Source organism: Aythya fuligula, chromosome 1, assembly GCF_009819795.1.
Source record: "Aythya fuligula isolate bAytFul2 chromosome 1, bAytFul2.pri, whole genome shotgun sequence".
Taxonomy (NCBI): domain Eukaryota; kingdom Metazoa; phylum Chordata; class Aves; order Anseriformes; family Anatidae; genus Aythya; species Aythya fuligula.
The window spans coordinates 55534252-55605601 of NC_045559.1; the positions used below are offsets into that span (position 1 = coordinate 55534252).

General features: G+C 46.3%; 2 protein-coding genes across 2 annotated transcripts in view; both read right to left on the reverse strand.

Moving 5' to 3' along the window:
* Positions 1-7553: 7553 nt before the first annotated feature.
* On the reverse strand, positions 7554-16298 carry RASD2 (RASD family member 2). Its single transcript, XM_032208274.1, has 3 exons — positions 15587-16298; positions 11394-11673; positions 7554-9822 (listed from the first exon to the last, which is right to left on the reverse strand). Exons 2-3 carry the CDS (start codon positions 11662-11664, stop codon positions 9293-9295), a joined length of 801 nt encoding a protein of 266 aa, XP_032064165.1. The 5' UTR covers positions 11665-11673; positions 15587-16298; the 3' UTR covers positions 7554-9292.
* A 48856-nt stretch (positions 16299-65154) lies between these two features.
* MCM5 (minichromosome maintenance complex component 5) overlaps positions 65155-71350 on the reverse strand; it is an 8908-nt gene continuing 2712 nt past the window's right edge. Inside the window, exons 5-16 of the mRNA XM_032197921.1 lie at positions 70621-70776; positions 70089-70255; positions 69283-69454; positions 69024-69135; positions 68135-68278; positions 67957-68022; positions 67112-67288; positions 66539-66651; positions 66272-66400; positions 65896-66038; positions 65621-65748; positions 65155-65469 (exon numbers count right to left, since the gene is read on the reverse strand). Coding sequence (XP_032053812.1) covers positions 65368-65469; positions 65621-65748; positions 65896-66038; positions 66272-66400; positions 66539-66651; positions 67112-67288; positions 67957-68022; positions 68135-68278; positions 69024-69135; positions 69283-69454; positions 70089-70255; positions 70621-70776 — 1609 coding nt within the window. The 3' untranslated portion in view covers positions 65155-65367. The remainder of the gene's footprint in view (positions 65470-65620; positions 65749-65895; positions 66039-66271; positions 66401-66538; positions 66652-67111; positions 67289-67956; positions 68023-68134; positions 68279-69023; positions 69136-69282; positions 69455-70088; positions 70256-70620; positions 70777-71350) is intronic.

The following is a 71350-nucleotide window of genomic DNA, read 5'->3' on the forward strand; positions in this document are numbered from 1 at the left end:
ACAACAGGACCATTTCTAGAGGAGAATAGCAGCTGACCAAGGACTTAGATCTTGGACAATTTTTGCCACCCAATTAGTAATGCTGTTCTTCCTACTGCCTGGAAGTCTTGGAGCCCACCACATGCCTTTAGTCAAAAACAAACCAGCTCTTTTATCTGTTCTTGCTTCAAAATTGCCTTTAGCCAGTGAGGGAAAGGCCGAGGATGCAGAGAGGACAGAGCCAGGCTCTTCTTGGTGGTGCCCAGTGCCAGGACAAGAGGCAAAGGGCACAAACTTGAACACTTTCTTATTGTGCAGGTGACTGAGCACTGGCCCAGGTTGCCCAAAGAGCTTATGAAGTCTCTCTCCCTGGAGATCTTCAAAATTCACCTGAACATGGTCTGGGGCAGCCTGCTCTGGGTGTTCCTGCTTGAGCAGGGGGGTTGGACCAGGCGGCCTCCAGAGGTCCCTTCTGACCTCAGCTATTCTGTGACTCTGCAATACCATGGGAAAAAAAAAAAAAAAGCTGCAAAAACATTTCACTATGTGGCAGTACATCACTGGAATACGTTCCTTTTCTCAGTTCTTTTAAGAAACATCAAATTCCTCTTTTTTCTAATGCAAATTAGTGGGAAAGCAGAAGGGCCTCTCAGACAGTTCTTGTTTTACTTAGGAAACCTTCCCAATTCAAGCACCTCTCATGCGAAATTACTTGTCTTTTCAGTTTTCTTTCAGAGGAATTTTGGTTCAGAACAACGCTTCCTCCTGATACATCTCAGTCCTTAAATGATCCCTCTTCAGGCAACCAATTTGGATAAAGTTGAGAAAGAGCTTAAGTGAGCCTAAGCTTATCTCATTTTCAACAGTCAATTCAGAGTCTAAAGCCTCATGAAAATTCAGCAAAACTCAAGACTCCTTAATTAATGAGGTGCTTTCATAAATCTTCTTCTTTGGCAGAATTCTTGTCTGACAAGAGAAAATGCAGTGTAGAAGACTTCTCCAGTCCCATGAAGAAGGGATAAAACCGTCCTTAAGGCTGTTCCCACTACTAAGGGTGTTCACTTCTTTTCATCTGCTCACTGCTTAGAACAGGAGAGTGTCCTGCTACAGCAGGGGTCCTCTCCATCAGCATGGCTTTGTATCTTTTGGAGGGGTTTTACCATCCTTTTGAGAGCAAATCTTTCTCCAGCCACCATGCTACAGAGGGAGGAAAGGATGTTTTAGGATACTTCAAAATGTTTTGCCAAAGCCTGTGCCAGAGTTATTGCTGTCTTAGATATGAAGGGCAAGTAAATGCTCTTGTGTGGGTTACAGCAGTAGAAAGTGGCCATCCTCTCCATCCTCTCCATGCTTTTTCATTGCTTTCAACTCTAAAACTCACGCGTGGCTAAAAATCTCTCCTGTTTTACAGGCTATAAATCACTTTGTATTTCAGATGTGGGTAGATACCCTGCTCCTAGGAGTATATGATCCATTTATTTCTTCTGAGAGTTATCAGAAGTCCTAGAGTAGCTCACAGGCAGGAGAGAAGCAGATGTTTCGTAAAGCATCACCTAGTCACTAAAGGACAGGGCAGTCCATAGGCCTTTGCCGTGACTGCCTCCACCTAAGACATCTCTCCTCACCAGAACATCAAAGAATCACTTCTTAGTGCAAGAATAATGAAGAATCTTCTCGTCCCTTGAACATTTTGGAAACAGTGCTTTTGTGTACATCGGGACTTTCTTTTTGTTGTGTGTTTGTATGTTGCCTGGCATAATTGGGTCCTGTCCTGTGGGCAGGGCTCCGTAACACCAATAAATACCACCGTGACTAATGACAGACCTTGTGTAACTGCCCCAAACTTGATGAAAGTTGCAAGCAGTCTGAGTCAGTGCCATTGTGTAAGGGGATAATTTCTGCTTTGGCAGTGTTGTGACCAGCTGGAATTGTTCTCTCTGATAATTGCCAATCTGGATTTCTCCCAGATGGCAGCATCTCATAAAGAGTATCTGTGAAGAGCGCTGGTCCGCTCTCTAATAAGGCTCCGCAAGAGAGCTGTTCGTCCCTGTCACCCCTTATCCATTGCCTCAGGCAGGTCTCCTGTCAATTTGCAGAACAAGTCGTTGCTCTGTGTTTATTTTTCCTTTTTATTTTATTTCTTTTTAGAATCTTGTATTTATTACCTTGGCAGCGAGCCACCCGGCAAGGAACAAACTGTTTTGTGGCAGAAAAGATGAGACATTCTGCCCTGGACCAGCCAAAAGCAATGCCACTGATCTTCCCTGTGCTGTCCTCTAACCCCCCAGGCTGTATTTAACAAGGCTGCGTGTCCCTGAGGCACTCATTTCTCCAGCAGCGAGAGGGTGAAAGGGGAGTTTATGCCGTGCATCCATCCGAGGCTCCCCCAGCCGAAGCGTTTCTGCAGCATGCTGCTGTTTAGCACACAGGTGGGAAGTGATTGAAGAGCAGGGGGTGGCCAGCGTGTGATTTTAATCCTGAGGCTGCCGGGACTCGCCGGCTCAGTGGATGCTGAGCAGAACAAGACTGTAGGTAGCGCAGAAATCAGGGATTATGCAAAACGTAATTGCTCCCCTGTGTAGCTGGCGCTGCCACGGCTCAGCTCCTGATTGAGGTGATATTTGTTTCCGGTCTGCCTCTTCAGCCTTTAACGTGTTTATCCACCACTGCAGTACCCAAGTGCCTCGCAATCTAGAAGGTGTTTATCCTCTCTCAGCTCTCCCACGAGTGCCGTTGGCCCCGTGTCAGGGATGGGAAACCAAGATGCTGAATTGTGTAAAGAGATTGGAAATCGGTCGGGCTGTTCCTCTGGGCTGTTAGGTCTCTGGCCCAAAGAGCAAAGCACAAACCCTCGGTATGTAACACCCAGGTATTTGAGCAACTTGAGCTTATTTAACACTGGAGCTTTGGAGAGCTTTGCAAAGACTTTGAGGAACTAGGTGGGATCTGTCACAGCTTTGATTGTAATGGGATCTGAAATGCAAGCTCTGGCCCCACTGCTGGGAGTGTGTGCCTTGTGTTTCTGTTTTGCTTTGGTTCCCAGTCTAACCCAGAAAGACCACCTGTCCCAGTTCAATACAATTGCGTGGTTTTCCAGATAAGCTCTCTATGTGTGAAGGAATTGTTTCTTGGAGCCAGAAATTTCCTTTTTTTTTTTTTTTTTTTTTTTTTAAATTTTAATATAAAATATGGGCTCAACATATTGCTGAAATCAATCTAAAATATTCAGTGCTCTCAGCTGTGAGCTGTTTTATATTAACTGCTGAAAGTCAAAAGCGTGTGAGAGGACACTCTTGAATAATTATGCTCCCTGTGAAATCCCTCCTTCAAGAGCCTGGAAGGGAGGAAGAATGGGTTAGAAAGGAAGCTTGCTTCCCTCTAGGTCAAAGTGATGTGAGGACACATATTCCAGTTGGATTTTTTTTTTTTTTCTATTCTTTTATTTTGCTACAAGATGTCCCGAAACCCAGTGATCTCATTCCTCCTTGTTTCCATGTTTAATCTGAGCTAATCTCAGTTATCCATCCCAGCCACAGCACAGCACACGTTTGCATAAATCATGCATCAAACACATCTGAACAATAAACAAGCGCACGAGAAACCGTTCAGGGATAATATGCCGAAGGAGCTCTTTGCTGCAAGCAGCTCAGGGTCTTTGTGAAAATGGTCTAAAAAGCCAGGTCTGACGTAAGAAGCCCTGTCCCTATTGTTAGTGGTCTGGCTGGCGGGGACCAGCGACCTACCCACCCTCCACTTGGGGGGTCGGGAGAGTGCAGTGAGGATGGGCAGGCTGGGGAAATTGCTTTGAAGCAGACTTTGGATCTGTCTCCATTACAGAAGTGAATTGTGGGGGTCAAAATAATCTTCTAGCTCAGCCAGTTCATCCCGCGGACAACACCAAGCTACCCACATTGGCTATGCAGATTTCAGTGTTTTTTCTCCCAGTGTTTTCCTAATGGGACTTCCATGACATCCCTTAGAAAATTTGCCAATAGATTCTACTGCTCTGAAGTCTGCCCTGCTCTTTCGCCTGTGAATTCCCACTTAATACTCTCGTTCCCACTGAGATATCCCTCTGTCCAGCTCTAAACATCGTGCTGTCTCCGTTGTCATCTCCACCTTCCCAGCACATCTCGGGGTCTCCAGCCAGCCTCCCTCAGACTTTGTTTACCTATGTGGCGCAGAATTTCAGACTTATCCTTGAGGCTTACTCGAGTCAATCCCTCTAGGCTCATAAAATACTTTTTCTTGCTGGTCCTTGGCCTCCTGCCAAACAGTCGATAACTTTCTAGGAACGTGGTGCCTGGGACTCAGGGCAGCTCTGCATGCTGAGGATGGCTGATGATGGTCGGGGCAGGGAAAGGTCTTTGGCTGATGTTGTCATGAGAGCAGAAGGAAATATTTCTCTGGAAAGTCTCAGGCTCTGACTCTACCAGATGGCAGGCTGTAAAGACACGGGAAAGAGAAAAGTTGAGCAAGGCTCATAGCTCCCACCAAACCTGAGTACAGAAGGTGGGTTTATAGCAGTTAGTGATGTGTATTCCCCACGTCAGGTACTGTATCGTAAGCAATGCTCCAGTTTGCAATAATACCACGGAAATTACTTAACTGTGGTAGCATATCCACCCCCCAGCTTTACCAGGCATGACGAGTGGCCTACAGTGTGGGTCTGGCTGGTGGTTTTTGTTTCTCCACATCACAGAAACTGAAGGGAGGAGAACTTCCTGTGGGGACTCAGAGGTGGAGGAGAGAAGGATCTAGGGCAGCTCTGCTGCTACTCATCTCCCCCCTGCAAATTCTCTGATCTTTCTGAGTGCAGAGAGAAGACTGTTGCTATAGAAACCAGTGGGGAAAATGTACATTTTATCACGTTTTATATCTTGTTCCAAGGAGACCCTTTAATCTGAGCCTGCCACTGTGTATTTTTACAGAAACAATAATGCTAATAAAAACCCTAAAAGCAGCAGCAATGATATGAAATAAAATGCAATCATCATCACTTATTTCAAAAACACTTCTGCCCATAACCCTCTACCCTAGCCAAGACACTGGAACAGGGCTAGCAAGATTGTCTGAGGTATGGAACATAACAGGAGGATGAACCTAAGGCAGCAAAAGGTGTGATGGGAGGTGGGGCTGTGTGTCCTACATGACGGTGAAGGACAAAACTAAGTAAAATTTCTTCAGGTTTCATTTTTGTGCAGAGAAAGATGAAATAAGGGTAAAAACTGTATTTTGTAGCATACAGCCTAACTTTTCTCTTCTTACTTACCCAACCTCCTATTTTCATCCTGGGGTCTTGAGAAGATTATGCTGTTTGTGAGACTGCACCCTGAAAGCATTTCTCTAGCACCAGGCTGGCCTGGTGGCAGCAGTCCTCCTGGGGATCCTTCAGAACAGAAGCCTAATTTAGTCCTCTGGATGTCAAAACAGGCTTTCACTCTGCCCTTCCAACCCTCAATTTATTTTTTACTTAATTCACCATGGCCACTATTTCCTTCCTGATTTGTGCTGACCCTGTGGCTTAATTAGATTTTCCTCATTATTTATGGGAGCTCCTATAATGCATGGAGTTGTAATTCTTCAGGACAAGGACTTTCTTGCCGTGAAGAGCAATGTACAAAATAAATCTCAGTCCTGTCTTGTTCCAGGACTGTGATTGATCCTAAGTCAGGTATATGGCCCTGCTCCTTGCCCTGAAAGCAAGCACACAAAAAAAGCATCAGCGAGGTTTTGGATCACTAATGCTGGTTTTTACAGACTGCAATGTAGAACAAGGTAGGCGTTGAAATAAAACAACTGAATTATGCTAGGTGAGACCAATTAAGGTTAGATGGCTTATGAACAAACTTCTCCACATGCTTGCAGCATCTTTGAAGGATGGACCTCTTCCTCTAGAGTTGCCTTTAGTCCAGTGCATTTGGTGACTTCTTGGGTTACTCTAAGTTGTACGCAGGTTTCCTGAATCCCAAGGGGAAAAAAATCATCTGCCTTTCAAATGCCTTCAAGGCCTGGCTGTGGGTTTGTTCTTTGCTAATTCCTGTCTCTCACAGTCTCTGCACGTACTTAATAGAGCTCCCAATATGTGTCTTACAGCCAGGTACAAACAGCTAGCATGGACGAAACAATCTGCCTTTCCTCTTTGTGCCTTATTTGTGCCCTCTGTCCAGCCCCAGACCTTTTCCCAGAACATAATGGCTGCTAACTGTGAATAAACAACTGAGACACATTCTGCCTGTCTTAGGGGCAGTAAGCACTTCTAGAGCCCAAATAATATATGAATATTAATAGAATGACTGTAATGATATAATAAAAGCAAAACAATAAATGTCCTCAGGAGCATGATAATCTAACTTCAAAAGCAATTACCATCAGTAACAAAATGCAGAGGGAAGACTGGGATTACTTTAATAAGATTACCTGATTTTTGTCATTCGTTTCTGTTGGTGAGTGTAATGCAGTTTCACCTTCATTCCCAACGAGTTTCAGAGATGATTCTCACTCTGAGCATTGGCAGACCAAGCTGGACACTGAAACTGGGACTCACTAGCCATCCTGTGGGATCCAGCATCCCTCTGCCAGCTGCCACTCCTTGGTCTTTGGCCTCCCTTACCCTTGTGCTTTTGCTGTCCCCACAATATTTTTTTCACACCCAGTGGCTTCATAAATATTCCAGAAAAGACAGAATTGGGAAGACATGAAAGAGTTAGCAAAGCAGGGGTCTTTGTGAAGGCAGAAAGACAGTAGGGAAAATAGTAAGACAGGGGCAGAGACTTGATAATTGTGAAGGCGCTTACAAAACTCAGCTTTATCCAGCAGGTGAGGGAGAACAGACGTAGGCTCAGTAACACAGCATGTGGACTATAGTCCAAGGAGTTCTCCTCTAGTTTCCTGGAGTCCCAACCAGTTTCTAGTGCTCATGCCTTTCCCACTCCATCTTCAACCCTCCCCCCATGTCTCTGCAGCTCATCAGTCCCAGAGCTTGATCATGTTCAGTAGTCATGCCCTTGAGAGACTGCAGGGAGGCAGGCAAGTGCTCAGGGGGCCTTAGACTCATACAGCGGAGGGATGCAGATGGTGAAATGGGGAAACTGCTGGGAGAAAAGGTGATGTCTCTGCAGAGACCACGTTAAATCACACCAGGGATGAGCATGCCAGCTCCATGCATGAAAAAGAGTGTGCTCTAGTGCTACACTGGGAAGACTGCTTTTGCCTGAGGGGATATCTGTATACAGATGTTGATGGTGAGAATGAGAGATAGGAAGAAAGGAAGAAAGGAAGAAAAGAAAGAAAGTAGATAAGAAAAAGAAAATAGATATAGATGCAGATCTGTTCCAGACAAACCATTGTCATTCCCCTGGTGGTGGAGGTGGAGGATGTAAAAGGCTCCTCCAGAACTTACTGGAGATCTTGTCAGGGCTCTCAACCCAAACCTCACTTGCTCATCTGCACCTGCACAAGACAAAAAATAGGGCTTCCCTCGTTCTTGGTGAAAGTAAAAATGGTCTGGGACACAGCTAATAAATAAAACAGGTTTAATCATAAACGTTGTACATATTTATAGATGTGGGGGAGACATGGTCAGAAAGTTGCTGCCCTGGCAATGGGGATAAAAGAACAGTGCATTTTACCACTTGATGTACAGTACCCGTGAAGGGTGGGGCTGATAAATGAATATGGGATTTTAAGTCCCAGCGGCTAATTTTCACAGACAACCATCATTCCTGGTTTCCTGTCAAATTACAGCATGAACTAACTCACAGCTCTGACCAGGGCACAGCAAGGCAGACACAGCCAAGAACAGAATTTAAGGGGGAGGGAACGACAAGGTACCTGAAGGCGATTCTGAGGTATACAAACCATGCATACTCTGCTGTTGTGTATACTCTTGGGGCTGTGTTTGCCCACAGTTATGCATACACACCTCTTGTTCCAGTCAGCGAGAGTGGCAGGCTTACATCTAAGGGATACAGGTGGTTATGAGGACATACAGAAGCACAACAAACAACAAAGCCAGCAGCAGGACAGGGAGAGAGCTGAAGACATGGAAGCTTGGACTGATCTGAGGAAGGGAAGAAGTGAATGATGGCCCCAGATTTATCCAGTTCAGCCCTGTTTGGACAGCCAGCACAAAGCTTCATTTCTGGAGGACTTCTGCAGTGCAAAGGTTTCCATCAAAGCAACCTTTATCAGACAGCAGGGAAAAACAATGAACAAAATGTTTAGAGGTATGTTAAGAGAAGAAATGTGATGGAGTTGGTCCAAGATCAAGAGCCTACAACCATTAAGTTCTTAATTCTGAAGGAAAACCAAGTCCTGCCTCTAAAGTGGTATAAGCCAAAGTATGGATCTGGTCACTCTTGGCTGATACAGGCAGAGGGAAGGAGCCATTGCTCTGGTGGCCAGCAGGCAGAGTGCCATCTGTACTACGATACTCAGAGTCGGTGTGGCTGCCTTGAGAAACTCTCACACCAGGCTTTCAAAGCAGTCAAATGTATTGGCTTTTTGCAGAACAATTTCACTTTCAATCAATGTACAGATTACATAGCTTTACAGATGGGAAACAACTTTCACTTCTAAAAAGTAGACACTGTTTTGATATCAAGCACACTTGCCATCTGATTTTGCCAAGAACCCACCCCCAGACAATAAAAAAGCAAATCCCAAATAAAATCTATAATACAAAAACAACATTCATGTCAATGTCAAATGGTAGCTGTCCCAGCAAACGTCAAATCAAGACCCTCTTAATGCAGGTCCCCTCAGAAGCACGGTAGAGTCAAGTGTCCATACACAGAGTCCACTCCCAATCTGGGAAACCTCAGTAAGACTGTTGTCCTTTGAAATGCAAGTCCCATTTTTAAAAGGAGTGCTCCTCACATGCATGCACACAGACACACACACACACACAAACACACACACACAGACGTAACCTCCTTTCTCTTAGCAAGTGCTGCACACTGGGTAACTGCTAATGCCTTCCGTGCATTTTTGACCTACTTCCTTTGCAAAGATGAGGATGACATTTCTTTACTTTTCAAGTCTCTGTTCTTTAGACAAAAAGGGGAATGCGGATGAACTACATCACAAAGATGGAGAAATGCACTCTCGGACATATGTTTTTTTCCCCAGTTGTTTACAAGGACGATGTTATTTACATTCGTGACTCAGCAGAATCCACAGGAAGAGTTGTCCTTGTTCTGTGTTGGGTGTTCTCCATGAGCCCAGCGAGCCCATCCTGTGCTTCCACAGACCATTTTCTTTAAGGCACTGCATGCGGATGATGACTTCTGCCAGAAGGGGCAAACCCTCTTCACTGGATAGTGCATTTCTCCCTCTCCCTTGACTGGCCTTCCCTGAGAACTTTTGATTTGATGTACTTCAGGTCGCTGTTGACACTTGGCCGGCGAGCAAAGGGAGAGATCATACCGTAGGCATCCATGTCCTTGACTCGTCGCATCCGGAAGGACTTCTGTTGGAAGGTGTCACCATACTGGATGGAGATTTTCCTGTGCAGGGCAGGGCTCATCTCATGAGGTAGCTTGGCCATGCTGAAGAGAACGTAGAACATCTCATCCACGTTGGTATTCTTCTTGGCTGAAACTTCAAAGTAAGCACAGTTTTCATCGCTGGAGACAAGGTTTTCGCCTTCATCCGAACGCACTTTGCGGTAGATTTCACTGTGGTCATTTTTGTTGCCACAGATCACCATGGGGAGGTCAGCTGATTCCTTAGTCTTGTTCTTCAGGCAGGATTTCACCTCAAGGATCTGTTTCTGGAGTCTCTTGACCTCATCAAAGGATTCCCTGTTATCCAAGCTGAATACCAGGATGAAAACGTCCCCTGCAGTTGAAAAATGAAAACGTAAATGTTTGTTCATCACAACATGTGTTGGAGAAGAACATTTTTAAAAAGCAGTAGGTTTATTTGCCATCTTCTCCCTGTATTTATTCATTTAATTATTTATTTTTGTGCAGTCCTTTTGAATCTGTTCACTCTGCCGTACTTTAGTTCCAGTTCTTCTAACCCAAATCCCCACTCCTTTCTGTAGTGCTATGGAAAAGGCTTATGGCTTTGATGTTACTTCAGCCATATCTGATTATGTGCTCCTTGGTTCCACTGGACTTGCAGGTTATTGCCCATTTGTACTCTCTTTTGTAAACAAGTTTCTGTCCAGCTCTGCTGCATTGCTTTCCTTTTTCTTCCTTTTGTCTGTATGTGTAAAACACATCCTTTTCTGACACCAGGAAGAGTGGAGAACTAGTAACCACTCAACCTTGGCCTTTTGATTATACAATACAAGAAGCAACACCTGAACAGAAGATTTATAGCTACTCAGTCCCAAACGACTGAGAGAGGAATGAGAGGTTACCCAGTGTTCACTATTCTGCTGCCATTTCATTTGCACAAGAGAAATAGACCATGGAAAAAAAAAAAAAAGAAATATATAAATGACACAGATCCCCTGGCATTTCCTTTTGACATTTCCTGACTTAAAATTCCTTTTGCAAAATATAAAATAACACAAATCATTGCCTGTTGCATGACAGTCATGTCAAAAGTGCTAAGAGAGATTTCAGGGACAAAAGCTCACATCTGCATCCCTGAAACTGGCCCTAGGACCTCAGCAAATGCAAATGCTAGCCTGGTCTGATGTAAACATCATGTTTCACTGGCTAGCTAGAAGGCGATACAGCAGATCCAGAAAGTAGGTTTATTGTGAGCTGTGGCTGAATATTTCTCCACTGTCACTTTCATAGGTTAAGAACACTTATTAGCTCACAAATGGAGCTGCTTGACAATGAGGATGTACAAAGTGAGTCCACCATTTTCTCTCTTTAACTCATTTGATTAACCATAGACTTAGAAGAAAGGGTAAGAACAATTTTTTACTGGAATATCAAATCAAGAAAATCAGGCTGGAACTTTTAGGGAAAAAAAAAAAAGAGCTTCTCTTGGTTTGAATTCCCTGCCTGTACATTTTACATTTGCTGTTCACCGCTTGTGTCTTATAATGACATGCTTATTTTGTCCCTTGCTGCTCTTTATTGCCCACGAGGTTTTATTCAACCATTCATTTGTGACTGCAGTAAGAAAATATGTTGTAGGAGGGGTAGGTAGCAGAGGAGAGAAATAAATTAGGGGGAAATCTTGATTTCAGACCTTCACCCAGTAGACTTCTCCTCTGTGGCTAATGCACTCCCTATAGCGTAAGAAGCATGCCATCCAGGAAATATCTCTCCAGAGAAGTGCATCCTGCAATAAAACCCCACAGCCCATTTAGCTACCTCCCAAATGCATCTTATCCCCAAGAAACTGTCAAATCCAGGCTACAGTTTTCAAGCTACTGCCTGTCATGATGATCTTTCACCCACCGTTCCTTCTCTGCAAACTTTCCCCCACAACTTTCTCACCTGTCAGGATGGAAAGCCTCCTCATAGCAGGGAAAGGGTGATTCCCAGAGGTGTCCAGGATGTCCAGCTGGTACATATCTCCCCGGATGTTGTAGACCTTGCGGTGAAAATCCTCAATGGTGGGAGTGTACTGGTCCTCAAACCGGCCATTGAGAAAGCGTGAGACGATGGAGCTTTTCCCCACCCTGGAGGCTCCCAGCACTACCATGCGGTACGAGTTCTTGGCTGGCACATTTAGGGTGCAGTTTCCAGTGGACATGGTCTTCATCATTGCTTGGACCTGGAAGAGGGAATGGCAGAGTTGAAGGAAAGACCAGAAACTAGACAAAGGATGGTGAAACACAGCTCTGTGCCACAAGTTGGTCAGAGTGCTCCTGATGAGTCTGTGATGTAAAGCAGAATATCTGGTCCTGGCTATCACATCAACAGCCTGAACAGAAATCTTCTCACTGAAAATGGCTCCATTTCTTCAGTCTCATTTCCAGAGAGTGATTTTTATTTTTTTACTTTTAAAGTCATATCAAAATGAAGGCATTTATACCGCAGATAGCATATTTCTGAACTGTAATTTGCTATTTCACTTAAACATTAAGGGCTAATTTTGTCAGCTGTACTTCAACTTGGACACCAGGTTCCTTCCCACCCCATCTGCGTCACTTACACGTTACCAGATTTTTCAGCAGAGCTTGGTTCTCTGTCAGATGCATAAACATAGAGATCAGAGGTCAGATTTCCCAATATACTGCACCCACTGAGGCTACCATCAGACTTCCCAACATACTGTATCCATTGCAGCTATCAGTTAGGATTTAGACCACTTCATTTGGTTGCCTAAATAGGAGCATTTCACAGTATTCATTTTCTGAGATCAACCAAAAGTCAGAGAGAAACAGGAACCGTGCTTGACATCCATGGAAGCCAGACATCTCAGTAATTTTAAATAGCTGGTCCCATACAGCCTACAGTGCTGATGCAGGGAGTTTGTGCTACAAAATAGCTTCGAGTAGTGATAAATTCTAAGATCTGTGCCTTCGGTGACCTTTTAGAAACCAGAATTTATTCTAGCTAGTTGGACTGGTGGTGTGTGAACTCCCTACCAACAATCTATCAGCACTGCAGTTATCACTACTTTGCAGCAGGATGGCCAGCAATGGACAGAGTTGAAGAAATGGAGAAAAGTTGCAGAAATGCAGAAATTTCGTGGGAGTTTTGCACATACACAGCTGTTATGGGTATCACAGTCATCGAGGATATAAGCACAGCCTGGGGAAAGGACGAAGGACAGCCATCTTAAATAACTATCTGACAGGATTTCCAACCCCTGACAAATAAAATGAATCTCAAGACTTTGGCGATCCCATTTGGACATAGCACCCAGATGCAAGAAACTTTGATAGGAAAAAAAAATAGGGTTGCACAGACATTTTACATGTACCAGTTCAAAAACATTGTGTGCTGAAAGGAAAAATACAACCCCAATGTGGGGAAAGCTAGCCATTAAAGCAAAGAAAGCACATTTTGGACAGAGTTTATTTTGGTTACTAGGATCTTATTAAAGAATAATCAAGTTCCCACTGTGCCGTTTATTTAACTTAGGTGCTGTTTATTTAATATTACAATTTGAGTACTTTATGTACACTGAAAGATCATTTCTGAGTCCAGATCTGGATTCCTATCTTTCCCTTGAGTGAATTTTATCTCCCAAGCTTTTATGCAGCTGACACTTATCTCAGTCAAGAGCTTAAAATCTTTTACTTTGTTTAACATGCACTAAGCACCAAAGCAGAAGTGAAGATACGGCCACTGCTAAATAAAGAAGTCTCTGGAATTCGGATACAGCATCATTACAAGCTCTGTGTTATAGCCTGAGGCAACAGCAAAACATGACTATTTATTATTATTGCTCTCATTTGCTGCACGCTAACAGCACATTCATCCCTATATAAAGCACAGAGGAAAACACGGTGCTTTCCTCAAAGCGTCTTAGTCTGAATTATATGCAGAGGGCAGGGATGGACAATGTTAGAGGCAGACAGTAATGTCAGATTATCGCTTTTGATGGGCAGACACACACACACAGAGTTATGGTGCTGTTGGGATCGCCGTGGAACAAGTGACAGCAAGGAGCATGCTGTTTCGGACCAGACTTTTCTTTAGAACAGGACCCATCTCCAGTATTGCAGGAACACCATGTTTTCATCTCTGCAACAATGGTGCCACATACAGCGGCTCTGTCCTCCCCTACACAGTGGTCCAACACTGTCCTGCATCCATGGGCCAGACAAATGGCAACAGAACTGCTTTGGGACAATCCCTTTCACCCTCTCAGGCTATATTTAGCTGACAGAGAAAAGCAAGGAGATGGATTTTGTGGGAAAAACCACAGAGCTCTCTACAGCCCAGATTCAGGACTTAGAAAGGAGTCAGCTCCTTGGGTGAACTGGTGCGGCTGCAGGATGGCAGGCAGGCTGTGGTGGGTCACACCTGCTGGGAGACATCACGCCCAGCATCGTGGGGAAGCAGCAGGGCTGAGCGTGGTCTTGCCTTTCAAGCAAGTGCCTTCCACATCCAGACGTGCACACCGGGGGACCCGATCCTGTCTGAATCCCTCCTGTCTGACGGGTAACCACTGAGCTGCTGGCAGTGGGAGAAACTCCTGTCGTGCAGCAAGGGAGCGGGAACTGGGTCCCTGCGGCTACGCAGAGGGCTGGTTTGTCACTTTGAGGGCAAAACGCACTTCTGTCCGCCTCCTGGAAATGAACACCACTGCCTTGGACCTCAGCTAATGCCACTGGACACCAAAAGCCTTGGAGGAGGGATTGTCACCATGGCATCTCTGGCCCCTAAATCACACTACCTCCCTCCTGCATGAAAGGCAAAACCCTAACTGCAGACTTGCTTGTTTCAGGACGCTCTGCCCCAAGGAAGTGTATGTAGCAAGGAGGAGGAAGAGGTGTAAGAACATGTAGGTTTTAATGTTTAAATAGTCACTCTATGCTGTCCTCGCTCTGCCTGTCAAGGTATTCAGTCAAGAGGACTCCTGTAATTTCCTGTCTGCCTTTTGTTTCACACGGAGTCTACAGATGCTTTTCAGCACTTTGATTCTTGGAGTTTCTACTCATCTCAGCCCCTCTGCTGCAAATCTGACTCAGAGCATGCTGTTGAGCCGGGAGCTTATGTTTGTGTTTCGTGCTCTCTTCTTATCCCCCCGCTCCACTTTCTGCCTGGTTCAGTGCAATCTTTCTTCTTTCCTCCTCAGGAAAGAAACTTCAGCCCTCACTCCCAGCACAGGCACTCATATATTGAAAAAGATTAAAGACACAAGCAAGGAAATAGAAAGGGACCACATGTTCATGTACTAAATAAAGCAAAATCAATCAGAAGAGAATGAAGAGACAAACAACCTCCAGCTGGCTTTAATCTACATCTTTTCCTTCCAGTTTATTAAATGCTTAAGCATAGATTAATTCCCAGTGGTACCTTTTGCTTTATGCACTGGCTTGACGGCAGAAACTTTGCATTAGTATTTTATAGTGGTACAGAGCACAGGGATTTCAAAACGTCATAGAAATGCAGGCAGCATTATCTCCACTTAATAAAGGGAAAGGCTCATACGCCCATAGAGAGCTGAAACAGCTGTCCAATATCAGCATTAAACCCCGTTTCTTTGGACTCCCTGTATCTTCTTCTACCTGCTCACCACTGCTGCCTGTTTTCTGGGCACACATCGGAACAAAGGACAAGGCACCTGCGTTTGCACGCTCTGAAGAGCGCTTGTCTGAATTCCAGTGAGGCGCTGACAGATTTGGTCCTGAGCACCTGGAGAGGGCTATCTGAGGAAGACAGTCTTCCTTCAGCCTGCCTACAGCTTTCCCACCTTTAGCTCTCCAGCCTCCCATCAGGGGATGCGTGACACCTGGTTATCCTTCCTACAACTCCCCATCCATGAACAGACTTCCCAAGTACCTCTTGCACTCCGTGGTCTTTAGCTACGGTCTGTGTTTCTGTTTGCCATCCAAATATAATTCACTGCATCCAGCTAAAAAGAACACAGGCAGATGCAAGCTGTATCGTGCATAACAGACCTGCCACTTGTTAGTCACTCCTTGTACCCCCTCAGTTCTCATGCACACCAAAATCACTCCTGCGGGATGTTTCCTACTTTCATCCCAAACTCCATGCTGCTTTCTTACCTCTTGTTCCTTGGAGGAGCAGTCCTGGGTCTTGGTGAAGTCCGGTGAAGTTGATAATTTTAATCAGAGGCAGCTGCTGCTCTAAGAGGCTGCGGTTCTCTGGATCCCACGTCGCTTGCTCGGGGCTCAGTTCTTCACCAGTATTTCCTGGGAACTTAGCAGGAATGGGAGGGACCGCAGGGCTCCAGAGGACGTCCCCCCATGGATGGCAATGACTAGATCAGGCGACCAGCGAGGACTAAAGAAGTGTCTCTAACGCAGTGGCAGCTTTTCCCCTTGCTGAGATGAGCTCTTCTCCTCCCAGCCTCAGCTGAGGAGGAGAGGCAGGGTCTCTCCCTCTCCTACCGGCTCTTCTGGCCAGGTGTGCTTCGCAGACTCTGCTGGGGGCAGGAGGTCTCTGGAGAGACACTTGATCATGCAGGGGTGTGCGGCATCCACCTGGCTCACCCTGCCGTGATGCCACCTCTGACCCTACGGGGAAAATGAATGAGGGCAGGGAAGTTGTCTACGGCGAGCCTATGTTTCCCCAGGTCTTGCCTGGCACAACCCCTCTCCCCCCCCAGGAGCTTCTTTTCTTCTGACCTGAGATCGGTTTTTACAACGTTCTCTTTCCAGGACAGAAGGGGCTTTTCTTTACGTTTACCAATTAAAGTCTTCCCTCTTCCCTCCCTGCCTGTCTCTCCCTGGCTCTCGCAACTACTGGCAAATTGCAGATTTTCCTTCTGTAGGACTCACAGATAATTGGCTCAACTCCTCCCTTGAAGTCAGTGTCAGACACAGGGGAAGGAGGGGTGCTGAGGGGGTGGGATTTTGTGCCTATTGAAAAAATCTTTCTTTTCTTTTTTTTTTTTTTTTTTTCCTTCTTTCAGCAGAAAGTTCGCATGCATTCCAGACTGCACATTCCCCTTCTTCCCACCAGAGACCTGTACGTATGCATGTGTGGGGAGAGAGTCAGCGTACGTGTACGAGAGGCACAGACTTCAGTTACTTCGCAAGCTGTAAATTCATAAGCTGTTTCTAAAGGCTGCTTCTATACTTCAGAGCCAATATTTTCTGCTAGGCAGAAGTGGACTGACTCATTTCCCAAGTAGGGGCTTTCTGTCCAGCATTCCTGTAATTATTTTGCCGTATGGAATACGGTCCCCTGTTCCCTCAACCTTGATGACGTTGTGTTGGGATTGCTGGTGGGTTTGATTAAGAAACAGGGATAATGTGCAACTGCTGCTCTTTCATTAATATTTAAATAAGCTGTGGCTAATAAAAATGTAAAAAAAAAAAAAAAGAAAAGGTCAAGCACACTGAAAGTGTGGGGGGCTGAGGCAGACAAACAAGAGAAACAAAGAAAAGATAGGTTGAATTCAGGCAGTTTGCTCTACCCTCAGTGAAAAATGGTGTTTGCAATTTATTTGATCACTCATTGACTCTAATTTTTCTCCTTTTTTGAGCTTAAGTAAAAATTTAGATTTACAAGTCTACTTCAAAAGATTTCAGAAAGATTTGAAATGAAGTAGTTTTGCATTGCCCACTTAAAACTCCTAATCAGAAAAAAAAAAAAAAAGAATAAGAAAACCACACTAAGATTTCTGAGATATTTTGACAATAAACAAAAACAAACAAACAAAAAAAACAGAAGGGATGCATGATCTCCCAAATCTGAATATAGTTTAAATTATCTCAAAATTCACTCTCGCTTTTTCTTTAAGCAAATTTGATCTTTGAAGAAAAATAAATCTCCAACTACACTGTCTATTTTTTTCTTAAGACCCCGCACCACAAGAATTCCTGTAGTTTTGGAGGAATTCTTTAGATTCTTTGCTTTTGGGAAACAGAAGCTCCTGGATTCCTCCTCATATAGACAGCTTTAAATTTGGGAAGGAAGAGCACAGCTTGGCATAGTGTGGCTGAAATACTGCTGGCTTCTTCCAAGAGGCAGTCAACTGGTAACGGGGCATGACCTGAACTCAGCTCTTCTTAGACCACAGCACCAGGACTCTTTAGTCATCTCCTGAGGCTTTTTGCTTTGGTACAAAGTAGAGGAGCATTTTTATGGCTCAGGCATTTATTTTTTTTTGAAGTAAAATATGATGCTTATCATCCCTAAGTCATTTGTTCACATCAAACCTGGACCAAAACCTGTCATCTTTGGTGGCTGGTCAACAGTTTGTGTAGCTCAGATCCAAATGAAATGATCAGCGTGCTGGTATCTTTGCCATGGGAGGAATTGCTGCTGGCAAAATTAACATAGAAGTCAAATCCTGTAGTGTTACAGAAAATACTCTTTCATCCCTATAGCTTACACAAATGTAAGAGTTCTCTGCCAAAAAGAAAGAGTAGTCATCCTAGAGACCATCTCATCAGCCTGGAATCTCAGCCTACTCAAGCTCTTTTGTAAACCAAATGCAAAACTCTTGCCTAGCTGGCTTCACCAAGCCCATACGCCCACTCAGCTGTCTTCTCCAGCATTTAAACTAGCCAGTTGATTTCCTCAAATTATATCAAAAAAGAATGGGAACATTCTTACCTTGGCACCTTGGCTTTATTTGATCTCTCAGCAATCGGCTAGTGACATAATAAATTACTTTTGAAGTAAGCCTTTGAAAGATAATTGCTTACTATGAGCCTTCAGAGGCTTGAGATGTTGCTGTAGCTTTGTTGTTGGGTATTTTTTTTCTTCCTGCTGTGCTCAGGAACTGACAAAAGGCCAGGACTTCCTTTGGGGCTCAAAAATCCACGCTTTTCCCATGACTTCCTGAGGGTCCCTGGTGGAGAAGTCAGGCTAATTCTCTGTACCTGCCCCCACTGGGGAAGCAGGGATGGCAGCAGCTCATTGCTTCTAGGGTTGTAAAGGGAACAAATGAATCAGTGTCAAAGCCATTGCCGAAACAAGAGAAAAAGTTCTCAATCTCAGAGGTTTTTCTCCGGTTAGTCAGGGACCATCAGCCTTTCTTAGGGCTTGCAGATATTTACCAATTTAAAAGTCAGGCACACAATGAATTATGCTCTGGAGGCATTTCTCCCTCCTACACCTCCAGTACATAAAGAAAGCCTAGATGAGTTTTTTTTTTATGCGGCTAATGCCATCTCAGAGAATTGCAGGCTGTGGCTGTGGAGAACCACCACGACTCCCAGGGGCTGCGCCTGCCTGGCTGGGTGGCACTGGGCATGGCAGTGGTGTGGTCCTCCCATCTGGGTGATGAGCAAGAGAAGCAGAAAGTGTAGCAGATGAGTTATGTCAACTGGATATCATGGAATAACTCAAAGCAAATGGCCTTGTTGGTGCAGCGACAGCTCCCTCCCCTCTGAGAAGTGAGCTCCTGGGGGCACACATGCTGACCAGCCCAGCACCAGGACCTGGGGCAGCGTGGGCTCCTTGGGGCTGAGATGTCACCATCTGGAGTCATTTACAACTTCTGCAGCTCCAGGTGCTGGCCGCAGCTGGCGGTGGAGGCTGCTGTGATGGGCTGATGCAGCAGGACCAATCTGTTTCTCTCCACCTTAAGGAAAATGACAGAAGTGACAAGCACATGCCGTTTGGCTCTGGTCAGAATTAGTTCAAGACAAAAGATGTTCTCCGGCTTTTGTCTCCTCTTCAAAAGCAAATGCAACAGAGATTAAATATTTAAACCAGCTTTTCTCTCTCTTTTCCCATTCATTTTCACTCTGCTCATTATTCAGTAATGCAGGCTCATTTTTCCACCCCCTCACCTTCCCTCCCTCCCTCCCACATTCATTTCTCCTGCGTGGTGCCCCTCCCTTCAAGAGATGCTGGAAAGTTAGTGCTCAGGAGCCTGTAAGCTGCAGGTACCAAGTCATATTCTGAACAGCACGTAGATGGGCAGACACAAATACTCCTGCCCCTGCATTACCTGTACCCCCTGGGCATTTAAACTCAGCAAAGTGCTCTCCGGGGGAATTATGGGGACAAGGAAAATAAGTAATGATCATCAGTTGTGAGTGAGAGCAGTAACACTTAGGAGAATACAGCTGGAGGAGGCACACATTTGAGAAAATGGTGGTCTGGCTAGTATTATTGTTCCCTTCACAGCATTTGTGTTTGACTCTGTAATTTCTCAGCATCCCAGGGTGCAAAATGGGTTAATAATATTTACTGAGATCCCTGCAAAATGGAAAAGCATTGCTTAGCTGGTGACATCCAAGTCACCTCTTATTTGCTGCATTCGCTATGAATCATTTTTTTAATTACATTTTAATGAAATATTTTTCAGAAAAGACTTCTGGGCTCCCTTCTTTCCTTTTGCCACTAAGGACCCAGCACGTCCAGAGTTGCTCACCAGACATGCACACACCCTTTCAATTTCATTCTGCCATTGAAACTTTTTAAAACTTTCCCCATCTTTATGAAACTTAAAAAAAAGCTTTAAAAAAAAAGCTTTAAAAAAGCAAGATTAAAGCTGGAAAAAAAAAAAAAAAAAAAAAAAAAAGGATTCAATATTGTCTGTAACACAGGGAAAAATAATGATGCATATAATAATTCATTACTATGTGCTCGGTGAGTACCAAGGGGGTTGGTGTGCAGTCTCCCAGGGCCAGCTGGAGGAAGAGCCACCCCACCACATCTGCCCATGCTGGAGGACAAGTCATGCACTAACCTGATGATGACTACAGGGTGCTGTGTCAGTCTTTTAGGAAGCAGTGTGTGTAGGGAGAAATCACGATGTCAGTCCCTGTTCAGCACCCCATCTCACCAGGTGCTGCCAGACCCTGTGTCTGGGTGGATAACAGCACAGCTGGGAGCCAGCCCAACCACATCTCTCCTCTGAACTATGTTAGTAGGAAGGGGTCATTCAGCAGGCCCCCAAGGCTCTCCTCTGGATGACACCATCACCATGCTTCCAAAATATATAGAGAAAAGATCCTTTGGGGGACTTTTCTATGGCTGTGCCCTCACTGCTGCTATTTGGCACCCTGAGAAATGCCCCTATTTCTCCCTCATCTGTCCTGACCCTCTTACCAGGGCTGATGACTGTCTCCAGAAGACTTTTACCTGCGGTGGGAATACAAACTACAAAAGAGAGCAGAGGGGAAGGAGGAGCTGGGGAAGATGAAGAGGCCTGGGGAGGAGAGCCTTGCATGCCTTCACAGCAAACCCTCTGATCAGAAGCACAGTGAAGGCTTATTAGATACAGCTGAAAACAAGGACAAAACAAATGGCACAGAAACAAGAGGAGATGCATGAAAAATGCATGAAATGGAGACCGACAAGCCTGAGCCCTCTGCAGCACACGTGGTGCTCCCTGTGAGCAGTTACTCTGTTTTGGTCTCCATTCAGAACTGGCATTTACAAGTCTGGCTCTGGCCCCTATACCTGGGATTAACTGGGTCTAGACAAACACTGCTATTCAGAAGCCCTCCTCACCTTGCAAGCTGTGGCATGCAAAAAAAAAAAAAAAAAATCATTTCACTATGGATTTGGTTTCTTACATCTGTTCATGTTGCACCATCCCCTCCATCTACACCTGCCCCTTGAGGAACTGTGGGGACTGTGGGGATGTGCTTCCAAACTGTGCAAGTACAAAGAGGTCTTATTTGGTCACCTCCCATGGAGCTTCATGGGGGAAGCAGCTTTATATCTCCTGTGCAGGTTTTTTTTGTCTCTGGGTTTCACTGGGGCTACTTGGAGAAGAACAACAGCAACCTGCCTATGACCAGTACGAATTTGGGCACTGTGTCCCCTGTACAGAATTAATTGTTACTGTGCCCTCTTCCACCTAGCAGGCCAGTCCTGTGCTGAGCAATTACAGTAGTCATTCTTTTTTTTACTACTGCTTTCATTAAAAAAAAAATAATAAAAAAAGGAAGTTTGGGGGATTGAAAAATGTCTTATCCCTTTGATCTAAGAGATATTATACACCTTTATTTATAATCAAAGGAAGCCAGTGAATGAGAATAATTCCATAGTGAAGAACAGGTGAGAATGACAGGTTGTTCTTTTATATTTCTTTTTGTTCTTGTTCAGTTTTCCTCTCTCAGAGGACTGCAATCATGTACTCAAGATCCGAAGTGAAATCCATTATAATAATAATAATGCTAATACTATGTACTCTTGGTGTAAGTTCTGCTAATACCTCCGCACACTCTGCAAATACCAAGGAAGCGAGGCTCCGTCCCTCCCGTGGAGCAGGAGCATAAATATTTCAGCAGTTAACAGATGAGAAAACTGAACGTGCATGCAGGATTTTAGCAGCGAGTCCCAGGTGACTCAGGTGAGCATCTCCAGCCGTGAGCTCCCTCTACCCACACTCCGAAGGAGCTGGAAACTGAGCAGCCACCGTTAATGAGCTGCTGAGCCTAATCAGCTCTGCTGAGAGACCGCATGGCTTTGGGCCAGCCCGGAGCATGAGCAGAATGAGTTGTAGCTGTCTACAAAGGGCCATGCGGATAACAGCCTCCAGGCTGGAAATAGAGCCCTCATCTGCTCCTCCTGGGCACCAGCGGGAGGGCCGGGAGGTGGCATGGCACACAGGGACATGTGCATAGCCAGCGCTGGCTGCGGAGTACCAAAACCTCCCCGGGAAGTGTGGTTAATGGATGCATTGATAACCTCGTCCATGCCCTTGGAGCAAAAAAGCTGCTTTGGCCCGGCTTTTAGAAGGCAGCGTTGCCTGCTGCAAACTCGTCATGAATGTATATCAGGTCCTTAAAACCAGGAAACAGACTGAAAAGCTGAAAGATTAAAACAAACTGAAGAAGAGGAACGAAGCCCTCAGGGTGCTGCAGGGTCAGGGTTTTCTCTGCAGCAGAAAGGAGCGGTATCTTACTATTTAACTAAAAAATAAGAGCTCAGACTAAACTTGTGTATTTTCACAGGGGTCTCGATGCCCTGCCCTGCAGGTGCTGCGGGGTGGCACCAGCCTGGCCTTGCCACAAGCACGCTCGCGCTGCAGACCCCATGAGCCTGGCACGCTGCTTTTAGTGATGTAAAAAGCTATCGTTTTGACATGGAAGCCTATCAAAGTCGCTTTTACTCCAGTGCAAATGACTAAGCAAGCTGCTGAGGCATAGGAAATCAGGCCCAAGGCATTTTCTATGTGTTTGTTCTGGCTGAGGGCTCCGAGGACGTGTTCAGGAGTATAAATATGCCCATTACCTTCACCACAACTCTGTATGCTCCCAGCCTTCCTCTGTCCAGAGGAGCTTGTTCCTCCTCAGATAATCGCACAACAATCCAATTAGCAAGAAAACTTTCCGCCTTTAGCACCGGATCAGACGACCAGATTATTAAAGGCTCCCATTGGCTCTGACCTGCACTTTGCTTCAAAGCAGAGGGCAACTACATCTGTGAAACGAACAGAAGGGACAAATTTAATTACTGGCAAACTCACCCATCAGGATTCCCACTCCTGATAGTGCCGGAGTGCAAAGAGAATGGCTTGTGATTTATGTGGCAGGCTGAACAAAGCCAGGGAAGGGAAGGGGATAACTACAAGAATTCGTTCACTGCTGGAAATCACTGCTAATTAGGATCGGATGCAAAACCTCAGAGCTGTTTCGTCCGCCAGCTTCTTCCGTTCAGTACAGACCTAAGCCACCTTGCGTTTTTGTTCTGTCTCGAGGGTTTGACTCTTTTAACATACAGTAAAATTCTGTAAGTTCCCCTCATAAGGAGGGGGGCAGGGGAAGAACATAAGGAGCTTGATTTTTTTTTTTTTTCATTTTCTCACTTGAAGATGGTTTACATAAGCACCCCAAAATAGCGATGCCTCCGTCTTGTTGTCTCTGATAGTCACTTTACGCTATTTTAATGCTGCAGAAAGGAAACCAGGCACACGGATGCATGCCGTGCTTGTGATTTTTTTGGTGAGCGACAGCACAGCGCTGCTGGTGAGGATGGCAAACTCAGTTAGGCAGCACAGGTGAGACACTTGGGATAACGAAGCAGAACTGCTGCCAGCTGGCCTCGACAGGGACACACACCTCCCAGGTCCTGTCCCACCCATGGGGCAAGGTGTCTGGATCATTCAAGAGTGGGCACCTGCTCCTTCAGATGGGGAGATGGATGGGAGGAATTCGGGACGCCAGTTGGCATGGCAACCTCAGGCTCTGTGGTTTTAGCCTTATGCAACCACGTGCAGGTTGGGAAGGTGAGCTTCATCAGCCAGTGCTTCACATCCTGGGCAGTTAAGTGGGTATCAGCAACCTGCCAGGGCTTTGTGCTTCCCCAAAAGCCTTGCCCTTGCTGTGCGCTTTCTTCTGTGGGCTTCACAAGCTTTTGGGCAACATCAGGAACCGCCAAAGCCCCTTTCAGACCACCTATCACCCATCCAGAGCCCAGCCAGACCTGGGAAACTTTTGTTACCAGCTTGGTGCTCTTGCCCACTTCCAGCAACCCACTGAGGGTGCTTCAGATGCACAGGGCACTCCTAAATAGGACTTATGACAGGACCCCGACTGCTCTGCTGCAGTGCTTGGTGGGCCACGGCACACCCACCCTTACAAATCCCAGCACTCCAATTTCCACCCCCAAATTCAATTTTGCAGCTCCAAGGGTGTATGTGCAAAGACGAAGAGTGTGCATGACAGCTTTTTGTTCTCGTGGCCTATAGGAAGCAGGGAGGTTTTAGGCACTAAGCATTTGCAGGTGAAGAGCTAAAAACCTTTTCTCTCCTCCCATGTATGAAAGGTGGCAAGAAGCCAGGGCTTTTATTTGTGGAATGAATTGCCGAGTGGCTCTTCCATCATATAGCTGTTTCTGGGCTTGATTGGAGATCTTCTTTCATCAGCTGCCTTTGCTCATTGCAACCTCAGTTATGAGTTTTTTAGACACCACTAGCAACTGTATCTACCATGCTTATTTCAGAATACTGAAAAGGGCACATGCAGAATAGATCTGATGTCCTCACCCTGTCTGAACTACTGTAAACCCTTGCCAGCAGGGAAAGGCTTAAAGTGGACAGACAGGCAGCTTGGCCAGAGGTGCAAAAGGGCACTGCACTGAGCCTAGCATATGGCTGCTCAATAACCAGTGCAAATCCCTGTGATTTTATGGTAAATCTCCTAACAGCTGATGCGATACAAGTCCTCCCAGATTTGGGCCTGTGTGATGAGAAAGAGAAATCTCAGTTTTCGTTTAAAGCAGGAAAAGCAACACAAAGACAACAAACCAAAGTCTCCATGCTTACAGAAACATCACTCTGTCAGTGTCATTTAAGTTAACCCCACAAACTCAACCATTTGGAATTAAAGATAGGTTCTTCTAATTCTCAATTAGAAAATAAATATTAATAACTTGCAAGCCAGTCTCATGATTCTGGGAGAGGTGACTCATGCTCCAAAATGCTTGGCAAGGCAGTACCAACGTGGCTGCAGACACCCTCCGTGTCCCATTAGCACCTAGTCAGAGGTGCTAGGACTTCCTACGTAGCCACCACATAAGCATAAAGACTTGGCTGCTCAGATAGTGCTGTTTTGTTATCCCTCAGTGCCTTTGACTGCCAGACGTGCCCTGCTACACTTTGCAATGAACCTGGCTGAGCTTCTTTAAGCAGTGGATCATCAGAGGGCATGAGGAGCATTTGGCAGGACAAAGCTTAGCCTGCTCTCTACCTGCTCTCTGGCTGGACAGCTTTTTTTCTTTATGAAAATTACCTGCAGCTGGCGTGCAGTTTTCTAGCACTCCAGACACTGAGCTTCAGGGCATATGTTAGATGGTTGGTGGTGTAAAGCTAATGCATACACTTGTTTTGTGTGGCATGTCTAGGCATTTCTCATCCTTTGGAAAGGAGGGAGCAGGGAGAGGTGACAGAAGGAATCGGCAAGCTCATCCCAGCTATTCTGGCAGTATAAATCCATATGTGCCTGTGGAAGGGGAACAGTTATACAAGCTACCTCAAATGTCCCTTAACAGCTGTCAGAAATGCGGACCACGAATCCAGCAGAGATTTCAGCTGAAGAGGCTCTTGAGATGCAATGCAAGGAAGACTATCACAAATAGGTTGGTGTGATGGGCTGGAGCCAATCTCTCGTCTCACAAAAGCAAGATGCTCCAGGCTCCAGGACACACTCTGCCCAGCTCCTGTCTCCCAGCCAGCCTGCACGGGGCCAGCCTGCACCAAATGGTCCTCAGATTCAGTAGTTTGGGTAGTTTGGGTCTGTAAGCTTCATTCAGCTTACTCTTTCGATCAAGCCCATGTTATCATACAAAGATGAAAACTGCAGAGAGGCATGAGAGTGAGACGGCAGGCACTGTCACCTCCCCTCTGCTTGTTGCTGAAGGAAGCTAAGCAGACCTAAGGCTGAAGCACGTCACTTCCAACTCCCCTGAGACCATACAAGTCATAAATAGCCAAGAAATATGTAGCAACCCAGTTTTTAACTCTTGCTTAAGCTACACATTTTGCTTTCTCTAACTCTCCCACTGGAATATCACCTGTATGGCGATGGAGACATCCGGGACAGACTCTTGTAAAGAGGAGCTGTGGCTTTTCATGGAGCTGTGACAGGCACTGATGCATAATGTTGGCCAGGTTTACATTTAGTTTTCTGGCTGGCAGACACGGACCACGTAGCCAAACCTGGCTTGTAACTAGGATGCCAAATCCCAGGCATTCAGAGGTGTTACAGGAGGCCCTGCCGGTGCCTTCACAGTGCTTCATTGCAGCTGGAGAGAGAGCTCCAGCCCTGAGGAAGAAGCCATCAGTGGATAAATCTAAAAAAGGACAAATAGCTCCTAGAGGGGAGAAGGCACCGGAGCCATGGGGCTCATTGTTCTGCTCTCCCTGAGGCCTCTCTGTTCGCGCTGTGGTTTACAAGCGCTCCGTGCCAGCCATTTTCTTGAGCCTAGCCTGATTGCCAAGGCTGCCCTCAGATGAGAGGACGGCCAAATTCCTTCACATCTCTGCTGCTTTCTGTAGCCTGCCATTGTCAGGGGGAGTAAAAGACGGTCATACATTCAGCGCCCAAACATGACGGAGCTGGAGTCAGTGGATGTGGGGAATGGCTGGCATTCCTGCCACGAGACCTTTAAGGGCCTCTGTAAGACACGCAGATCCTAATCTGTGGTCTGCGTGGCATTTGTGTTGTGGAAAACCACTAAACCACTCTTCATAGACCCTCTATTGTCAGCGGGATGTGAGTGAGCGTGCGATTAACAGTTTGATAGTACACCCCAAGCACAGCACCGTACCTATGTAGGTTTTGTCTCCAGTGGGATTTGGAGGTGAGGAGGGGGAAAATTACAAATACTTGCCCTAATTCATGCTCTTCTGCCACTTTCCTTCCCCCAAAACTTTCCTCTTGTGTCCCAGAGCTGGCTCTGGCCAGTCTTGTTCAAAGGTAGGCACTGGTTCTCTTGGTGCAAAGCTCCCCTTTTCTCCCAAGACTCATTGTACCAAGTTCAGTACTTGCAGACAGCAAGCATCAGAAGAAAAACAACCTCATTAACAGAAATGGATTTTTGTCTCCACACAGATGGGCAGCGAATATTTTTAAACACAGCCTCAACAAGATGTGCTAATTGGTACCACTGTAACCCCACGATCCTTTTCTCGTAAGCAAGCTAAAGAACAGATGGGTATTATTATGAAACTCCGGGGAGATGGATGGCTGCACGGTGAAGTGGACACACCTGGCCCTCCTCCAGTTCTCAGAAAGGACCCCAACAAAGCACTTGATTCTGAAGCCCAGCCTGCAGTCACAAGTAGCCCTGAGATGTGCACACCGATCCAGGTTCGAAAGCATCAGCCGCAGTTACATCAGCAGCCTAGAGAGGGGAAGTATAGGTAAGAGAGGACAGTAAGATCACATTGTGTAAACTGCTAGCTCTTGGAAGCAGCAAAAAGCATAGATGAGCCCTGGGAGATAGAAATGTGAGGCATCAGTGGCTAAAGAGCCACTTGAGAGAAATAAAGGGCAGCAAATTGATCTTGGCTATGCAGGCCATGTATGTCAGCCAGAAAACAAAACACAAACAATTTGGCCTACATTGGTTTCTGTCACAGCCTTGAAAGGCAATACCTTCTCTTTACATGACTCTGGCCAGACATCCATTGGAAAAATGAGCTCATGTGTGGTCTTTCCTTTACCAAACAGGTCCTGGGGAATGATGGAGTGCCTTGTGACTCCTTGCCTAGAGCCCAGCTGAGATCACCCTCTTCTCACAGCGGGCCACATCTCCTTGTCCTCTCAGCTACACCCTGCCAGAATTCAGCACAAGAAGCTACAAAGGGAGAAACCTGCTTTCGACATCCCCATTTTGCCCTGTTTAGAGCACAGACTGAACTGGGCTTTCACATCCTGACAATTCAGGGGTTGAAGATCCCCGGGTCCTGCTGAAGCTACTCCTCTCTGAAAAAGCTGGTGCTGCTGAGAGCAGAGCAGCTCCTCAGCAGACCCTGGAACAATTCCTTTTCCTTTTCTCTCTAGCCAGCTCTTGAGCTGCTCATGTGGATCCAATGAAGGTCTTTGTGATACCTCAGCAAACCAAGGAATTATGCAGCCTTATGTATGAGGCACCCATAAAGCCTATAAGATAGTAGATAAGCTCTTTTGTGAAGTCACTAATTAAAAAAAGAACATCCACTACCTCAGATACAGATAGGTGCTTCTGTCCAAATCAAAGACAGATGCCAGCAGGGAGGCTTTTGACTGTTACTGTTTTGTGCAAGTCTGCATGCCTGTGAAAAACAGGCAGCAATATCTGAAGGCATTAACCTAAACAAATGGAGGGGAGAATGGCCCTGAAGAAAGCCTGGAGAAAGAGGCTTCTGTGTTATGTTCTCTTTAAAAGATTTTTTGGACCCAGGAAGAAAGAAGCTCTCCTCACCCATCCGATGATGCCTGCTGTGGGTGCAGAAGCAGGTTTTCATACCTTATTGGTAAACATACAGGACTGTGTCAAAAAGCCTTGATTGCATTAACAATTTCTATGCCTCATGCCAGATTAACCAGCCCCGTTGGTTCAAGAGGGATAACAGCTGTAAATCTGTCCCTTTGTAAGTGGCAAGACCTTCACACATGGGACATGTCTGAGAGAGACAGATTAACAGAGGATATAACCACAGTCCAAAAACACCCCAAGAATGCAGACATCAGGGAAAAATGAGAACTGTTTGCCATGAATCTGAAAGCAGGACATTTAGTCTGATGTTATGACAGTCTTTGGGAGCTGGGAGCTGGCTGGCTTTGGACTAATCTCTAGGGGAAGCTGCGAGAGACAAATCGCTTTTTGTCACTTTTGCATTTCAACTGACTGAGATACTGGGACATACAGTCCTCTTCTGGCAAGGAGTTACCATTTCTGCACCTCTTCCATCTCTAGGACTCTGAAAGAACATGCCATCGCCATGAACTCATTCCTGACCCCTAGACAACCAGAGAGCATGCACAGCTCTGCCTCTGATGGACAGCCCCATGATGGGGACACAGCAGATCTCCCAGGGCAGCCTGCAGCACACCTCAGCCCTCAGACGCAGCACTGAGGGTGGATCTCCATGCAAATTTCCAGGTTTGGTCCATGGTGGCAAGGACAAATAAATAAGGAATATGCAGTTCAAAATGGAAGGCTGCCCATCTGTATCCTGGAAGAATTTTCTTTGCTTCTAAAACCTGACCCTGTGTAGCTCCCTCCCCACTCTGAGGTCTGCAGCTATTCTCGTTGGTGCCATGAGATGAATATTGCAGGAGGATGAGTTTTGCTGAGTGATGATGTGCGATGCTGTCAGCATGGACACAGGAGTGCATGCCCTTCTCCCCAGGAAGGAGGCAGCAGCCAGGTGAGGGTGGGAAGGAGTCAGCCAACATTTGTGTCCCTCGATGACACTGACCTCATGCCCTTCCAGCAGCAGGAAGGCGAATCATCCTGGCCAAGCTGGCTGTCCTGTTGCTCATCAGCTGGCTGATAGCAGTAAATCAAACTGCATATATTTATGGGGCTTCTTGGTGTGCCTGTTGCATCTCAGGGGCTGGGGTATTTTGGAGGCAGAGTGGGCTATCAGCAGGGGAGGCTGGCGAGGCCAGCTTGGCAGTGAAGTGGGGACAGACAGCACCCACGTGGCACACATCATCCCACCATGCAAACTCAGTTAGGGTTGGTTTGCTTTCTTTTTTTTGCTGTCTTGTGTTTTTGTGCTGCAGATCAATTAATTTTCATGGTCCAATTAGAGTTACAGCTGTTAAAGCCTAGAGCATGACCGGCTGATTGGGCTTTGAGAAATGTGACATTTCGCAGCTAAAAGCTTTATCAGGCATAAGCAGCGTTAACACAGATGCAGCAGAAACTCCCCTAAATGCCTCCTATCCACTTCGGTGGGTGGGTGACAGCCCTCTCCTGCCCACCCACCCGCTTCTCCAACCAAATGGGGACATCCTCAAACAAAAATCTCTGTTAGACAGCAAAAATGCAGAAATGCTAAGAGACCATTCATGCAGACAGGGGTGGCAGAGCTCTGGAGGATGTTTAGGCAAATGTCACCTTAATAAACAGGCGGATTTAACTCAAGCCACCAACACTGCCAGAAGGGCCACAAGCCCAGCTCTGATGTGTCTCTAGAAAGGGCACGAGAGCATGGCTGACCGAGCCGTGGCCTCCTCAGCTTCTAGAAAATGAAACACCGTGATACAGAGAAACAGGCATCCTTGTACCAGAGCTAATCCAGGCTGAGCGTGTGACACCTGTCCTAAACCTCCCTTTGTGTGATTCATTTGAGAAATTATATCTTGTGAGCTTTTGGTCACAGGTTCACTTCCAAACTGGCAACATCCCTTTGCACTCTGCAACCTGCTGAAAGGATTTTTGTCTCTCATCCCACCCTGGTGGATTTTTATGTTACTGGAAAGTTACAGATCAATATTTGATAGCAGGCAGCTGTCAATTTACCCCTGGGTATGCGTCTTCTTAAGAACAATCTCAGGCCTCTTCCTTTTCCTCCTCTGACACCATCTCCCTCTGATTTTCCTCCATCACTGTTGGGGTAGGCACTAGCAAGTTGTCTAGTACAGCAGGCTGGAGAGCCTAGCCAAGTAGGTTCTTCCTTTGAAAGCTGCTCAAAGACAGTGTTTTAAATAATCACAGTCTGTTCTGCATTATACTCATCCCAGTAATACCATCCCTTTTACCTCCAACTCTAGCTGAGGTCCAGGGTCTGGATCTTGAGGTCTTCCTGCTGGTCCTCCCATTCTCTGTGATAGTTTGTCCAAGTTACTGGTCACTGCCTCCAAAATCCCAAATCACCCTTCCCACACAATTTATCCCTTCTCATCTCCTGTCTGCCCCTGAGAGGCTAGGCTGCCAACTTATCTGCTGTTCACACCTCTACCGGTCCCTTCTGTATCAGAAAAGGTTCTCCTCAACTCAACATCAAGGACTCTTCCCTCTTTGATTTTCGCTATCTGGGCAGCAGATGTGCCAATACTGCCTCTGTGATCCATAGGGGAGCAATAGGGCTAGCTGAATTTTATTAAAAAATAAATCTGTACATGCTCATCTGTTAACACAGCATATGTACTACTGCAATGTCATAGTTTTTTCCATCATGACCAGCAAGAGGGAACCTTATGACAGCCTACTGCTATGTGTCTTTCCTTAGCTGGAGGTGAATCTGGTTTATGCTCCTGGCCCTGGATAAATACTTAGTGAAATATGGAATAAAATTGCCCAACAAGCTCCTCTGAGATCCTCCCTTTCTTTATTAGGTCCTTGAGACAGAGACTGCTCTGTTCTCTGGCTGGTGTGGGTTTTCATACTCCCTAAGCCAAAGGGGGGCTAAAGGGTCCCTGCAAACAGCCTCCTTCTGTAGAAGCAGGCTCAGAGTGAGAGTTTGACTTTTAGAAAGGAAAGGAAATCAAATCCTTCAAAATGTGTCTGCTTTGAAGATTAAATCATATTCAATTCAGCCTATTTGTATATTTAGCACATTTTCTTGGCAGAGATATGGATGCAGTTCTCATTTCATTTACACAGCTGCAAATCCCCATCTGAATTAGAAGAAGGTAGAGTCAGAGCCTGCTAATCTACCCTGGAAGATATATGCAGTCTTGTAATTCACAGTTTACACTAGATGTTAACTGCAAGGAACTAAGAGGCTTTCATTTTACTCTTAGAGTCAGGATGCAGGACTTATGCACAGACTGACACTGTTTATGTACAGAAGCCAGTTCTGACCTCAAAAGTACCTGTGAGACATCCCAATATACTGTGGGGAATTAGCTACCCACTGGTGAAAGATTGCTGTGGCTTCCATCAGGACAAGCCATGTCCATGACCCAGGCCCTCTATGAACTTTGCAGTCTGGCATCACTGCTAGAGCCTGGCTCATCAGTGTTCTGTGCATTGGTACAGTCCAGGAAAATACTATACCGTATTCTGCAAAAGGGAGGGTTTGAGCAAAAGCTTTTGGGAAGAGACATATCACAGATACATGGAAACACTTGTTGGAGTCCTTTCTGATAAGTTAACTTGTACACTTTGAATTTGGAGGTGACTGAATCCTGCCACCAATCCTAAACAGGACATGGGGATCAGGCAGTCCTCCCCAGTTTGTATCTCTTCCTCACTGGTAAAGCCTGTTAGCTGTAATTCCTTCTCTCTGTACTCATCATTAATAGACCAGACTATTCTTTCTGGACAGGTTGGTTTTTTTTTTTTTCCCTTTTTTTTTCTTTTCCCCTTTTTTCACTGAAAGGGCCTTTTCTAACACCAGGACCAAAAAAAAGCAAAGCACATTAAATAGACTGAACTTGAACACAAATGCAGAGTTAAACACTAAAGATACAGAAAAAAAACTGCTGGATGTTTGATACTTCTGGCTTCCTTAAAATGTTTTCCACATGCACAAAACCTTGCATGCTAATGTAAATACCTGTGAGTTCTACTCCTGATCACAGCCTGGATCCGGATTCCAGGATCTTCCTGGGGGCCTTCAGGCTCGGATATGTTTTCTGACAGATGAAAATAAATATGTGGGGCTGATGGATAGAACAGCTGTGCTTGGCGCTGGCGTGGTTCTGAGTGCTGCCTATGGGTGTGCAGGGAGACAGGACTTTACATCTCCCAGTCGATGTTGTACAGAGGGTGCTTCAGCTTTCCTGGGAGAGATTTAAGGTTTAATATTAAGATTTAAGATTTAATATTAAGCTGCATTTCAGGAGGCTGCCAGATCTGAGCAGAGAAATTGTCTGCTGCTTTGGCCATCAACCCTTTTGCAGCACAGAGCAGCTGTGGAGCAGGGCTGTTGTGATTCTGTGTCAGGTCCCTCCAACTTGCAGGACAGGACATCAAAGAGTATGTCTGTACTGACAGTAACTCAGCTCCCAGCTTTGCTTCAGAGTCCTGGCCATGGGATCCTCCACATCGCACGTACGTTAGCTTGCTCCTGGCCTCTCTTTTGCAATGGATAAACCAGCTGCTTCTGAGGCAAAAGCTGGGTGTCCTTCTAAGGACATTTAGCTCTGCCCTTCAGGCAGCGTGGTGGAGTCTGCACCACACTTGGCTTCCTCAAGGGCATTGTCCCCACAGGCGCTACGTGCTTACATGTCCCTTATCCTCATTTCCAAGGCATGCAACATATGCACCCAGCATGGAGCTATATAAAAAAAAAAAAAAAAAAAAAAAAAGAAAAAACTGTGGTGGGATGCAGCACAGCTCTCGTATAATTTCAGACTCCAAAGCTCAGGGGTTGGCTGGGGAAGAGGGAACACGAGAGGAGTAATAAGCGTGTCTTTAATGCACATGGGTGCCTGAGGATGCTTGAGGCTAAGTGCTATGCCATGTAGATGCAGCCAGGCCACTCTCATTTGGGCAGCTCCCTTTCTCCGGCCAGAGAGCTGAGCATTTGCTATGAGCCTGGGGGTGATCCTTGGGCACTCTTACTAGTCCCCATAGCAGCTTTATGCACCTTCCAAATCTGCAGGAGCTGCTTTTGATCTGATGTCCTCAGCAGCTGACAGCCAGTGCTCTCCTTGTATCTGAGGCTCGGTGGTGAGACACCATGTAATTTGCACTTGAGATTTACTTGCCAGGGGAAATCACAGAGATGGGGAGCTCCCAAGCCAAACTTCCTCCTGTAGGAGTCTAATAGTGCCTGTAAAGACCTGAAGTAGCCTCTGAGTAGGACCTCCTAACTGCTACTTATGTTCCTGGAGAATTTGGCTGCTTGCATCTTTGCTTGTTCCGCTCATACTCTCACTTCCAACCAACTGGAGGTTGTTATTTTGGGGCTGTGTTCAAAAACACCCATATGGGAAGAACATAAGTTGCTTTCAGAACAAAAATAAGTCATGGTTACGTACATGTTTTAGAATGCAGTGAGGCCGTGTCTGCTTCTTGCAGTGGTATTTGAGCACCTTGATCTTCACAGCACTTCACCAGCCCCTTTGTCAGCAAAACATCTGACAGGGGTTGGATTTATCCATACCTCAATTTTCAAGCATGTATGGGCTAGTTCAGGCACTATTTTGCTCATTCTATGAGGAAACATTGCAAGCCTTAATTCTCCCAATGAATTGCTTAGGAATCACACTCAGGCTGGGCTGGGTGGGCAGGTGTCCCCTCCTCTCCTACAGGATCTGCCCATAGCATCTTCTTCCTCCTTCCCCTCCCCTCTGCCTGCACAAGAGGTGCCAGCAATGCATAGGGGATGTGGATGGGATGGGCTGTGAAGGCTGCTGTTGGCCTGGGAGACCTGGGCTGTTTGCTCTGGATGCTAAGAGGGGTGATGGGCCAAGGTATAAAAATGGTAGTTGTCAAGGGATATGAGCAGCTCTAACTTAAAAAAAAAAAAAAGAAAAGAAAAGAAAAGAAAAAAAGCTGAACTGGCTAACTGCCAGGAATGAGAATTTACCGAGGTGGTGGATCACTTCAACAACTGAGATCCCTTTTGCAGCTGACTAACATTTTCTCTGTTTTGTTTCCAGTTTACTTCAGTCCAACAGTCAGTGCTGTTGAAGGTAAGACAGAGTACAGACATCAGAAAAAGGGAGTTTGCTTTTCCTTCCAAGCTAGGACCAACAACCAGACTGCAATCTACCAACTCTACAGCCCTGGTGAAACTCAAGAGGAAGCTGATTCTCATTAGCATGTTTCCTTTGCAGAACAAACCGTATGTTGTAATGTAAAATATTTTGATAAGTGACTTTTATGTAGTACATGCAATGCCGTTTGACTTAGCTAATAATATCAATTTAAATGTTCGTTTTCTGGATTCTCAGCTGTTTCTTAGTCTTTATCCCAAATGATCTTTACATAGATTACAAATTAAAAACAAAACAAAACAAAAACAACAACAACAACAACCTATTCAGATAATTGTGAAGGGCAGTTCCAATATATTAACATGTTTAAACATGCATACAGGTATTCTCTTATTAGCAAAAGTAAATATCTTGTTTATTCTCCTGGCTGTAATCAGCTGCAAATCTGACTGTCTAGTAGCCAAAGGGAAGGAATTTCTTTTTTCCAGAGGAGCAATTTAACAGCAAAAAAAAAAAAAAAAAGCAAAAAACCACACAACTAATAGTAATAATAATAAATTACATATTTTTGTTTGCCAGCTTCAATCCCAGCTAAAGGTGGTGATTTGAAAATCATGCTCATTTTCACCCAGTTGCCCTTGTGAGTGGCGACCTGACATTTCTGTGGGTAGCTGTCAAATATGATCCTGTTATTTGGTCTTCCACCTGTTACAAAGCAGGGACAGACAGGTCCTTGTGCTGAAGTGAGATAGAGTTCCCGTGTCCTCTGGCTCAGCCATCTCTAACCTTGTGTGCACCAGGCTGTCTTTGGGCTCTGTGGTATCGCGTTCTTGCCAGAGAAACTCAGATGTGTTTCACTGCCTGGAGCTTGATTAAATGGGCATAAGAGCTGCATAGGTCGTGTGTGTGATCTTTATGTGTGGTCCTTTCTTGCTGCACTGAGGAGGTAGCTGCCTCTGTAAGAAGCACTCAATAATCTCCCACCCAGCCTTGCTCAGTAACACTGTGGACTTGAAATACCTTTCCAAGTACAGCAACCTTATGATGTGGTGCTTAATGTTCCTCGATTGTGTAGCCAAGTAAGTTAGAAAGATTGATTGTCTTGTCTCTCCGCGTTGCTATAGCTCTGGGCAGAGTGATGAGCGGATCCTGGCTCTCCTGGTCTAGCTCCCCTCCTGCAGCCTCTCCATGTCAACCTGCCTGCTGACCTCTTGCTGCCTCCTCCAGCTTTGGCTGCTGATGGATCTGCCTGCATGGTCAGCTCACAGGCTCCTAAAAAGGTCTTGGCTACAAGTCCCTGGGTCTGTCCCAAGCATGGAGATATTTCAGGCTGAGGAAGTGACTGCTTGAGTTGAATTCTCCCATCCCTGAGGGCTTTGCAGCCCTGGCTCCTCATCTTCAAGACCAGCGGTTTTGGCAGCCCCCAGCAAACCTATCGCAGCAGCAGCATGGACATGGGGACCTCATGATCTGTAAGGTTGCCTCCTTAGAGCTACTTTGCAGATAGACGCAGAGCCCTAGGCTAGAAATACATACACTTTGGGGCACTGTGGAGGGAATGTAAATGGAAGCATTTACACCCACTCAAGAGCTCTCTAGTCCTCCCCTCCTACACACGCTGCTGGAGAAAAGTAAAGTGCCGAGAATCAGACTTAGTTAAGTCAACCCAGTATTTTAGGACATACAGTACAAGCATACCTCTGGGCAATGCCCTAGCAGGGAAATCAGATCTGCAATATCACAGACACAGCTTTCTTGGATGTGCCCTTCAGTTCAGCCCTCAGAGCAGCATCCAGATGACACCTGTGAGTGAGGACAAAGCATTCAGGGCTTTGTCACTCCTGGGAAAGTCAAGAAAAGGGGTGATATGTGCAAGCTGTGGAGGCAAGGAGCCCTAGGAGGCAGGTGTGAGGCTGGGGAGGTCAGCATCTCCCATCTGTGCAGGAGCACTGGGAGCGAAACCCCCAGGAGACCATCAAGTCTTCAGATGCCTCAGAAAGGGGAGCTACAGAAATCCCTCAGGAACACAGATACACGCAAATTAGTCAGCATCTAAATATAGTGGCTCAACCCTTGCTGAATGACAAGTAATCAGACCCCTACCTTAATGCTGCATTGTATTGTTAAGCTGTATTACCAAGAATAATCATCACATACATGTGATTAATATACCAATATAACACATTGTATTATAGAGGTGTGTTTTTTTCTTTGAGAGGCAACAGAAATGGGTGTATGCAGTAGTGAAAATATCCTTTAAAGGCAGGCTTCAAACTTTCTCCAAAAAAAATGAATCATCTTGAGGGGGGGTCAAAAGATTGCTATAAATACGCCTATTACAAGCTCTGGGATAACTGTGGTTCACCGGCTTGCTTTTCAGTTGGGGATAGTTGTTCTTTCAGTTGCCTGCATTTGGGGAAAAGTTGGTGTTCTTTTTTTGGCCAAAAGGATTCAGGATTTAAAAGTATAATTCTTGACAATGTGAAAGGTCTGGCTGAGAAGAAAAAAAAAAAAAAAAAAAAGAAAGAAAAGAAAAAAAAGAGAAAAAAAGAAAAAAAAAAAAGAAAGAAAAAAAGACTAACTGTCTTCATGATCACAAGAGTCTCTCAAAGACTTTATCAGATACTCCCAGATATATCAGACACACCTTTCAAAGAAAGGTAGCATCTTCTAAGAAACAAAGGCCTGGGAGGACCAGCTAGCTCCGTTTCCTTTTCCATGGAAAGCACATCAAATACCCATTTCACAGGCTCTCCTAGCTCCATTTTAAAAGCAGTAGTAGCATTGGCCCTACTAGTCCTGTCAGTAGGTATGGCTATAAGGTTAAACTCATTAGTGGAAAACTTCTACTCACTTGCTGCTTTGTTAACATTATCTGGCAGCTCTAACAGCTGCTCTCCCAACCCGGCACTTTCCTCCTGCTGTGTTTAGCTAGAACCAGGCTAAACAGATAGGCTCTCCTGCTCTCTTCTGATATGACAGGATTTCCATTTCCCCAGCCTTCCCCCAGAACTCTTCTCTATACATGTTGAATTCATCTTTCCTGAACATGGCTTGACTAGGGTTGCTTGCAGCCTGCCAGCTCCGGTTTCACCACAGCTGATACCCACCGTACTTCAGCTGTTTGAGCATCTGCAATGCAATTTTAATTTCCTGAAGAGATGCCCACATATATGCTAGGATGGCTTGGACTCAAACCCTATTCCCTTAGGAGTGCCTTTTGTTCCAAGAGGCTTTTCATTTCAGAGGTGAAAGCCTCACATGTAATTAATCGGGGGGATTTACCTTATCACGGCGGCTGCCATTTCCCTCCCCTTTTCTGCCAAGGTTAAGTCTCATCATGATGAGATCCCTTTTATGTAAAATGTGAATGCTCAGTGGGAGACAGCTTTGGGAGAGGCTTGGCTGGAGCAGGTGGAACACTAGGACCCAGTATCGCATTTTTGGCCCTGACACTGATTTGTTATGAAGCATTAGGCAGATCATCTCTTTGCCGTGTCCCCTCCAACCATATGTCTGCTTTCTCTGTTTACACATCCCTGCTCCTCGGGGCGATGGCTGTGCATTATAATGTATGGAATAAAGCCTGGCACAGTGTAGCTTGGATTCAGTGACTCCAGTTGCTGCTGTGTTTTAAATACTAATAATCCCAATTCAACAAAAAATGCTTTCGAAGTAGGAATTCTCCTCCCATCCCAGCGGTTGATTGCTCTGACGTTATCAGTGCACAGCTCTACTTTAGCTTTATCATTTCAGCCCAAAGCTGAAATAATGCATCATGGGAGCTCCGGGCTTTAAGAATAGCATCTTTCCTATTCACATCAGATCATTCAGCATGTAATCTTTTTATCTCCTGCTGCAATTGCTTCTTGTGGCGAGTCCGATTTTCTATTGCAGCATTATTTGAAGTGATTAGCTTTGACAGATTCTTAAATTCTGACTCCCAAAGTTGATTTTTGGAGGTATTGAACCGCGGTGCTTCATGATACATTTCCCCCCAGATTACGATCAAAAATGGAGCGGTGATTATTGTTTGTTTGAAGTTGAATTTTATTTCCCTTTAGGCATCCAAATCCTTTATCATAAGGCAGTTTCCTGGAGCTTGATACCCACGGAGGAAACACAAGATTAAGAGCTTAATCAAACTGAGAAACAATGCCTAGCAGGAGCCAAATACCTCTGAGTCTCCTTCTCAGTAGTCACTTCTACTCAGAACTGTCTGTAAACAAAACTTCTGGTCAGGAATTTTCCAAAAAAGCATTTGTCTTTTTATCTTGCCTTGTCCATTCCATGAAATGAGGGAATTGTTACAGGAATATGCTGTTTGGGATGAAACTGTCCTTGTGGTGGGTTAGGTGTCCAGCTCCTTGATGAATGTTTGTTGTTGATACTATGTCCTGCTGGCTCTGTCACCAGATTTATCAGGAAAAGCACGGCAGAAAAGCCTGTGTGTTGGCAAAGGGGCTCCTGTTTGGCTGTCCCTCACGTTGGGACATACACGTTCTCCTCAGAAGCCTTTGAAACTCCTTTGATTTGTATCAGTGCAGGAGAAGAACACTTGCAACTCCAAAAACTTTTCAGGGTGGAAAACTACATAAACTCTCCAGATTTAGTCTGAAATATATCTCCCATTGAGGAGACCAGGCAGGAGATTCTCATTTTAAATGAATCACAGACTCTTCTACAGGCCTGTGGCAATGTTCAGCATCTATGTGGTCTTCTTATTACAGCCCATAGTTATGTGCTCCAAAGTCAACAGCAGGTCTTACTATTTACTTCAAAGGCTTTAGATTCAGCCTCTCTGTATACAGCAGGAATTACTTGAGGAAATTCACATCTGGTATGAAATGTGGCATCTGTTTCACAGCCTGCAGAAAGCTTTAGGGTTGGGAGTGAAAAAGAATATTCCAGCCCAAGCTGTAATTCAAGCTTACCAGACCGGGATCTGGTCAGGATATGAGCAGGCAGCTACTCTTTGAGAAAGTGCTTTTTGTTTGTAAATGACCATAAATACCTTTTTTTTTGTTTTTGGTCTGGTCAGGATTTAGAAGGTCTTTTGATACCTGAACGTCAGTTTCCAATTTAAGATATCATTGCCTTTCTGAGAACAGAAAATTGTACATTTACACTGAGTAGCAGGAAAAGAAATGACTGTTTTGTGGGTTAGAGCTAGGCTAAAACTGTGCTAATACTGTGAGTGGAGGTACAAGAGGAAGGCAAAACAGTCAAATAAAAATGCCAGGGGTCATACAAAAAAGAGAAGCAGTTTCTTTAAATGGGAGAAAAGAATTGTGAAAAATCAATATATATCTCTAACATTTTGAAAGTTATTCTATTCCATCATTCAGTTTGCAGGGAGAAGTCTCTAGTCTCACACTGAATGGCTGCTTGTTCCTTTTGCAAAGAACAGGACAAAAGGCTGCACTTCATTTTAAGCGTTCCTCTGGCTCTAGCTGTTAGCAAAAACCATCTAATTGGCAGCCCAGAAGAGTGAAATCCTCCATTTATCCACAAAAAAAAGCTACAGCTGCAGTAGCAGTGAGGCAAGCTACTCACCACCAGGAGAGGACCCTGAAGGAAAATGTTTAGACCGAGTGGAAAAGGTGCCGTTCATAATCCATTTGATCTATTCAGCTCTGCTGAAGACAGTACCAGGGGCTGTGATGTTGGCATTTGGCCATCGGGCTAAGGATCCTCTCCATTCCACCTCTTTTTATGTAGCTTGATGAAAAATCCCTCAGACAGGAGCCAGTTCCAGTTGCTAATGACCAAGGCTGGGTTTGAATGAGTGGCTGGCAGAGGAAAGTATTAGCACTCCCCAAATTCAATCCTTTTTTTTCTGTAAGGGTTCTCTTAAACCTGTAATCTCTTGCATTGTTGAGGGTTTGATAATTACTGTTCTCAAAAGACAAATCTTCAGTTTTAATATGACTGTTTTTGTTGAATATAGATAGAGAGGGAAGAAAGATGTCAGGGAACCTCAGCAGTTTCTGACAAACGTGAGAGACTAGCAGTTCAGCATTTTGAAAAAAAAATAAATATATATATATATCCACTGCTTTTGTTCTCTAATCCAGCATACTGAAGGATGAGATGAGCCCCAGTTCCTCTGAGGAGGGGAGAGGAGATGGTAGCTGTTGGTGGAGAGAAAGAGAGAAACACAACATGGTATTCTCAAGTACCATCTTGGTACTTGAGAAAGACCAGACTGTGGCCAGGGAAATGACTGCAAAACACCTTATTTTTTAACCTCCTCCCCCTCACCATTCTCCCACTGTAGGAGCTGGAATATACACATAGAGCTGGACTAAACAAAACTAACAGAAGCAATTCTAATGGTTTAATTGTTCCGGATCGTGACTGAAAACCACTGTGGCAGCACACAGCATAAGATGTCCTTGGAGCCCTTTCAGAAAGGAAGGGTGGTCCTTGTGTTTAAAAGCTTGTGTAACTACTCTAAGGGCATTTCTGTTCGAGAGCCTTTGTCCTGGTGGCTCTACGCAATAGGCGGGGGAGAAGCACCTCTTTGTTACTCCAGGGAAAGTGAGGCTGTCAAGGAGATGCACGAGCAGGATGAATGGGAAGCACCAGGTCAAGGTCTCAAGTCAACTACACATGGGCAGCTTGGGACTGACAGAAGAATCCTCCCAGTCTGCCAGAGAGAATAGGGCTTAATGATCGCCAGTAACCTTACTGAGAGAAATACCCCAGCATGACAAGGAGGGGACATGACCAAGCCAGGCAGAATAGCCTGAAGCCATGTTCTGCAGCCTGAGGAGAAAGGCATGTGTGAAGGACAGCAGTGGTCTTGTGCTGGATGGGAAGGGAGCACTGAATTTATGTCCTTCATACAGATGAAGGTCCTGAAGAACTTCAGCAGCAGATTGACCATTTGTATTTTGTGGCTGAACCAATTTTCTGCCAATTTAGTGAGTCAGATTAGCAAACCAGGAAGTTCAATGCATGCCAGAACAGTATGGGACAGGCTGCAGAGGATCGTGACTTACCCCTCAGTGGAAGGCATTCCCTGGTTGCACCACATCACAGTGCTGGGCTTGTGTGCTTGTAGCTGCTGTCATGACAGAAAATGCTTTTGTGAATTTAACCAAAGGGATCTGCCCAGGCAATTAGCTAGCTTGGATTGCAGCATTGCTTTTTCAGAAATAAAACTTTTATACCTTTTTCACCAGATCTCTGTACTTTGTACTTTGTTTACAAACACATCAGTCAGGTATTTCATTTTGACCTTGACATTTTTTTACCTTTTTTTTTTTTTTTTTTTTTTTTTTTTACTGACATTCCCTGCTCATAAATACAGAAAGCAAATACAGCATGATTTAGTCCTTCTTCAATTCTACATTTCCAGACAATTGTAGCTCAGGCTTTCTCTGTCTTTTTCTCTTACTGAGGCCATCGTGTTCTGTGCTCACCCTAAGCCAAGCATATGGCCAAGCATCTCCTCCTTAAGAGATGAGCATTGTGCAACATGAATCTCTGCACAGCCTAGCTCCTTGTTCAGCTGATGAGAGGCTCCAGAAGGTGCATTGCCTTTACCTGTGCATGAAGCAAGCACCATGCAGCCAGGGCAGAACAGCATTTAAATACTTGTAGGATGAGGTGGCAACTGAGTTGAGTCTCAACTGAGTTGAGACTCTCCAGTGTACCGCAGCATTGGGCTTTTGTGCTTCCAGCTGCTGTTTTTCAGGAGGTTATTTTGTTGGAATAAAAGCTGGGGGATTTGCCTGGGGAGTTTATAGCAGAAACTTAAGTGTGGTGTGGCCAAACTGTAGCCCTCACCATGGGGTCATTCTTCCCTTCTGAGCATGCCTGAGAGCTCTTGGTTTACTTGTTTTGCTGTTTTCACTGGAAAGGCTTTCATATAATGAAAAGTGACCCGTGAGGACCAGGGAAATGAGGACATTGTACATAGGACATATGGATACCATATGGAGCTGCTGGAGCAATGGCATCATCGGGGATTTAGAGATTTAATTGTATGTTGAACTGAGAGGGGTGCTTTGGGTTTACTGGCAGAGGAGGCTCTGCATGAAAACAACTCGCTGTACATGGTGTGGGATGCTCATTTGGCTGTGTGGCAATGCTGATTCACTCCAGCTGAGGTTCTGCCCCATTATTCCTCTACACAGAGAGGAAACTATAGCTTGCAAAAACTCTCTCCAATTAACCCTGAAGAGACAAATAGCATTTTTCCCCTCCATTCAGTAAAAGCTCTATCTTCCTTGCCCAGATCTCTTAAGCATCATCCTGTGTAATGCTTGATGGATCACGTTGTGTGATTAGACACATATCGAGTGTATCCAGGAGGATGGGGAGGGGGCTGTGAAGATGCTGTACTCCCTGCAGCAGTGCTGCACTGCACTGTCTCTCCCATCCTCAGCACCATGGATCAGAAGCTACCCAAGATGTCCAATTCCATTTAACACAAAGGGGGATGTGATGAAGGAGAAGCCAGTGTCATGCCCTATGCATGGTACATGAGATACTTGGCCTGCAGCAAGGGAAAGTGAGGCAACTGTGAATTTCATACTGGTTGCAGGACTTTGGTGACCTGTTTTTCTCCACCTCCTCTCATACAAATCTGAAGCTGCCAGGTTTCCTTTATCCCTGGATATCTTCTATATCCTTGAGGAATACCTAAAATATGTGGGCTTCCCCCTGCCTTGTGGCTAAGTCCTTTTTCCCATGGATAAATCTCTTCTGCTTAAATATCACAGAACACAGATGTGAAGAGAAACAGATTCGGTCATTTACCATGGAAGCCAGCCCAATGCATAAATAAGAGGAGGGAGGACAGGTCCCCACGGGCCTAAAGGACTTGCCCATCTCTAGCTGCTGTGACATCCCAGCACCATGTAGCCCCGGCAGATGCTCCCATCCTGACCCTTCAGCTGGACAGCAGGCTTAGATGGATGAGTGGCCAGAAAATATAGAAGAGAGTGAAACTCACTGCTTATTCTTTAAGATACATTTTCCTGGAACTCTTTCCTGGATTTTCTACTCTTTATATTTTTCAGATGTCCTGCTCCTGTTTCCTTTACCACCAGCAAAAGCAGCTGTTCTTGTCCTCCATGAGCCTGCTCTGCTGCATGCCATGGGGCTGGCTCTGCCTCCTCACTGCAGGAGGCTGGCCCAAGACCCAGGGTCAGAAGGAACCCATCTGGCATCTGAATAAAGGAGCTTTATCTTCAGGAAGCATGGTGTTATCTGAGGGGAGGCAGATCTGAGCAGTGCTATCTGCATGTCTTCTTCTGGCACCACAAGGAGAACACAGCTTTTCTCATTGCCTGCATTGGTCTGCATCCCTGAGCATCTCTGAGCCTGCAATTTGGACTTCACCCTGTCCCCCTTCCCATTTGGGCTAGCTCAGGTGAAGATACTGTTCCACAGGCTGAGCCTAACCCTTTGTATGAACCCTCTTAATAGACCTTGAGTCTGCTTTAGATCAATTCTGTTGCATTCAGTTCATTACTGAGCTGGGACAAATTATCACAGCTTTACTGTTACTGGAGAATACACTCGCTGTTTGTTTTGGTTGTTCCTGGTTAACTCACTCTATTTTCCCTCATTTCTTCCCCAGGCACCTTCTGCCCTCCAGGTTCTCCTCCCAGTTCTTTGTCCCCAAGAGGTGTCCTTGCTGTGACACACCTTTGGCTAAACTTGAGCACCCACAGTGAGGACGGTGGCCAGGGCCCTTAGCAATGGTCAACCCTTGGTCAACCACCCAGGTTGCTCATCCTTTCTCACACAGCCCTCGTTATTCCAACCCATGGCTTCTTCTGGTCCCTAGAACAACCAGATCATCTGGAAAAATTCTGGCAAATACTAAATGGAAATGCTTGCAAATTTGGGTCAAATCCAGCAAATAAGTTTGGCTGGGAAAGGAAAAGCGTGAAGAGAAGGAGGAATTTTGAAAATGTCAGGCGATGTCACTTAGATATGTGAAAAATGAGATGTTCCATTTTGGAAAAGTCTAAATTGCATCAACATTTTTTAGACTGACTTCAGACATTCAAATTACATTCCAGCCATTGAATTTCAAAGCTGTTTTTGATTGAATTGTTGACTCGCTTCTCTGTTAAATACAAAAAGTAAAAATAATAATAAAAATAAAAAAATAAAAAAGAAGAAGAAAGAAAAAAGAAAGAGGAAGAGTTTCAGAAGACACACAACACAAAAGTGAAGTGTTTCCTCCAGGGCTCAGCAGAAAGGCTTCAGGATGATCTGAAACACCATATTTAATCTTGTTTAACAAACATCTTGTTTGTTAAGAAAAATGTATGTAAAACTTTCTCCTTCAGTTTGGCCCAGACAATTCTCTTTACCTCTCCTCCTCCTTAAAGCTGTGAAAAGTCAGTACTTATCTCACTGAAAGGGTACATTAAGAAGGATGTTTTTTTCACCCAGTCCCTGTCAGAGCCTTGATTTCCACCATTTTAAACAGAGCCTTTGTCCTTTGGCTATAAGGGCAGTTCCTTGAGAGGGATTGTCTTTGCTAGTCTAACATTAGACTTTGCAAATCCACCCAGTAGGCACACTTAGAGATTGGAAGAAGTTTAGTTATACCACAAATAAATTTGAAGTTAGTTCAATGCACTTAGTACAGGCATACCTACAGACAACGGCTTTCAGCAAATGGTGGCTCATTCAGAGAAAAAAGCGGGAGCCCCACTCCATTGCAGTTTAATATTAAAATGAAAATGAACTTCCCCATTCATTCGTCATGACATTTTTACCTTAAAAAAATGCAGTGAGCAAAAAAATTCCTCTAGATTTTTAGGAGGGTGGGGGGAGGAGAGAGGTGAAAGATATAATGTACTTTTTAATTTTATTTCCATTATGCTGTGAGTTAGTTTTCATGGAAATTCTGAGGAAGCATTTGGGAGAGAGCCCAGGAAACAGAAGAAATTAAAAGAAAGGGCAAGTTTTGTGTGGTTTATGGGAAAATGAATTATGAATCATTTCCAAAGCTAGGTTCCTTGTCCACCAGCCAGGAGCCTCCTGGCATTCCCAGGAGACAGGTTTCCAACGGGAACCTGTCGTGTGTGCCTGGCCTGGCTTGCCCAAAGCTACTCTGAAACGCCAGCAGCACAGCCACAGCAGCACTGTGGGGCTCTGCTCTGCCACAGGTATGGCTTGTGTGAGCCCATCTGCAGCCATTTCTGCCACATCAGAGATTGCAGCGTGGGGGCATCTGCAAGCACACGAGGATGTCAAGAGAAAATGTTACTTCAAAGGCTATCAACCTCACCCTGCAAAGCCCAGAGACCAACTGCAGTGCCTGGATTTGGCTGAGAACAGTGATGCCCAGTCCTGTGAGTGATTTGCAGCATTTTTTTTTTTCCAGCTCCTCTTCAGTGTTTCTTATCATCACTCCCTGCTAATTAGCATGCTGATTGTGGGTTGCTTGCTTCTTCTGAAATGTGCTAAGATATACAGTTCTGGAAGAAGCATAGTGATAAAACTGCAACACCTGTAATTATCTGCAGTAATTGCTACAACTTGGGTCCAATGGCGGAGAGCCACGCTAGTATATCACATCCTCTGCCTACCAGCTCGTGGGCATCCTCTGCCTCCCAAAGCACCTTCTTCACAACCAAGCTGCAGCATCTGGCCCTCAGCAGCCTCAGAGCCTTCCTCCCAGCCAGGCAGCAGCAGCCTTTCCACCCCATGCTCAGAAACGTGGCTTTTGCCTCAGGGGAATATTGAGCACAGATGACAAAAATCACCAGGGAATCCATAAGCGCCACAGTTAAGATCATTTCACTGTCTTCTTTGTAATTTCCTTTTTTGTGTCTAACTCTGCTGTTCACGTAGGACTCGGTCAAATCCCACCCCACCTTCCTCACCAGCGTGTGCCTGGCACTCACTGACGAAATCAAGCAATAACGCTGTGAAACCTGGACCAACGCACATCTCATGAAGCAGATCACAAACCTGGGGGCACAGACATTGAGAAGAAGAAAACCACCAGGCTTGAGAAATCAAACATCTTTTAATCAGCACCCTTCTCCTGACCTGACAGGGAGGATACTACTTTGCAGGTTCTCCCACTTTCTTCTGACCTACGCAGCAGCCCCTGCATCCCAGCACTCATCTCACAGCATCTGAGCGATGTGAATCATACAGCCAGGGTTTATTCACCATCACATGACAGGAGCACACCCACATTCATCACTTGAGATAACTGCATCTTCACCCAGGACAAGGGGGACTCCACCACTTCAGGCAGCAGCAGTTGGAAGCTCCTTCTGCTGAGGCTGCTATGGGACATGGGGACATGATGAAGCTGGTCAGATCTCTGGGCAACTCAGCAATGAGTGAACCAACCACGTCAGCAAGAAACCAGGTGTCCTCAGGAGAGCTTTATGTCAAGCCCATGCTGAAGAGGAACAAGACAGCTGCCCCCAATGAGCTACAAGCCTTCTGTTTTCCTTTGAGATGGGCTGTGACATTCAATGATCAGTCTAGAAGTCTACCTGGTTTTCAGGTACTGGTGTGCCACGTTACTCAGTTAGGTGCTGCTTTCTGTGACCCCACGGAGCAGTTGTGGCACTCTCTCTCTTGAATCCCAACCCCTGTGGCAGCAGATACTCTGGAGGACCTGGCAGGCCCTGATCTCAGAGAAGTAAGATGGGGCACAGAGGTGACTGGAGATCCCTTGGCCCTGCAGCCCATCAGGCTGGGGCTGAGCTGAGAACCTGGGCTGGACCCGATGCCTCTCTCTGACAGCTCCTGGAAAAGCCACTGCCCTCGGCCCTGCTGCAAACCTCAACACTGGGTCTTTGACCACAGCGTGAGATGCATCTTTTCAGCCAAAACCCTTTTGGAACATGAACATTTAAACACCTGGCAAAAACAGGCTCCAGAAAGGATGGTATCATGACACCTTTCCTCTTAATCTAATTATATATATGTTGTACTTACAGACAATGGCCCCAACTCGCTCATTTCTACCAAAATAAACAGAGATAGCAGACATTTGACAGCTGTTTCTGCAGATGGCGCAACTAAATTTTATTATTCTTTTATGTTTGACTTCAACAGAAAAATGTGATTTAATTGCACTGCTATTTGCAAGGCAGCTTTAATTCATTTTATAAAATAAGCAGAATAAAATTCTTTTACCTAATTTATATCTGTAGATTATTTTTGATTGTTCATCTTGATTTCTCCTCTGTTGCTTTTTTCTTTCTCTTCTCATGTTGGCTTCAAATGTAGTTTTTCCTTCATTTCCTGTGTTTTTGCCTCCCTTTCCCTCTTCCTCCTTCTATTGTTTCTTTAGCTGATTTAAATAATATTAATAAAAAAGAAAGGTGGTTTTATTTTTTATTCATCCATTTTCATCTGGCTTTCCTAAGGAAATAAGACATGAGACAAGGTTTTCTGTCCAGCAGTCTCTTTACTTTATACAGTGAAAGTCACAAAGACAACAAATTCTTCCAAGTTTCATGAAAATCAGTGACCAAAGGCATCCAAGCTAGGAACTTGCTGAGGAAAATGTTGCAGTGTGCATTTAACAGCTTTTTGTCCAGTTTGGTATACCATCACATCAAACTGCGAGCGGATATCAGCCAGATGTTCAGTGCCTATGTTGTCTGGGCTCTGAGTGGAAATAACTATGGGGACAGTGGGTACAAATTTATAGGAACTCTCATTACATTCCTTCTGCTGTTCATAGTACAGCTTGCTTCCTAAGTTTCCTAGAAGATATTTTTGTTTTTAAGTAAAAGTAAACAAAACTTCTACTTTCATCTGGTTTATGAAAAAACACATAGTGCTAAGGGAAAAGACAAGAATGAAAGAACATAAGAGAAAAAGATTTCAGACTCAATGGTAACTCAGAATTGTGAACAAAGGAGTGGTTTCCTGCTGTTTCATTCCTGATTTGTCCAAGGACACAGGGTTTCATGTACCTTCGTTGTAAATAAAGCAGGGCTACAGTAAGGAAATACAGGGCTCCATTATCAGCTTTATTTCTCCTAAATGAAACAGTCCACAGGACATTTAAAATTGGCTTACTGTGCAAGTCAAAAAGGGATAATAGTTTTGTGAAGTGAACCAAAATGATCCCGACATTGCACAGACCTGGTGCATGTGCATTATCTTAGCGCTCCACGTCTGTTTATTTTATATGTGTTGACACGTCAGAGCTCTGACAAGGCTGGAGCTGAGTTTCCATTCCCCTGGAAACATTTAACCCTCCCCAGACTGACAGCCTTGTTAAAGTGAACAGAGATGAGCCTAAGCATTTACCCATCCTCTTGGCCCTTTCCCGTGCCCACTGTCTCCTCCACCTCACATTACATCTTCTAAGTTCACTTGTTGCCCAACAGCATCCAAATTGCAGTACCAACTTTGAAACAAAACAGCTTTGGGTTCATTTTCTTCTCTTTATGATTTTGAACTGCCAAGTAAGTTGCTCTTTGTCAGATTTGTCTCCCATATCTAACACAAAACTACGTCTGTTTTTTTTTTTTTTTTTTAAATTGAAGTTGTGATGGTCATCTAGCTCCTGGTTTCTAGGGGTATAAATTTTAGAAAAGCAGCATCTGAGACCACAAGATTCATGATAATGATTGAGCAGTACTGGTATCTGCTTTAGGGCACTTTTTCTAAGATTTTTTGGGCTTGTCTTGTCTTGAGTTGCCAAAGAGCTTTCTTGACTCCCAACATGGGGCCCTCTACCCTCATTGTGATGGAGAGGATTTCTCATGCCAAAAAAGAAAATCATATGTATTGAATGCATCATGACTCTCTCCAAAAGGAGTCACAGATTATTTTGCTTTCCATGTTAGTCTCAATAACCGTACTCTAACTTCTAGCCCTGTAATGCTGATGTCCCCATTTCTCAGATTTCAGACTTCCCTTGCCTGACATTGTCCAGTGCCTTAAGCATTAAGAAGTTTCCTTTATTGAATTGTATTTTCTTTCTGTCTCTACCATTCCCCTTCCCACACCCCCTCAGGATTTTATAACCTCCATGCTCTATTTTGGCTAGTGATGTCAAAGACAGCGCAGTTACCATGGAGAAGTAGGGGACAGACTCCACTGAGACGGACACAAACATAGCCTAAATCTACAGCAAACTTGTGATTCATCAGCTAAATTGCATGTCATCATTAATGGCTTGCAAAAAGGGTCATCGATAATTTTTCATTTTAATGCATGCAGTGGTGGATAAGTTTATTAAAAACTTCATGAAAGCTTTGCTAATGTTTACATCAGAAGAAGCCACAACACATGTTATTAATGAATAAGTGGAACAATATCAGGCACCATCTCAAGAGTGGTTACAAGAACAAGGCTGTAGTAACCAAGCTAGGGGGCTGGAGCTTTTCACTGAAAGCAAACAAAATTACTCATTGCATACTAGGATCAATGTTGCAATGATGCACAGATAATGCAAAGAGCTCCTTAAATGGTGAGCAAAGAGCAAAACCCATGGCACTAGGTTGTATAAAGGGCATCTCCATGAGGATGCACTTATTTATTTCAAAATATTTCTTGTTTTTCTTTCTGTTGCTTTGTTCATTAATAACATTTGGTTTATTATTTTGATTCTGCTTATCGTGTGAAACATTTCATTCCCACACGACCCTCTTTCCTCAACATTGTTTCTTCCATCTCTCTAGGAACATTTTCATAAGATGAAAGCTCCACAGCTGCCTTCACCTGCATGTATGGCTAAGCTCAGTACCAGGCAAAGCTGTAGGAATGTCATTTGGCTCCATAACACTGGCATCCCATGCACTCACTGGCCAAATAAATATTTATGACCACCTGAAAATCCTGTTACCCGGATTTGGGAAAAACATTTCAAAAGCACCAAGAAACACCTTTTTTGGTAATAAATTTGAGGACTGATGTGCTGTGCAAAAACACTCTATGAAAATATCTTTGCATATTGTTTCTTAGAAATATTCTAATATCCTATTTCTATCTTAGGAAATATTCTAATTTATGAGTAACAATAACAGGATTTGGAGTTATTTGCTTTCCCTGTCCCCTCGATGTTTGGGAGGCTTTTTTGCTCATCACCAAGATTCTGGGTGGTAACTCAGCCTGACATATTTTTGTCTCTAGCAATAAAGTGCCTAAGCTGGAACCCTGATTTCAGTTCACAATCCGACACATGCAGAACAGCATCCAGTTTGCTCTCCTATAGTTTTACAATGTTTTCAAGACTGTCAAGTATAAAATCATAGTTAAAATGACGTCAGCAAAAATTCTCTGAATCTTGGCAAAAAGCGCTCATTATTTCACAATGGAACTTCTTGCTGAGGTGTTGTGGAAGCTATAGGGTTCTCCAGTGATTATTAAACGTAGTCATCCAGAAGCACCTCTCAGCTCAGGATTTCCCATAACTACTGTTTTTTGGCAGGGTTCTCCTTGTGCAAAAGCACTCGTGGTATACTCATTTTCTACTCTTTCCTATGCATATAAAATTGCCCAATGGCAAAGACAAAGGAAAGTCGGGTCTTTGGTTTGCACCACTATGGCTGTTGGTGTGATCTTACATTCACATCAACTCTTCTAATACAAATGACATTAACTTGCTTTGGAAATCCTGGCTCTGATTTCTGTCACCACGCTGGATGCATAGAGGGAGAAGAATGGATCTGTTAAATGGTGTTCTTTTCATCTTGCAGCTCACTTCTTTGAATGCAAACACTCTTTATCAGTTTATGTAGTTTTAATCAGTAATTGCTCTCATGCCTTCAGTATGTAGGATCTTGGAGAACACTATTCTGTAAGTATGGCTGTGCTGAGTCTGTCGTGTGAGCAATACCATTCATAGAGCCAGAGCAAGCACAGTGGAAGAGCAAAAAGGGCTGGGAACCATTGTCTGGAGGCTGCTACAACACCGGCATCAATCTTCAGAACAGTTCCTAAACAGTCTGACTCCATTTAATAGTCAAGATCTGTGTTTTTTTAAATCTTTGATATTTATATTTGAGAACATTCATTTAGAGGGTCAGGGCTGATGTTAACCATCCCTCTGCTAATTCTGTGTTTTCTGCTGTCTGGTAACACGGCCCTTTTCCCTAAAGGTCCCAGCTCCGCTCAACTGGACTTACTCTCTACAATGAAGCAAAGAGTCCTGATCAGACAAGAAAGGGGTACAGTTAGCTTCAGAAATGCATCTCACCCAGCCAGGGTAAGAATTAAAAATAAATACATAAATAAATAAAATAACAAAAGGCTCCCCGTTGTGCTACAGTACACAAGGAATATCTTGTTCTTTTTGAGATCCATGTGGGAAGCTTAAAATGAATTAGTTTGTTTTATGAATTTTAACTCTGCAGTCAAACAACTCCATGTATAACAAATTTGCAGAATGGGGGATGCTGCTATAAATCTGCAGTTCAAAGAGAAGAAGAAATACATCTCTTCTTTCCCTATTTATTTCCTTTCCTCGCCCCCCATCTCCCAGCTAAGGGAGCTGTTCTGCAGAGTGCTTTTCATTAAGCAAAACCCATTTGTTTGACGGCTGGAACTCAGAGAAGCAGGAGTAAACACTCCCCATGAAGCACCAATGTAATTTTTTTTTTTTTTTTAAAGGATGGGAGTTTGCAATGACCAAACCACATTTTGTACTCAAAAGCCACTTATATAACCAGGCGGAGAGTGCCCAGAGACTGTCTGAGAACTGTTTTTAGAAGAAAAGTTTTGTTCTGTTATCTGGGCTGTCCTGGGAAGACCCTACTGGGAAGATGTTGTTACCAAAGGGTGTCCTAAGTGGGTCTTCATGGAATGACCCTTTGTGCAAGATGAGAGATGTGGGACACGGTATGGTAAAACACTGCTGTGAAAAGCCATCTGAATTTCCTTTAAAATGTTTAGAGATGAGCTGTTTTCTTTCTGCCAAGATGGATATCCATCTTCACTAATTTTCATTCCTGGTTTTGGTGGAAAATGTGATATTGAAAATTACAAAGGGTTGGGTTTTGTTTGTTTGTTTGTTTGTTTGTTTTTTGTTTGTTTTTGTTTTCTTTCATTTTGTTTTGTTTTCTGAAGTCCTAGCATATTTCTCTTCTCTGCTACGAAGTAAAGATTAGGAAAGTGAAGGTTTTGGGGAAAAAAAAAATCTTTTTAAATTCAGTGAAATTTTTCATTTGCTGACCAGGGTCATCTACCAACAATGCAAAGGCCTCTGCCTGTGCTCTCTTCACCCCATTTGTACTGAAATTCACTCTCCTCACAGTTAGACGTCACTGCCTGAAAGCCTCTCAGGGCAATGGTTCCCAAGACAATAAATTCACAGTTGCCTCAAAACGAATCATCTGAAAGTGGTCACTGCTGCGTGTCACAGCCTACAAATTGGCTCTGGCAAATCAAGTATGACTGACCTTTTTCTGAATCATTTATTTTAGTATACCTGCCGTAACTTGTTCCACTCTGCTGTACTCCAGGTCCATCCTGATGGCTTAGGTACTTAGCAATAATGCTTCCCTCCTCCTTTCTGATTTCAGGTCTTCCTGCATGTTATCTTCATCAGCACACTTCAGTCTTTTCCTGCCATGTTCCACAAGTTCTCCTGGATGTGGAGAGCTATGGTGCCACCACCTCTGCACAGTGTTTTTGGGCTCAGTGCTGGATGCAAACCAGTCCCAAGAGGAGACATTGGCTTGTCTTCTGGGATGAGAGCTCTTGAGGAAATCGTGCTGGAAACCCCACTTTACCATTGCATTTCACACTGGCCATTAACATGTGGTTGCAAATGAAGCACAGACCAGTGCAGTGCCAGATGAGAGGCCCTCAGGAACATAAGCAAGAAGCAGGAATCACAGAATCATTAAGGTTGGAAAAGACCTTCAAGGTCATCTGGCCCAACCCATAAAGGCTGAGCCCTGGATGCAAGGAGCTGTTCTGTATGTAGCCCTACTACCTTGTGCTATTGCATCCTGCCTTGCTGGAGGATAGATAAGATTTAGATGGAGAGCAAATGTCCAGTGGGACCCCACATATCCTGGTAACCAGTGTCCCTACATTTAAGGACTAATGGCCCCAGTGATGTAGAGGTGGCCAGGGGCTAAGCGTGCTGTTCCGTGGTGTGCTTATTATGGTGTGTGCTGGCACTTGTTCTAACTCAGCCATCCATGTGGCTGGCCAAAAGCTGGCATCTGTTTAGCATGAGCATGCAGCAGCATTTCTTATAATGGTTGCAAGCTGTGTTTGGCCCCAGCCCAACCCTGCTCACACTGCTCTGTCACTGCTTGTGTCTTCTAGTTTTACCTCCCCAGCCTGGACACCAAGCCCTACCAGATACCTCCTGCTGCTCCAAGGTGGTCTGTGACCCATGGCTCCAAATATACACCTGCCTGCACTGGTCCTATGTCCTGATGTTTGTCCTAGGACTGCTGTGCTGTCCACAGCTGGGACAACCCTACACTAGCCTGATGGCACATGGTAATGAACCCTGCCTTAGTCTGCTGGACCTGCCTCACCTTTCATCCAAAACCTGCATTGGCTGCTTCTACCACTACAACCCTGGTCTTGTCCCCTCATCTACCACCTTTGCTCTGATGTCTCTGTAATGTCCTTTTCCCAATCTTCCTTCTTGACTTAGGTTTCCTATGACCTTTCTCATATTTCCTCCTGCATAATTTTTGGCAACCACTAACAAACACCTAATGTCTCCTCCCCCGTCTGCCCTTCCTTCTTCTTTTTGGCACTATCAGCGATGCCACTCTCCCCTCTGGTGCCAAGGTCTGGTGTGACCTTCAGCCTCCTTCTCTGCCTTCCCTGACTTTACAATTAATTTCTACAGCTCCAGCTTAGCAGCAATCCAGGAGTTGCAAGAGCCTGTGGGCTGGCTGACAGCTGGTTCTGCACATCTCTATACACACTATAAATAAATGTTTGTGCCAGCTGCTGAGACCAGAAAGCAGGGTTTCATTCAGCCATGGGTGCTTTTATTTTTTTTTTAAAAAAAAAAAAAAAAAGATTAAATTTAAAATTAAAATTAAAATTAAGAATGGTGAGAAATTGTAGCCATATCCCTATGTTGGGATGTGGGAAACTGAAAGTCTCCATGGTTATTTATGCTGGTAGTGTTTTCAGCTGGCAGTTCTCTGGGGTATTTGGGAATGACAGTTTCCTTTGGCTGAGGGGCATGGTGATTTATGACTTAAAGATGAGTACAAACATGCACATGCATGCACTTTTGCACATGCTAGATGCATCAAACCACAACCAATGAACCGATGCACCAAAACTGCAGGCAGCTGCTTAGTAACACAACACCTCCTACCTGCAAAAGCCTTGCTTCCAGGTCCTGTGAGGAACTGCTGAAGGCAATGGCACATGGCCATCTCCATCATCCCAGAAAAACCCACGTCACCAGGCTCTGTCCTGCAAGGCAGACTCTGTCACTGCTGATCAGGTCCACTCTGGACAGAATGAGTCAACTCTGAGCAATAAAATATTAGCAAAGTAACCACCATGGATCCACTGGGACTTTTCTAGGAAACTGTTTCTGCTTCATTCCCACCAATTCAGATCTACTCATCCCTTTTAATCCAGACAGCAACTACAACCTCAGGAAAAACACCAACATGAAATCGACCTTCACTCCTTATCTGAAAGCCCTGCATGAATTCTGCTCCCTGCAAGCTTTCACTGCTGGGGCAGGATGACCTGCCCAGGCCATGGTCCACACCGTCGACTTTTAATGCCCTGTCCTTTGCACTGTCCTTCAAACTGCGATGCTCTTATACAAACCTGTTATATGTAAAATAACAGAAAGCAGTGGGAAAAATCATGGGAAGGGTGATACTTTAATTTCAGTAAATGATGTTTGCCAAAAGTAGTTTTTTTTTTTTTCTTTTTTTTTTCTTTTTTTTTTTTTTTTTTCTGTAGATTGAGAAGTGGTTTCTGTCCCTCTAAATCTGTAAAGTATGGGTCTCAGAAACATATTTCACCCTTATGGCACAAAATATGTCTCCTGAGTGGAATTACTGTAGGCTTGAGCATAAGCAAGTGCTCTTCTTGTAAAGTGGCACAATCCCAAATGTGCTGGTGATTATAGATTTTATACAGTTTTTATGGTGTAACTGTGGAATTAATCTCCAGGAAAACTGCCATGGACATCAAACAAGCTCAAATCAAGGGCTCCATTTCAAGTAAACATTTAAAGTGACCTCACTTTCCATTTCTTCTCTCACCCTTCCCTGGAGGCCATCTTCATCTGCCCGGTCAGTACCACATCTTTCTGCTCATTTGCATGGCTCTGCACACACCGTAGGTAAGAAGCAGAATCTAGGCAGAGCAGCACAGCTCCAAAAGCTGGTATGTCCTTCCTGCCAGCAGCCAGGCATTGCTAGGAGGAGGCTCAGCGTACTGCAGTGCTTGTGGGTATGGCCCTGGAGAAGACTTTAGGGCTCAGATCCAGACTCATACCCACAGAGCATTCCCATGAGGGATGAAGCTCATAGCCCCATGGTCCCAAATAACATTGAGAGGGCACAACTGTGAAGAGAGACCTGACACAGAGCATGAGGCTGGTCCTCTCCCTTGAGTCTGCTGCAGGCATCAAGGCCAAGAGAAGAAAAGGAAGGTGTGGGGATTGGATGCTGGGGTGTTGGAGCTGAGCACAGCATGTCTCTGTGAAACAGTCAGCATTTCTCCGTTCCTCTCCTCAGAGCCAGCTGCGTGTTTTGTCTGAAACTGATCTCTCGTTTGAGCTACTTGAAAACAAGCACTGAGAAGTCCCTATTGTAAACGCCATAGAGAAACACAAAGGAGAGAGCCCAGAGTAAAAAATATTTCCATAATAAAACTGTCAAGGGGGAGAGAGAGGCTAGAAACCTTTGTAATGCCAAATAATTAAGTTAAGAACAGAGACGTCCCCTCCAAAGTGCTTGACATAAACTACCTCCTTAATGCTCTAATTGGAGAGGAGCAGCGCGGGGTGAGGTATGCGTGTGGACCAGGGGAGTGGGAATTTCAGTGTGGTGGCCTGGGGAAGAGAGCCCGGGAGATGCAGGCTTTGGGCACATGGCTTGAGCTCCTGCCAAGTTGCACAGAAATCCCCGCTCCCTCTCCAAATTAGACCCCTCCCGCACAGCCTGCAAGTGAGAGCAGCCAACACCGGACCACCCAGGGCAACGGGGAGGAGGCCAGCACAGATAAAGCAGAACCAGAGATGATGCAAGGCGAGGATGGATTGGGAAATAGAAACGTACTCTCCAGTAGACAAGGGAAAACAAAAAGAGCTCACTGATGATGGTGGAACGTGACCTCCGAGCTGTGATCCAGCCTGGAGTGGGAAGTCCCCATGGCACAGTTCTCTGTGCACGTACCCAACCTGGGATGGCACGCAGTGGGCCATCGCTGGCCTCTTGGCACTCACAGCATGGTGAGTCCTCAGCCAGGCTGTTTTCCACCCAACAGCAGTAGGTTGGCTCTGCCAAAGGCATCTGCCCTGCTGGGAGAACTGTCCCCGTGCTCACCTCTCAGTAAGAGTCTACCAAAAAGGAACAGATTGCAGTGTTGGGGTCCCAGCGTGTTTCTCAGTTAGGTGCTGAGAACCCTTCCCTTTCCTGTCGATCATTTAGGATTTAAACTTCTCAGCACTGGATTAGTGGCTGGTCCACATATCAGCCCTTTTCTGGTTCTGCATTACACAGACCTTTTCCTATCTGCACTGCTTTTACCAGAGGGCTGTCTCCCTGAGATGGTGAAGGATAATAGCAAGAGGTCACTAAAACCTGGTTTCCCTCTCTCTTTGTGCCCTTCAAGGCCACAGGAAGCCCTACCAAATAGATGTCAAATGCCAGGAGATTCAAGCCTATCTAGAGATAGGTGATGAGCTCCAGATCTGGATGGTCCTCTAGACTTGAAGAACTTCAGGTGGCCTTGGTTCCCTCCTTTGGGTTTGCAAAGACCATCCATAAAACAGGCACTGGAATACAGCCTAGGCTACTTATTCCTCTTCCTCGCTGCAGTTAGGGGAAGAAACCTATCCGACAGAGAAAAATCACTTCTGGTTCTGCTCTAGGAGCTGGATGAAGCAGTTTGTGCCCCCTGAAAGCCTCTCATGCACTTCATGGCTCAGAGGTAAGGCATGGATTATTGTGGGACTAGGAAGAAAATCCTTGTTTCTGAACAATTCACCTGCTGTTTTTTTTTTCCCAGACGTTGTCGGATAAGTGCATCAAATGAAATAACAGATAAAACACAGACATGGAAACCAAGACAACCAAGAACTGATGGACTTCAAACGACAGAAATAACCCCAACAGATCAATACCAGGCCAGGCAACCCAGCAAAGCCTGCAGTCTGAAATAGTCCTCCATCGAATTGAGAGCAGAAGTCGCTCCCATTTCGGAAGCACTAGAGTCATTCGCATGCCAGGTATAAAATATAAACACCAGACACTTGGCATTGTGCAGCTACCTGACAAAGGCATTAAGTTACTTGGACTCACTTGAAGCACAGTCTTTTTATATTTTCAAAACACCAAGTTCCATGCAAGTATTCAGGCTACCATGGCAACGTCGTACATTTGTTCCTGAGTGTCATTTCCCATCGCAATTGTTGTTTTTTGGTGTATATTTTTTTTCCAGAACTTTGCCTGACTTCAAAACTTTGGTTGCTCAGGCAACATCTCTTTTTGAAGGGAAGTGATAGGCTGTGCCCCTCTGTGCCAAGGCAAGGGCTGTTCTTTGAAGACCGGCAGGCTACAGAAAGAGAGGAGGTGTTAGAGAGGTTAAAAAGATACCGGGAAAAGCAGGGCGAGAGGAAGCAGTGGTGCTGAGAAGTGGCTACAAAGGGGCAACACACGCCTTCGCATGAGGCAGGTGGGACGGGCTCTGAGTGGGAGGCTCCAGGCTTAGCACAGGCGAGCTGATGTGCCACATTACATCAGGGGGAATATTAAATGCGGTCCCAGCGAGGTAACGCTTTGTCTCTGATGTATCCCTCGAGGATCTTGTGGAGATGCATAGTCCTCACAAGACCTCCCCAAGGAAGGAATCTGTCACGGGGATGGTTTGACACAAGAAGCGACTGAGGCAGAGAGAGTTTGGATGAACTGTTGAAGGTCACGCAGTAAATTAGTGGCTCATATAGGAATAAGCCCCTGGAGGTGTTGTGTTTCATTTGTAAGATCATCATTCCTCTGATATTTAACTTACGCTTAAATAGAAACCCATTTACCTTCTGCAGAGAAGCACTGCAATCACTTTTTCTCTAGCTAACACATCACAGTCCTCACCTCTGCTATTTGTCAACGTATTTGGCCTGAAGTGCACCGAAGCAGGGACTCCTTTCTTTCCAGGCAGCAGGGCCCTGATCCACACCCTCCCTGAAACTGAAAAACAAGTAGTGGAGGAGGCCCCAAAGGGGGTGGCTAGGTGATTCAATGATGAGGACATGTATGGGATAAGGCTATGCATGTGCCATGGGAATGGAGGCAGCATACAGGGTGCAAGAAGACCAGAGCAGACCAGAGGTGGCAATAGGACAACAGCACGGGAGGAGTGCATAGCTGATACAGGGACTGAAAGTTGTACCTGGGACACCACACTGTCACAAACCGGTATCAAGCAGAAGTAGCTTTAATTTCATTAAAGCTGCTCAGAAGATGTAATTGAAGCAGCAGGAAATGCAGATCAGCCAGGCAAAACTCTTCAGAGCATCTTTAAGAGAGAAGACCTTACAAGTAATCTTTGCTGTAGAGAATTCACCTACCTCTTGCTGTGGGGCCCAGAACAGAACCCTTTACATCCTTTCTTACTTACCAGCAGCTGGCTTACATGCTAAAAACAAATCATCACTTCAATAGGGGTTCTCCCAAGCCCTTAGTTCATGCACTGCCTGTGAGCTAGCATCTTCCCTGACCTGCAGATTCACACTGTAGGTGCTGCTGGAAAGCAAAAACAGCGAGTACAATCAGGGTTGGTACCAGCTATGGCTTTTCCAGAGGGCATAGCTGATTCATTGGGCTCGCTCGCTATGTCTCCACTTTGCAGCCCGTGTCTCAGTGCCCCATTTCCAGCCTAATGATGACTCTGATGCCCGTGTATGGGTCACTGGAGATTAGGTTTTGATTTCTATCCATTTCAGCAATTCATAGCTGACTGCATGAGCAGAGACAAATAGAAACCTGCTGCCTGGATCACCACCTGCCTCTTTCAAATCTGGGTCAATGTAGCATTTAAAAATACAAACAGCCAACACAGCCCTGCCAGGCAGAAGTAAAAATGGTAAGCAAAGATGAGAAGTACTCTGGATGTCAAAAGAGAAACATACAGACGCAGGAGGCAGAAGGCTTTGTCTTTCTCCTGCATTTGTCTTCAATGCTCCTTGCCCAAGGGCATTGAAATGTAATTGCCCCTTCCATGTTGATGGAGAAGACCAGAAATGGCCTATGGCCATCATATGTCTGGCAAGGATCTCCCCAGGGGCTGTATCCTCTGCATCCTGGGACACTTTCTTCTTCCAAGTGACCACAAAAGCAGCTTGTGGAGGGACTCCCATGGTGATAATATTTCTCTAATGATTTCCAGGGATTGCTTATTTCCACAGACTTCTCTTGTCCAGGCACAAGAGAACTTGACTACGGGGGGTTTTCCTCACCAGTTCTGGATGTCCAACTTCTTTGGGCATCTCAGCTCATTACTAGAGGTTTTGGCCAAGGTTATGAGATCCTAGGATAGTGCACTGTGCTCTCCCCTGGGTGAAGCAGAACATCCCTGGAGCACAGCTGCACCAGATGCAGAAGGAGGGGGAGACCCTTTAGCTCCTGACATACTCCAACACACAATGTTTGCTGTAGGGGCTGAGGAAACCTTCAGGACTTCTTCCCTGCTTGCCCATGCCAGCATGGGGGGATCGAGTCCTCTCCCATATTCAAGCATCTGAAAATTGCCTGGGACTCTCCTGTTCCCAAAGGCATGACATTCAGCTGCTGGATGGCCCAGAAAAAAACACCAAGCATCTTCTGTAAAATGTATCTGGACCTAAGCCATGTTAACCAAGAATTCTGCTCTCCCCTGTGGATACAACATCTGCCCATTGGAATAAACAGGAAACTATTTTATCCTCTGAGGAACAAGAAAGGTGAAGGGGTCACAACTGTAAATCGTGTGTCTCTGGGTTTGGGGCATTCAGCAAGAGCTACAAACAAATAGGTTTTCTGTTTTTTCTCATAGAGCAGGGAGTTAAACGCTGGGCTTCTCCCTCTGAGCTGGTCCTCTGACCTAATCCTACCCTTTTGTCCAGTGCAAAAGACAAAAGAGCAGACGTCCTGGTTTCCCCACTGAGATTGGATAGCATGCCATGGAGAATCACTGCGGCAACATGCTTGCCAGGTCACATGAAATACAGATGTGGATCTGCCTTGTCTGATTCTGCAGGACCACACGCAGCTGTGTTGTGGTGACCTGTCCACAAATAGGCAGACTTCTGCTACTCCACCTCCCTGCCAATTGATGATGCTCATCAGGAAAAACTCTGAGCTCTGTTGTCATCAGCCTTTATTGGCCACTTCAGAGTCTTTGTTTTTCACCCTTTTAGAAAGCAAACTAAGAAGGCTGTACATTAGATGAAGGCAGCCAGTGAGAATTTCTGCCCATGGGGTGCCCTGAAGTTGCTGGACTCCTTGGCCAGATCTCTGGGGCCTGTGTCTTGCAGGAGGTCAGGTGAGCTGGGCCTAAAGGAGCCTTCGACCCTCAACACCTCAAGTTTCAGTTCATCTCAATACTGGGGAAGCTTCGCCCTCTTTCCCTGTGATACATCTATTACTTGCATCAGCACCCCAACACAGTGCAGTAAAATGTTGGTGCAGCGTGGCGGTAGCAATGTTGCTGTGGAAACCATGATATTTTAATTGCCTGATTCAGGAGAAACCAGGTATTCAGGCATTGTGTAACAACAGCTCTACTGCCAAAAGATTTGGCATGCAAGACTCTGCCACAGACCAGCCTGTGAGAGCCATGTGGCACTAGGCAAGCTGTTCTCTCTTCATACCCTTCAGTTCTCCCCAGCCCAGGCCATCACCCTTTGCCGTCTGGGCCCCTACAGATGGCCAAGCAAACCTCCAGACTGGTGACAGCCTCTTGCACTCCATTTGGGCACAGCATCCTGGTCAGACCATCAGACACCTCCTCAACATGAAACACAAGTAGGTGGTAACTGAATCTTGACTGTGCTCCTTATTCTGACATGATGGTCTAGGATGGTGATATTGCCTGTATGCTAGATGACCCATCAACAGTCGCTCTAAAAAAAATGAAAAACATCTCAAGCAGTGTGCATTTAACTCCCTACTTCTATTGACTAAGGAGTCAATAGAGAGAATATTGACTAAGAACTCTTTAGTCAATAGAACTTCATTCTATGAAGTTCAACTTCAAGATCAGTTGAAGCCCACAAAGCACCAGGTGCAGCTTGAGACTTGACAGATTCCATCAGGTGAAGGTTTCCAGACAGGAAAGATGCCTACACATCTATTTATAGGTGTCTATTTATACCGCAGAGGTACTGGTTGCTGATGAGCGCACAGCATGTGGCCAGCTGTGGATAGACCTGCTTTCCACTGAGCAAGTATTTCATTGGTACTTTGATCAAAACAGGCAGATAATTCTGAGAGCCCAAAACTGTGGCACAAAAGGCACATAAATCAGGTATTTTCTGGCCATTCTGCCCAGAGATTTGTGCGCTTTCTTGCCAGATTTCCCAAGCAGCAGTCAGAGAAAAGAAAAAAGAAAAAAAAAAAAAAGATTACTAACAAAAGGGCTGGTGAAGTGAGGTAAAGACCAGGGAGAGGACATGGAACAGTTTGGCCAGATGAAAGCTGAAGGGCAGGAGGAAAGCAATGGCCAAGAAGCAGCAGATGGTCCAGGGGACATTCTCTGATGCATGTCCCTTGGTGTCCCATTTCTACCAGAACGCCCTGAGAGCTGATCCAGGACATTATTACCCCAATGTCCTGCCTGCCTTTGAAGCTGGCAGACCTGAAAACAGAAGCAGGAGATGCATTGGGAGCTCTGCAAGGTGGCCAAGGACAGATTACTGTGGCCAGAAAGGTGAATGGGGGGATGGCCATGGAGGGAAAAAGAGAGCAAGCATGAGACATGAGGTGGGGTGGAGGAGGAGAAAATGGAGTAACTGGCATTGCTGGGAAAGACTCAGAGCAGAGGTGTGCAAGAAGCAGTGGGGAATATGTTGCAAATGGATAGGCAAAATGGGATGAAATGCAGTAGCAGGCACTTGTACATCATGGCTGTGGGACGATGAATGGTTTGGGATTTTGAGGGAACCCAGCCCAGCATTAGGGGATCACAGACTTACTCAGACCTCCAAAAGGGATGGAAACTCAGCACGATATGCTCCCCAGCAGACCACGTTGCAGGCACCCCAAGCTACAACACGTCCGTGACTTTCCATGGGGTCTTTGCTTGCTTGAGGTCAGTGCCTGGTAGACCAGGTCAGGTTGCTTCTCACGTTGCCCATATCAGCATATTGTGCTTGCCACTGTTTATCTCGCATCCCTGAGCAATGGCCCCTAGGGCTCTGCAGTTGGGTTTTGTTTTATTTTGTGGAGGAAGTGACACTCACAACACGCTCAGAGGTTATGTGGCTGCATTGCAACAGCTCTCATCTCACGCGGAGATGGAGCAGATCTGAGTGGTGCAGATGTGATGACTCAGCTGTGCTGGATTTTGCGGTAGTGGAGCTCCACTGACATTTCCCCAGAAATGTTCTGGTTAGCTTAGTGCAGGACAACAGGGAATTGAGCCTAGCGAAGCTGCCCCAGAGCCAGGAGCCCAAAGCAAGCCTTCAACAAAGCCCTTCTCCTCTGATACCGCATTGCAGCACAGGAGAGGGAGGATCTACACACCTCCTGTTTGGTGCCTATGATGCAGAAACACCCACCCGAGCTGGTTGCCCTGGCCTCCTCTCACAGTCAGCGGAGAGGAAACAAATGCTGTTAGGGCACAGCTCCTCTGGCCCAAAGAGGAGGACAAAGGGGACAAAGTCAGCTCTGTAGGCTAGGTAAAGGAACACTGCACTGCTGAGACATGAGGTGGCTAAGTTTGTCTGGTTTCACTTGTTCTGTTGGCCTTGGAGTGAAGAACAGGGGTTTTGGGCATCCAAGGACACCCGATGACTTTGTCCCAAGTCTCAGAGCACCAGAACATCAGTGATGGCTGAGAAGAATCACCTTCACCAGGAGCATGACCTGTCCTTATCAAGTAGCTAGAAGCTGAGGAAAGGTCTGGTCTTCTTCACCAGGGGGACCACTGAACCCTTATGAGGGTAGATACTCCCATGAATTACCACTCTACCTAAATGAGAACTGGTATTCCCCCCCCAAATTTCCATCTGCAGCATGAATTCAAAACAAGCCTTTACTAATCAGCAATCCTGAGTTTGAAGATAATGTCAAAGTTGTGCGTAGCCCAGCTCCGCTTCTTGTGATGGAGCTGCATACATTAATTGCTAAATAGCGTTGTTTCGAGCTGTATGTACACTTACATAACCTCGTACCATATAATCAACACATTTCGTAGCACGAAGAGATCAATCATTCTGATCCCCGTCACAGAAATACTCTCCCGCTCCGTAACATGTCATGAAAACAACCAAGAAGAAACAACAAAAAAGATTTATATGTGATCAACCTCCACACCTGCCACTACCAAAGAAGTGGTGGTGGTACTGGGGAGGGGTGGCAGGGGCTGCAGGATGTGTAGGACACACCTGCTACAGTGCTGTGTGGGCTACATACAGCATGTGGCTGGAAAATAACCATAATACTATGTTGTTTTGGGGCTGTGTTGGCTATTTGAGGGGACACAGTGCTTGAACAGGGCCATGAGAGCTTGTGAGGGAGGCAGAGTGCTTTCAACTGGACATTGTCAATTTGGGGGATGTTGGGCTCCAGGGGAGTTTACAGCCCTGTTACTCCCAGTTCTTCCTCCCTGAGGGACTGAAGCTCGGGATTTCTTCCACATGAGCTGTGCTTGGATGCAAAGTAAGGTAAAACAAAGGTGGCTGGGAGCATTGCACACCCCATGACCCTACAGCGAGGAATTGGGACAGCCTGGGACCCATCACTGCATGGAGCCTTTAGGACACCCTCCTCTCCTCTCCCATCCCATCCTCTGCAGGAGTCAGAAGTCTGAAAAAAAACAGCAGATAGAGAGCGGAAGACTGTTGCTCCAGTGGACAGCCAGCCCCACAAAGGCCAGTACAGCCTCAGAAGGGACACCCCAACGCCTCAGCCAGCTCTGGCCCCATCCCAAGAACACGATGTGCCTCTCCCAACACAGACACCAAAAAACACAAGGATGCTGTTGAGGCCCTGGAGGGTGCAGCCCAGCATCCTCAAGGCTCGAGTTCCCTCTGCTGGTTCTGAACACTTATTCCACTAAGGAAGCCTGTGTTGGATTTTTTTTTTCCCCTCTCCAGTCTAACGGGCTATGCAGAATAATGCATTTTGCCTCCTGAAACACTTAGAGAGGAAGGAGGGATGAGTGAACTGCAGCTTCGAAGCTCAAAAGAGCAGCTCATAAACCCTCAACCCCCATCCCACACCTCCCACACAGGGAGGATACATTTATTTTCTCTCTCCCTCCAGGCAACAAAGCAAGGGTACCAAGACCAGGTTTTATTTTTATACAAACTAAAAGCTCTTAGAGATTAAAGAAACACTGAAATGACAGAACAGTGAAGCATCCAAGGGGAAGCCTGGCTGCCCCAAACACTGGTTAAAGGGGCCCGAGGCTGTTTGGATCCCCAAGGAAAATCTTCCAGGCACCAGGGCTCCTGCCAGGCAGCCACCACCATCTCTTCCCTCCTGCGTGTGGGACTTGGGGTCAGGTCACTTGATGCGGTAGAGGACCTTGCGCTGCATGCGGTGCTGGATCTCCCCCCGCCTCATCATCAGCTGCAGCACCTTGTAGATGGCGTGCTCAGGGTATTTCTGGAGAAGGAGAGAGCAGGGTGAGAGAATCTGTCAGGGAAAAGCCCACTACAGCCCAGCAGGGAGCTGCCACAATGGCTAACGCCAGGCTGTGGTTTTCCCCAGGGCAGCAGCCTGGGGAGCCTGGTTTCATGGTCCAACCCCATCCCACCTGCCGCATGAAGTCCTGGACGATGCTGTGCTCTGACACCTGCGAGCCGATGGCGAAGCGGCGCTTGAGCTGCTTTTCGATGCGGGACAGCATCTCTTGGTCCTCCTGCGTCGTGAAGCCTTCCGCCCCTGGGGGGAGAGGTTGTGTGAGCTCTGTGCCACCCAGACATCAGTCTCTAAGTCAAGAGTGCCCGTCTCCCATATCTCCTACCACACACGTACATCTCAGAGATCTTTAGGGAAACTGTAAATAAATGCAGCATCACCCATCCTCACCTGACAAGCTGCCCGACATGGCCGCATCAAGCGTGGACACCTGGAAGAGCCTCAGGGCCTCCTCAACATCTGCCTCAGTGGCAAAGGGCTGCAGCTTCATCTTGCTGAGGGACTCTGCAATGCGCACGATGGCCTCCAGCTGCCTGCAAGATGAGGGGGATGCTCCTTGCTTTCTACTGGGGCTCCAGGGGGTCTCCTTCCCACCACCACCCACCCCTCAAGGCACCCCCAGTGCTGTCCCATTCACAAGGGGCTCTCCCGAGCACCCCACTAACCCCCTAGCGGTATCCCAAGTGACACAAGGACTCGATCCCAACCCCATAGGTTTGGGTGGATGATGGCAGCCCTGGGTAGAGCCAGGCCCCGGGGTGCTCACCGGACAGTGATGGGGATGCTGGAGCGGCGGTCGCTCTCCTGCTCGTGCTGGCGGCTGCCGCTCCGCATCAGGATGTAGCGGTTCTTCAGCTTCTCCGCCGCTGCCGCCGACAGCCGGGGGCCACATTTCCTGCAGGAAGGGACAGGGGACATGGCACTGCCAGGAAGGTGCCTCTGGCAGGGTGTCCCTCGTGTGCCCAGAGCCAGGAGCTTGGCTGCCCCGCTGCGAGGCACGGCTTGAGCAGCACGGTGTGACCCAGGCACTCACGTGCGGCAGAAGGAGATGAGTTTCTTCAGCTTGTTCAGTTCGATCTCGCCCTCCACGGCCTGGGTCTGCGTCAAGGCGCTCACGTGTAAGGACATCACGTGCTTGGCCAACGTCTAGGAGAGTGGGGGGGCGGTCAGATAGCAGAAATCCTCCCTCTGACCTGACCACGGCATGGCACCCTCCCAAAAAACAGGGGGGCAGCTTGGCTTGGCTCAACACAGGGCCAGGGCAGCAGCTCAGTGACACGGCTGCTCAGAAACTCTGTCCCCATGAGGTAGAGGCTTGGCAGGAGGTAACAGTGCTTCAGAGGACCAAGGGGGACCAAGCTTTGCTGGCAATGCATAAAGCATCCCCATAACCCAGCCCAACAGCTATGCCTGGTTCTGGTGCTAGAGAGACACCAGGCTGAAGGCTGCCTTCTTCCATGCCAGCAAGGCAAGAGACCTTGCTTTGCTTCTTCCCCAGGTTCTCAGCCCCACACTACAGCTATTTAAGTTCCCAGGTATTTGCCCTGCTGCTGCTCCCATTACACTGATGACACCGCAAGAGCCAGCACAGCATGCCCCAACCCACCACGTCTCGCTCCTCGTTGTGCTCATCCTTGACGATGAAGATCATGTCAAATCGGGACAGGATGGTAGGCATAAAGTCAATGTTCTCCTCGCCTTTGGTCTCATCCCAACGCCCGAAGACGGAGTTGGCAGCTGCAAGCACCGAGCAGCGGGAGTTCAGTGTGGTTGTGATGCCTGCCTGCAGGGAAAGAGAAATGGACAGGGTCAAGGTCACGTCCACAAAACAGCAGGGCTAGGAGGCTATGGACTCATAGGAAGAGCTCCAGAGCAGTTTTGTAAGGACTCATCCTCAAGCATTTAGATAAAGCCCTTTTAAGCAGCACCCAATTGCTCTGCAACGATGCCAACATTGGAGAGGGTGACCACAGGAGCTGCACGGGGCTGGACCCATGCATCCATCTGGAGGAAGACTGGCTTCTGCTGAGACTCGAGCACTGAATAACTTCATTTAAAACCTCACATCAAGGGTAGACATACAAGACTACCCTCAAGTTTGCAAGTGGAGCCAGAAACTGAGGTTAAGTGCTCCTGGGTGCTGAGGAACAGTGCCAAGGGTCTCACAAAGGGAAGGCAGAAGAAGATCTAATGGATGGGGTGGATGGATATATGCAGCTGAACACCTCTTTGTGGCTTTACAGGTTAGGAGGGGCAAGTAAGCATGACCAGCAAGGACGAGTTGCGGTGGCTGTTCTACAAGTGAGTGCACAGCTCAGGAGTGAGCCAGAGGGAAGAGGAGGGAGGGAAGCTGCAAGAAAAGAAGTTGGACAGTGGAAAAGAATTGAAACCCCAATTTAAGAGAAGGTCTGGCACCAGGATGCCAGGCAATTTCTGTAGAAGGCTTCTCACCTTGGCAATGGAGATAGTCTGCTGCTCCATGGCTTCGTGGATGGCCACGCGGTCATCCTCCCGCATCTTCTCACGCAAGGTGGAAAACAAGGTGGGAAGAGAAAATAAAATAAGAGCCGCTGTCAGTTACCTCCGGTGGCCTTCAGCTGAGCGCTGGGCCCCACACACCCCACGTTACCTTGTCAAACTCATCGATGCACACCACTCCGCCGTCCGCCAGCACCATGGCTCCCCCCTCCATGAAGAAGCTCCTTGAGGATGGGTCGCGGATGACCGAGGCTGTCAGGCCAGCAGCGCTGCTGCCTTTCCCTGAGGTATATACCTGGGTGCATGGGATGAGGAAGGGGACAGCACATCAGCCACTGCACGACCCAGGAGCCCACGGCCACCACTGGGGAGCGAGACAGCTCTGCACCATAGCCAGAGGTGCTGGAGGAAGGGCAAAGCCCTGGAGGAAAACCCTTCAGCACATGCCAAAAGCACACAGAACAGGATTACTGTGCAGTCCCAAGCCTCGGACGAAGCAGTTGTGATGTACCCGAGGGCTTGTAGACACACAAACACAGGTATTAAGCACAGAGCACAGCGTGATTCATTGTTTGGTGGGCTGCTGCATTAGCTTTGTTTTCCCCCCCGAGGAAACAACGCAGTCAGAGGCTGACTTTAATGGAGGTTACAAGAAAACACAGCTGAAAATATAATTTCATGCCTGGGCTCAGGCTGGAGCTCCGTGCCCGAGACGCAGGCGGCTTCATTTGTCCTGGCCAGCCAGCCTCTCTGCTGATCAAGGCTCAAAACCAAACAGCAGCATTGGTCACGTCTTTGGATACTGCAAAGGGCCTGGCTCACATCATAATGAAAGGCATTACCTGTTTCCCCTTCCCTCCCTCGCCTCCTGTCCTGTACCCCACCTTCTGCTAGCACCAGAAGCTGCAGCACCAGAAGCTTCTCTAGCTGGTGGAGGTATCTACTGACAGGTATCTGCTGGGACCATGGTCTGCAGTGCTACACAGGGAGGAGTAGGAAAAAATGAGCTGCACCATAAGCAGAGACCTCAAATCACCTACCCCAATGGGCGAACACTTCTCTACGAACTTCAGCAGCTGGGATTTGGCCGTGCCAGGGTCACCCAGCATCAACAAGTTGATGTCTCCTCGGCGGGTCAGCCCATCCGGGAGCCTAGAGCAGCAGGGTTCAAAGATACAGAGGAGACATGGTGAGCCTTTATTTCAGTGCCAACACACTGCGACAAGTCGCGAGATGCTGGTGGCACTGCCTGAGGACTGTGCCAGGGCTCTGTGCCCTGAATGGTTTTTTTCTCCCCACCTCTTGCGAGAGCCGCCAAACAAGAGGCAAGCAATGGCCTTCTTGATGTCGGCGCTGCCGTAGATGGAGGGTGCGATGCTCTTGGCTATCGTCTCGTAGATGTTGGGCATGGCAGCGAGGCAACGGAGCTCCTCCTCTTCCTGAGGGGTCACTGAGCCAGCAAAACTGTGTCCTACGTGGGGAAGGACAGAATGACGGTGAACAGATGGATGCTGTAAAGAAAGGGATGCTATTCCCCTCACCCCATCCACCGCGACCAAAAGTCCTTCTTGTATCACACCAAATGCCACCAGGTCTGAAGGGTGGAAGGAGCAAGCATTTGCTATCCCAGCAAGGTGTGCTCTGTGCTTCCAGGCTGGGTGAAGGAAGGAGAAAGAAAGAAGAAAAGCAAGGATATTGGGCAAAGCAGCTCAGAGGAACCAGAGGGAGAAATTAGAGTCAGGAGCACATTGTAAATGCATAGCTCAATTTTAACCATTGACTTCAGCCCAGATCCTCAGGGATGGCTTAGTGAATTCCCACTGAGATCAATAAGATGGAAGTACTTAAATACCCTGGAGGACTCAGGCTGAAGCCTCCTCATTTAATATCTCTGAAACAAAGTCACATAGGACACTTGAGTTTACAGCACCCAGGGTAAGCCAGACCTCCTGGACAGGGCTGAACCTTTCACTGCGTAAGCAAGAGAAGAACCCAGGCTGTGATTTCATACACTTCTTGCTGAGGGACAGCCCTGTTCAGGAAGGGGGTTCTCCCAACACCAGGCTATCCCCAAAGACCAGACAGGTGCCAAAAGCAGCCCTCACCTGAGCCCTCTGTGTCCACCTGGATGCCCACCACGCGGATGTAAGCGCTTCGGATGCCCACGCCGACGTTGTCCCGACCCTTGTTCTTGCTCTGGGCAGATTTCTTGATGGAGTAAATGCCCATGATAGTGACTCTGTTCCCTGGGACAACTTTGTCACACAGGTACCTAAGAGAAGAAAGGTGAAAGCAAAAGATGGTGGTGAGGAAAAGGATGGCCCCACCAACAACCATCAGCCCCTCTGTTTCCACACCCAGAAGAATCTGGAGGCCCAGCACTCAGCAATGTGTGCTGCCAAAAGAGAAGTCAGGGCTAAATTGAGAAACGCCAAGGGAAGGACAAGCCAGTCTACAGCTCTTGACCCTGCTTGGTGAGGCTCCCATCTGAGGCTGGGGTTACACCACACGTGGTCCAGCCTGGCTGAGAAATGCCAGCCACGGGAGGAAGCAAACGAGCAGAGAGCAATGCCACCAAAAGTCACCCCAAGAGCATCACCAGCACGGCCACAGCCCTCGCAGAGCCCCTGCTGTTACCTGTCGCAGTACAGCTGCAGGTGCCGGGGCATCTCCCCGTGTGGCACGGCGTCGGGGGACTCCTGCAGCTTCAGGACCTGGAAGTCCACACACTTGCACTTATCTGGCATGATGAAATAAGGGTCCAGCGGGCACTTCGGGCGGCCAGCCTGTTCTCTGTGTGGAGAGATCGATCAGGAGAGTAAGCTGGGGGCTGGCACTTGTAGAAGGGACAGCAGTCACAGCCGAGAGCAGCCCACCTCTGCCAGGTCAGAAAGACACTGTCACCATAGGAAAGGCTCACCAAACCCTCTGTCTCTCCTCCAGCAGCTGCCAAAAGCAGGCACCGAGGTCAGAGCACCACAACAAGCCAAAGACACGGCGATGCTTCCCCTGCATACTCTCCCAGCCACCTCCCTCTCCCCTGCTAGCTACAAGCAAGGAGGGAGCTAATTCACTAATTACGCAGGAGATAACAGCATAGACTCAATGACTTGACAGGACATATTTCTTTATAACCTCGCACACGAGGCAAACGTTAAGTGGTTCCTGGTGAGAAAGCAATTAGCAGCGTGACAAGGCTGCTGTCAACCCCTGAGTCTCTCGAGACGCCGGCTCGGCGTAGCTACCTTGTGAGGCTACAGACTCCCAGGAACGAGGAGCACCTCTGCATCCTGCTGACTCCTCAGCACGCTGCAGTCACTGCCTGACTCCAGGCAGGCAGCAGCAGGGTTTTTTGGATGAGACAAAG

Bases quoted from the DNA above. Each gene is read 5' to 3' on its own strand.
- RASD2 (XM_032208274.1), bottom strand. From the start codon at position 11,664: ATGATGAAGACCATGTCCACTGGAAACTGCACCCTAAATGTGCCAGCC. The intron at 9,823-11,393 runs GTGAGAAAGTTG...TTTCAACTGCAG, and splicing joins GAGGCTTTCCATCCTGACAG to GGGACGTTTTCATCCTGGTA.